Raw genomic sequence first — 72,089 nt, forward strand, 5'->3', positions numbered from 1 at the left:
ACACCACGAATCCAGAGAACACGAACGAATAACCAGTGGTCATCCATAGATCCTAGGTGAGAGGCTTCAAGAACACCCATGCACCCTTCTTGCTCTTGTCTTTCACTGCTACCCCCAATTTCTTCTTTTGCAGCAGCAAGGAGGACGATCGGCGCTAGTTCAAGGTTGTGACAGCGACCATGCTAGATAGAAACGCGGCGTTGGGGAGGATGCATAGAACGGAGCTCTTGAGGGGCAGCGACGGCGTGGGTACTTGCGTCTTGTTGGAAGAGGAGAAGACGCGACGAGAAGGTGGCTTTGTTGCGGTGACGGTGGATGAATGTAGTACTGAAAAGCTTCGTGCCGGCAATAGTGAGCGGCGTCACAGTGAAGGCAGCGCTGAGGTGGAAATGAGATGGCGATGGCACAACGGAGAAAAAGAGTCAACGATACAGTGGAGATGCGACGGCACGACGGAGAAGATGAGTATGCATTTGGGAGGCTGCTGTAAAAAAAGGGGCTAAGATTTTATGTGGGTTAAGTTTTTTTTTTTATGGTTATTAGGCCTAAAATGCATATCGTTGTTCATGTTATTTGCTTCTCTATTGTTCATCTAGCATAATCTATTTTTTTTTGGGAAAAAAGATAGATAGGTCCCTGACTTTTTAAATTTTTGACAAATACATCCCTGACAAAATTTAAATACAAAAAAGTCCCTGACTTTAACAAACGGAGGACAATTTAGTCCTTCCATCTATTTGTCTCTCATACACCAAACGGAACTGACTGACGTGGCTGAAACAGTGTCCAGGTGTCCGTTACGGTGCCACGCTGGAAGGAGAATAAAGTTCGAAGGACATATAAGTCCTTGACGTCATTTTGCAAATAAAGTTCGAAGAACAAATAGGTCCTTAAGAATTTTGTTCATTTTGCTTCTAAAAATTTATATTTTTAATAAAAGCTATTTACTTTTAAACTCTTATAAAATGTTGTTAAAATAGTTACTAACAAAACTCTTTCGAATTTTAACAATTCAAACAAGTAGATAACATTTTTTTGGACTCCGCTTCATTATTCTTTTGCAACCTTGAGAGTAATTTTGGTTTAATTGACGGTAGTTTTCTCGTCATCATTTATTTGTTTCTTTTGAGATACAAGGAAATTTGGGGCCCCTGATAAGAATTTGTTTCGTGCAAGCCCGAAAGGCTCTCATGGGCCTCCTATGGGCGCAGCCTCAGAACGGTTTATCAAGGGACCATGATTGCAAAATACCCAAAAAAAAAAAAAAAGTGACCATGATTGCAATAGATAAGGAAATCGAAAAATGTGGTTAAGACATGTGATGTAATGGCAAAGATGTTTGCCTCAAATGAAGCCACACCAGGATCCAATCCTAGTGAAGGTGCTAGGTTAGTGTGTGTGAGAAATATGTGTGTGTTGTATGACAAAAAAAAAGGAAATTAAAAACTAACTTAGCTCGATCGAATAGTCAGCTTATTTATTCGTTTAAATAATAGTTGGAAGTTTGAATAATATTTTATCTATATATTAAGTTAAATTTATTGGCCAACAATAAATACATAATTAAAATTTAGATCTTCGATAAATTAATCACTAATTTGTTATTCCATTCTTTTTTGTAAAATTTCAGAGGATAATTATGACAACATTCTTAGCTTTGCTGAACTCATATAAAAGATTTAGTGGTCAATAGATCAATTTGGATAAATCAACAGTATTTTTTTAGTAATAACACTCCTTCCTCCATTCGAATTCTTGTGGCAGGCAAACTAAATATCCACCATATTGGAGCTCAGGACAAATATTTGGAACTTCTTTCTTTTATTCACAAGTTTAAAAGAGAAACCTTTAATGAAATTAAGAAGAAGTTAAGGAAGAAGGTTAACGGATGGCAGCAAAATTTATTATCAACAGAAGGCAAGCAGATTTTATTAAGAGCAGTTGGTAAGACAGTGCTAGTTTACACACTCTCTTTCTTTAAATTATCGGACACTTTACTGTCTGAAATTCACATTATTTTGACAAATTTCTGGTGGGGTCAGAGAGGTAATGAAAGGCATATGGCCTGGATTAGCTGGAACCAAATGACATGGCCAAAAAGGGAAGGAGGTCTTGATTTTAAAGATCTTAGAGCTCAAAATCTAACTTTACTAGACAAGCAATTTTGGCAAATCACAACAAAATTTCAATCTATTCTAGCTCAGATATATAGGGAGAAGTACTATAGATATGATAACTCAATGAATGCTGAATCAAAAAACTCACCTTCGTGGGGATGTCGGAATATGTTGGAGGACAAAAAAGTTGTTGAGAAAGGCCTCAATTGAAAAGTAGGTTCCAGCTCTACAATCCAAATAATTGCTGACCCTTGGCTACCTCCTCCATATCTAATGAGCATTGCTCTTGAAATGATCTCACATTCTAATCCTGGTCAACATATATGGACTAGGGACTTATTGACATAAAACAGAAAATGGAAATAGGACATATTAAATAAAATCTTTCCATCTGAAGTTAGAAGCAGAATCCAATCAATTAAGCCAGTAGAAGGGGAAGATGTTCTGCAATGGTCCCTCAACAAATTCAAATCGTATGATGTGGCTTCGGGCTATCAGATAGCATACTAATTTTTTTATGCAAAGCCAGAAATAGAACTTGGAGAGAATCCAATTACCTCAGTTTGTAAAGATCTCTGAAAGTGAAGACTTCTTCACAAAGTCTACATTTTTATTTGAAAATACTTTCACAAACGGATACCGGTCATATCTCTTCTTCACCGGCGATTCCCTTTCACAAGCCCCAACTGCCCAAGATGTCAAATGGAGGAAGAAACCATTAATTACTGCCTTACCCAATGCTCTGAATCGAGGATCTTCTGGGAGCAGAGTCCATTCAATGCAAACATCATCAACCACAACTTCACAAGCTTCCGTCAATGGTGAAAAGTGTCACTGTCAGCATTGTAAGGTAGACATAAAGGTGGGAGAAAGGTAGATATTTTAGCATGTTTTTGTTAGAATATTTAGAAGGCAAAAAATAAATTAATATTCGAGAATCAGAGCTCAAATCTAATAAAAATTTACACTGCTTTGTTGAGATTAATTAGTGAAAAACTAAATCCATCGGTCAATTTTCTTTGACCCACTTTTTACTTTATCTTTTCTATTCTCTCTCTTATCTTTATTGCTTTTTCCTTTCAATAGTATTATTAATGTATTGAGGCAATTTAGTGTCTACCAAACAAATTCTATCTTTTTTTATTGTCCTATAACTTAGACAAATATTTACTCATTTTTTAATGAATAAATTTAATATCTTTAAGAAAAAAAATCGCTAACTTGCTAAATTAAAAGATACCATAAAAAAATAAAATCGAATCTCTTAAAATGCATAATATGTATGAATCGAAAATAAATTTGCATAATTAAATAATGGTACAAACTTATATTTATTTATTTTTATATAAAAATAATTATATATGAGTATTCAGCTTAAAAAATATTGTATTCCCTCATTTTTTTATTATTATTATTATTATTATTATATGGGATCGTAGAATTTTTTTTTTTTTTTGGTTTCCCACGGTATCCCCCAACCCGGCAGGTCAAGAACTAATCCGTCGCGGTACTGAGCTCCATTTAAGGGTTTACCGCTGGCCAATGGGTTACTGCATGCACAAGGCGGGATTCGAACCCCCGACACTTGCTTAAGCGGACTAGTGAGCTAACCATTAGACCAACCCAACTTGGTTGGCATCGTAGAATTAAATAGCCAGCTCTACCATACCACGATTTCAAAAAGATGGGCCCTAAGGCCCTAGGTTTATGACAAATCTCGATAAGCTTTTATTTACTACTTGAATATTTACTGGCTTAAGTTTCAAAAAGCTTTTACAGACATCTGTCGCTGCCTCAGGCATACACGTTAGAGATTCACTCTGGTCCTTATTTTCCAAACAAATATTGTGTTTAGGTAATTCTTTTCAAATAGGAATAACTCTCGAATAATACTCTACAACTAAATTAATTATTTAATTAAATTTAATTAAGTTGATATAATTTAATTAATATTTACACATCACTAAATATATCACTATATATAATTATTTTTTTATTTTTTTCTTCTTTTTTCTTTTTTTTAATCTTTTTTTTATTATCGTCGTTGTTAGTTGTTACTACTATCACCATACTTCCTCCTCTTTCTCCTCCTCCTCCTCTTCTTCATCATCATTTTTCATTTAAATTTTTTCGATCTCTTCTTTTCTTTTCTCTCTTCCTCCTTCTCTTCCATTATCTTCATTATTATCATTATCGTTATCGTTATTGTTATTATCGTTGTCTTCTTTTTATATGTATAACAGTTCAATTTAGAATGCACCGAATTTTTTTTAACAAAACAAGTTAAAACTAAAATGCACCGAAATTCAAATACAGAATGCACCGAATTCAACAACTCCTCATCCTTCTTATTTTTTATCATTATATCATCATCATCATCATTTTTTTTTTGTTCATTATCTTCTTCTTATTTTACCTTCTCATTATTCTTCTGATTTTAATCTCTCAATAAGAATAAAAAAATCAAATAAATAAAAAGAAATACATAATGTTGCAAAATTACTAGGAAGAGGAGGAGGAAAGGAAAAAAACACAGCAACAATATTAATAAAAGAATGATGATCGAGAAGAAAATACACGAAAAAAAAAAGAAACGCAAAAAAAAAGAGAAAAAAAAAGAGAAAGAGAAGGAAAAAAAAAAACGCAAAAATATTTACAATTAGAAACAATATTCACGCTGTTACTAATAAAACTAATTTTTATTGAATTTAGGCTAATTTTATTAAATTTAGTTAAAAAAATTGAATATGTAGCCTAACTCATAAATATCAACAATCATGCAAACAACATGCAGTTCTGATAGAATAAACTCTTGGGATTATAAATAGAAAAGAGTGATAGGAATAATACTTGGTTTATGAGAGAATAATATATTAATTTTTTTGCATTTTATCAATTTATATTACTAAATTTTTAAAGTCGTTCTTGAGATTTAACCCATGCATATATTAATTGACTTTTGAAATTTTAATTGTACTATTAATTTCTTTAAAATTAATCTTCGAAGATTATAATAATTCTTAGACTTCTCTTCAATAACAACTCAGCAAATAAAGTAGAGTTAACGCTAATATTGACAGACTAATTGATATGATGATATGATAATTAACTATCATGACCCATTGTGGTCTCTTCTCCTTTTATAATCCTAAACCCACTTATAAAAATAGACTACATGTTGGGTAAAATAAGTTTTATTAGCTAAATAAAAAAAAAATGTTTGTCACCTAGACTTACTTTTTCAAAACATATATCTCATAATAATATATATAATAATAGAAGGGTATATAGACAAAAAGAAAAATCAGATACGCAAATTTATTAGTATTTTCTGACTAGGGCAAATCAAAGCAACACAAATCTCTCTATATATACTCATTTTCATACATGCACTTTGTTGATGCTTCTGATGTAAGAATAATTCCATATTTAACAATTTCTATAGATTAACTAAAAGAGACATGTCTCAATTTGTCATTGGGACATTGTCTATCTATACTAACTCAAAGATCGAAAGAACAATCATATTCCACCACAAAAAAGTATATTCACTGGGTTTGAACCATAAAATTTCATCTTTGTTTCTTAGCCCATAGGTTTTTGTACAAGGTTAGAATTCATGCTACACTACCACCACTGTTGAGAAGGCTTTGATCGAAGGATCCCATACTTGGATGTAACCACCACCATTGCTTATGAATCAATCAAAATCTATATGAATAAGTGGATTTTATTCTATTGATAGGAAGGAGAGGCACTAAGTTTGGAGATCACAGACTTTAAGCCATATATTGAGTTAGTCGCATCATCTTACCCCAAAACTTTAAGGCAATAATAAATCCATATATAAATCCTCAACTAATTTAATGTCTCATTTTTGAAAGCCAATATAAGGTCTTACCCAAATTTTTATCAATTATTTTCCAGTAAGTCATAATAATAACCAATTTAAAAAAATTGCTATTCATATTAAATATTAATTTCAAAAGATCAATCACACTCCTAAATAACAACAATTAATCATTCTATATGACACAAAAAAAAATCAACTAAAAAGCAATTATTCGGTATAGTATATATATTAAAATATAAAACACACATTAAAAATAAGTAAAATAATATATGTATATATTGATAAACACATATATAGTGACTGATTTAATAGTTGATTTTTTATGTACATGTAATAGTCGATTATGCACAAGGGAAGAAGATCAAAACTTTGACTACTATCGAAGAATTCGAGACTTCGAGGTAAAAGATGCTCTAAAGCAGATGAAAAATGGCAGGGCAGTAGGACCTGATAATATCCCGATTGAGGTTTGGAAGGGTCTAAGAGAAAAAGGCATCAACTGGTTAACCAAGCTTTTTAATGAGATTTTAAGGTCAAAGAAGATGCCTGATGAGTGGAGAAAGAGCACCTTGATACCTATCTACAAGAATAAGGGGATATACAAAGTTGCGGAAACTATAGCGGGATCAAGCTTATGAGTCATACCATGAAGTTATGGGAAAGGGTAATAGAACGGAGGTTGAGAAAAGAGACACAAGTAACAGAGAACCAATTTGGATTCATGCCAGACAGATCTACCACTGAAGCGGTATACCTTTTAAAAAGGATGATGGAGAGGTATCGTAGTAATAAAAGGGATCTACATATGGTGTTTATTGATTTGGAAAAAGCGTATGATAGGGTACCAAAGAAGGTCTTATGGAAGGTTTTAGAAAAGAGGAGGGTAAGGATCGCATATATTCGTGCAATTAAAGATATGTATGATGGGGCCACAACTAGTGTGAAGACTCAAGGTGGTGTGACAGAAGAATTTCCTATTGGTATAGGATTACACCAGGGATCATCCTTAAATCCATACCTTTTCACATTAGTCTTGGAAGTACTCACAGAGCACATCCAAGAGCCTGTGCCATGGTGCATGCTTTTTGCCGATGATATCGTCCTTATGGGAGAGTCAAGGGAAGACCTAAATAAGAAGTTGGAATTATGGAGAGAAGCTTTAGAAGTGTATGGTCTGCGCATAAGCCGTAGTAAGACGGAATATATGGAATGTAAGTTCAGTTCGAGAAGGGAAAATCCTAATATAGAGGTGAAGATTGGAGAAAACACCCTACGAAAAGTTAAAAATTTTAGGTATCTGGGGTGCATCATACAGGATAATGGAGAGATTGAACAGGATGTAAATCATAGGATCCAATCAGGGTGGTCAAAATGGCGGAGTGCATCTGGTTTTATATGCGACAAAAAGTGCCTTTAAAACTTAAAGGTAAATTCTATCGCACCGCTATAAGACCGGCTATGCTTTATGGCTAAAGGGGGGCACGAACATAAGCTGAGTGTGGCAGAGATGAAGATGTTGAGATGGATGAGTGGTCATACGCGATTGGATAAAATAAGGAATGAAGATATAAGGAAGAGAGTTGGAGTAGCACCATTGTGGAAAAGATGGTTGAATCACGTCTTAGGTGGTTTGGACATGTGAGAAGAAGACCGATAGAACATCCAGTCAAGAGGGTGGATGAGATAGAAGATGGACAAGGGGCGAAAGATAGAGGAAGACCTAAGAAGACCATCCATGAGGTGGTCAAACGAGATCTACATGTAAATAGTCTCTCTGTAGACATGACACATGACAGAGCACAATAACGTCGTTTGATTCATGTAGCCAACCCCACTTAGTGGGACAAGGCTTTTTTGTTGTTGTTGTTGTTGTTGTTGTTGTTGTTGTTGTATAATATTTTTACATGTTGAGTTTAAAGAACTAACAAGAAATTAATTGATGATGACTAAACATTATTATTGAGTTAAAAGTCCAATTATGTGTGTGATTAGTTTACTTAATTATGTAGGAAATTAATATCAAACAAATTGGTCCAACAACAAGCTTCAAACTCACATACACTCATAGCTCAAGAGAATGTTTTCTCATAAAAAACAAAAGCAAAGCATCAGGCTAAATACAAAGAAAAGTTGCTGATCTTCAAAACAAAAAGAAGAAGAAAAAAATAAGCCTAGTTCAAAAACATGCATTAGGCCCAACTGTTGAACCAAATCCATTCACTTATTTGGTGACTAACTAAATAATAGAACTCCATTTTTATCTGAACCAAATCACAAAGCCACCGAACCAAAACTCTTTCTTCTCTCTCTTCTCTCACCCACGTGAAAGTTCAAAAAGAAAGTAAGAAAGAAGCAAACAGATTAGGGCTCAAATAAGAAATAAAAAAAGTAGGTTATTAAATCTAAGCAAGAAGAGAAAGTCAAACAAGCTAGGGTTAAAAGCAAAGATCATATCCAAAGACTTATCAGAAGAAATCTTTCCACATTTGTGTTTTATTGAAGATTGTTGAAGAAATCCTCCTTTTGCATATACAGAATAAAAAATCTGATTCAAATGGAGGTTATGGAGCTTTACAACAAATAAATAGACAAGAAACAAACTTGGAGCTAATGTTTTGATACATGGTTTAGATTTGTGAAGCAAAATAAAAAAGGATGAAAGAGAAGATAGAAGGTATGGATGCATGTACTGTTAAATCACTGGTGCTACTCTATTTCTCTTTTGCATTGCAGCCGCTATTGATATTGGGAAAGAAGAAGTCAAACAAAGTTTCTGAAGACTAGTTTCAAGCCTTGGAATAGCTTTACTCCTCTATTAAAATGGTAAATGGCCAAGGATTGGAGTAAGGAGTGACAGCACAAAGTTTAGGTTCTCATAGCTTATAGAGCTATACCTTCTTCTCCTTCATGGTGTTCAATTGATTATTCTGTTTTCTCAATTTAATCTTTCTTTGATTTAATGGAAAAAAGGCATTACAGTGAGGAATATAAGAAAAAGCCATTGAGTGAAAAAAGGTAGAGAGAGTTAGACTTGGAGAAAAGTCAAATGTTTATCTAAAAAATTCTTTGTATGTATTTCTGTTTTGTTATCAAGATTCCAAGGGGATTCCCTTGCTAATTTGAGTGAGAACTTAGTAGTTGTAAATCTAGGGTTTGTCTCAGATAGGATTGGGTTGAATCTTAGAAAAATTGGTGAATATAATCATGGTTAAAGATAGTGAAATTTTATCATAGTTGTGATGGAGACTAGATGTAGGCTACATTGCACAAGGTAGCTGAACCAGGATATATCACTGTGTTAATTTTCTTACTCTGTTCTGATTCTGGTTTTCTTCTCTAAGAGACAAAATAAAATTGTCTATTGCTTTTCATAATCAGAAATACTTCACATCATCTATCCCTTCTCACAATTTTGTTTTGCCTCCTCTATTGACAAGAGACAAATTAAAAGTATCTCCTGCTTTACAACTCAAGGCGACTTTACAGATACTACAAAATTCATCCAGTTTGAAGAAGAATCAAGTAAAGTTAAAAAAGGCCTAGATTCAACTCCTCTTTTTCTAAACCACTGATATCCATCAATTGGTATCAGAGTTTGGTCTGAAATAGATCAAGTTTCACAGCTTGGAGAAAAGATCCAAATGACCAACAACATGGGATTGAATACAGTGGCTTACACTTTGACAGAAGGACAATCCAACAACAGACTTTCATTCTTCAATGGAAAAAATTACAACTATTGAAAAGAAAGAATGAATATTTTTGTACAGTCTATAGATTATAACCTCTGGAAGATTATCATGAATGGTTTTCAAATTCCAACCAAAATAAGCGTTGAAGGAGTTGTAACTCCTAAAATAGAAGCAAAATAGAATGAAGACGATAAGAAAAAGGTGGTTAATGCCAAAGCTGTCAACATGCTAAACTGCGTCATCAACTTCGAGGAATACAGGAAGGTATCTAGATGAAAAACAGCAAATAAAATTTGTGTTAAGCTCCAAGTTACACATGAGGGCACCTAGCAAGTAAAAGAAACAAGGATTGACATGGTGAGCAAGGAATATGAAATTTTTCTATGAAGGAAGGAGAATCAATAGATGAAATATTCGAGAGATTCTCTATCATCATAAATAGTTTAGATGCTATGGGAATTACTCATTCTAAACAAGTGCTGGTGAAAAAAGTTCTGAGAAGCCTAATAAAAGAGTGAGAAACCAAGGCTACTATTATCTCCAAAAGCAGTAACCTGAACAAAATAACTTGTGATGAGCTTAGAGGAAATTTACTTGCTTATGAAATCACTCACATAAAAAATGTTACAAAAAAGAAAAAGGTGGCTCTTAAATCTTGTGCTGAATCATTTGAAGATGATTCCAACGACTGTTTATCATATGACAAGATTGTATTTTTTGCTAAGAAACTTAGAAGACTGATGAGACAAAGAAGAAGGAATAGAAAAGGTAGCTCAAAGGAACTAAAGAAAGACATAAACAATGTCATCTGTCATAACTGCAAGAAAGTTGGACATTTCAAATATGATTGTCCCAAGATCAAGAGGGAAGACAAGACTAGGAAGGACAAGAAAAAGGTGCTCATGACTTCATGAGAAGATCTGAAAAATGACTCTGAAGAGAATGAAGAATCTGATCACAACTTTCAAGCATGCTTAATGGCCAATCACATTTAAGATGATGAGGTAACATATTTTGAACCCACTAATGATGAACTCTATCAAATGATTGATGATCTCATTGAAAAAATTAGAAAATTTTTGAATTAATGCTATGAACTTGAATATGAAAATGCTTATCTCAAAGAAAAATTAAAAGAAGCCAAAAATACTGTTGATCTTGTTGAAGAAAATAAATGGCTTAAATATGAAATTAAAATTCTTAATGGAAAGCATTCTGTCACTGCTTTCTTGAACTGCATTGAAGAAAATGAAAGGTTGCATAATGTGAGTAAGAGTTTGAATCAAGACATAGCAAAATTTACCCAAAGTTCAGAAAACTTAGACAAATTATTAGCTAGTCAAAGATCTCTGTTTGCAAAGGCTGGCTTGGGGTATCATGACAAATCTAAAAATTATTTTTAAACAACTATGTTTCGAAAATGAAGTCTCAACGTCCAAAAACAAAAGTTTTCAACCCTCAAATCTTTTTGAAAAATCAACAAGCAAAAATTTTTGTCTTACATGCAACTAGTTTGGTCATTTACCTATTCAATACTTCATCTTTGAAAGAAAGATCAGTAATAAAGGCTACAAGGTGATAGGCAAATATAATGCTCTTGAAAAACTAAGAAGGTTTAACATTAAAGGATCCAAAATGATTTGGATACCTAAGGTCACTTAAGACTATTATGCAGATTTGCCTAGCATCCAAAAGGAAGAAGGACATGTGTTACTTGGATAGTGGATGCTCTAGGCACATGACCAAAAAGTCTATGCTCTTCATCAAGCTCAATAAGTACGATGGAGGCTTTGTGACTTTTGGTGATGATAGAAATGGAAAGAAAGTGGCCGTAGGTAAGGCTGGTAAGAGCTTTTCTACCTTCATTAATGATGTATTTTTGGTTGATGGAGTGAAACATAATCTTCTAAGCATTAGTCAACTATGTAATTTAGGTTATTGGTTATTTTCAAAAAGTTGGAATGCTTAGTTATTTGTGAAAATTTAGATGAAACTTTGTTTGTGGCTAAAAGATGTAATAATGTATATGGCCTCATCTTGGAAGAACGTAAAGAATAAAATGTAGCTTGTTTCACATCTTTTGAATTCGAAAAATAGTTATGGCATAAGAAATTTGGAAATGCTAGCATGTTTCAAATTTCTAAGCTTGTGAAAAAGAATTTGGTTAGAGGTCTTCCTAAAATCAAATTTGACAAAGATCTAACTTGTCATACTTGTCAAATGGATAAACAAACAAAAAGTTCTTTTAAACCCAAAGATGACATCTCAACTAAAAGACCATTGGAATTGTTACATATTGATCTTTTTGATCCCACAAGGATTCAAAGCCTAGGTGAAAAATACTATGGCTTAGTAGTGATTGATGATTATACAAGATTCGGATGAGTTATTTTCTTAGCTCATAAAAATGGTGCTTTTTCAACCTTCTCAATTCTATGCAAAAAGATTCAAAATAAAAAAAGATTTAAAAATTGTTTCCATAAGAAGTAATTATGGAAAGGAATTTAAAAACCAAGATTTTAAATCTTTTTGCGATGAATTTGATATTTCTCACAATTTTTCTTGTCCTAGAATACCTTAACAAAATGGTGTTGTTGAAAGGAGAAATAGATGCTTTCAAAAAATGGCTAGGGCAATACTTTGTAAAAATGAAATTCCAAAATTTCTTTGGGCTGAAACTGTGAACACAGCTTGTTATATTTTAAATCGAACTATCATTCAAAAAATTTTAAGAAAATCCTATATGAGCTATGAAAAGAAGATTCTCCTAACCTTAAATACTTTCATATCTTTGGATGCAAATATTTTGTTTTAAACACAAAAGATAATCTTAATAAATTTGATTCAAAATCTTATCAATGTATTTTTATAGGATACTCTACCACTAGTAAAGCCTATAAAGTTTATTTCAAGGAACATAGAATTATTGAAGAGACCATTCATGTTACATTTTATGAATATAACTCTTATAAGTGTTAGTGAAAAAAATAATGCAGAAAATGATACTAAACAGAATTCAAGTGGAACCCAAAGTGATGCCAAATCAGATCCGTTGATAGAAAATACTGTAACTGATTTTGCAGAATAAAATACAGGAGACAATTCTATTTTGTCTCTTACCAATGTTGAAAGTTCTGAAAATTTCAACATTGTTGAGCCAACCAATACTAGATCTACTCTTGCAACACCCAGACCTAGAGAATGGAAGTTCTTGAAAAACTATCCATAAGAGTTTATAATTGGAGATCCATCTCAAGGAGTTACCATAAGATCACCTAATAGAATAAGGATGAAACTAAATGATCATACTCTCATATTTCAAGTAAAACCTCAAAATTTGAAGGAAGCCCTTGATGATCCTTTATGGGTCAAGGTAATGGAGGAGGAACTGGTCCAATTTGAAAAGAATAAGGTTTGGATTTTGGTGCCAAATCTGAATGATAAGAAGGTAACGGGTACCAAATAAATTTTTTGAAATAAATTGGGTGAAGATGGTAATATTATTAGAAATAAAGTTAGACTAGTAGCTCAAGAGTATGACCAAGAGAAATACATTGACTTTTGATGAGTCATTTTCTCCAGTTGTAAGGATAGAAGCAATAAGATTATTGCTTGCATATGCAGTCCACAAAGTGTTTAAATTTTTAAAAATGGATGTTAAATACACATTTTTAAATGGAATTATTGATAGAGAAGTATACGTAGCACAACCTCCCGGTTTTAAAAACAAAAATTTTTCAAACCATGTTTTAAACTCTCTAAAGCTCTTTATGGTTTGAGATAAGTTCCAAGAGCTTGATATGAAAGACTTAGCTCTTTCCTATTGAAAAATAGTTTTCAAAAAGGTACTACAGATACAACTCTTTTTATTAAAGAATCTAATGATAATTTCATTCTTGTTCAAGTTTATGTGGATGACATTGTGTTTGGATCGGCTAATGAAGACTTGTGTGCTGATTTTGAAAAATTAATGACTAGTGAGTTTGATATGAGTATGATGGGAGAACTCATTCTTCCTAGGACTCCAAATCAAACAAACTTCCAGTAAAATTTTTGTGCACCAAGGTAAATATGCCAAAGAATTAGTAAAAAAATTTGGTTTAGAAAATTTTAAACTAATGAGTACTCCAATGCATCCAAACTCTAAACTTGAGAAGGATGAAAAAGAAAAAGATGTGGATGAAACAAGATATAGAAGAATGATCAGATCTCTTATGTATCTAACATCCTCTAGACCAGATATTATTCAAAGTGTTGGAGTTTGTTCTAGATTTCAATCACAACCTAAAGAATCACATCTTTCAGCTGTAAAAAGAATCATTAGATACATTAACGGCACTGCTGACTTTGGTCTTTAGTATCCCAAGTCTGATGAGTTTTGTGTAGTAGGATATTGTGATGCTGCTGGTGACCGGGTTGATAGAAGAAACACATTTGAAATATGTTGCTTCCTTGGACAGTCCCTAAACGTGTGGTCAAGCAAGAAATAGGCTATCATTGCATTATCCAAAGCCGAGGCTGAATATATAGCCGCTTCTTCTTGTTGTTCTTAATTAATATGTCTTAAAACACAACTTGCATATTATAAATTGCAAGTCAATAGTATCTCTTAATTTTATGACAACATGAGTGCCATAAATATTTCTAAAAATTCTATTTTGCACTCAAGAACCAAGCACATTGAAGTGAGATTTTACTCCATTAGGAAACATGTGCAAAAGGATATAATTGACATACAATTTGTAAAATCTGAGATCAACTTACTGATATTTTTACTAAACCTCTGTCTGAAGACATATTTTGCAAGTTGAGAAAAGTATTGGGCATTGTTGAGTCTGATTTCTTGAATTAAGTTGATGATGTAGCTCTCTGTGTATTTTTGTCTCTCAGTTTGACAGGAGATAAAACTGGACAGATGATGACTCCCTCTAGGTTTTTTGAATTTCAGACTGAGTGTTGATAAAACTAATTAATTTGGATCAGAAACTGAATCTTTGGTAGACCATTGCGTTTCCTTAAAACCACCATTGGGCCCAAAAAGAAAAAGTTTTATTCTATGATATGGGCCTCATTGTTTGCATTGAACATTTACTTTAAAAAGGAGTATTTACTTTTAGGGTTTCTCTTCAAGTCAAATCAAATTCAAATTTTCAAATTTCTTACAAGACTTATCTTTTCAAAATTACTTGCTTACATACTCATATTTTCTTTAAAACACCTTTTCATTTTATTTAAATATCATTTTGTGTTTTCAAAAAGGATTCAAAGCATTTATAGCAGTTACTCCTTGAAAACTTCTCATTTTCTCCACCACTCCCTTGAACGCATTCATTGTGCTCTCATAAAGATAAGAAAGAAAATAGCCACACGAAGAGGCACAGGTACTTATCGTGCTCCACGAAACCCGCCACCAAAAGGGCAAGCTTATACCTATATCCACATCCATTTCCATTCTTCTTCACACTCTTCTCTAGTTCTACAAACCATAGTGAGAAACAAGACCACTTCTCGACGTCCATCCACGGCGCCAACTATCGCTGAAACTTCTAATGTAAAAGAAAAGAGACCCATGGGTGACAAGAAACCTCCAACATCTCCACCTCCTCGTTCATCTTCTCATCCTTAAGGACACTCAACACCTTCCACTTGCCCTTCTAAAGCTAACCGAACACCTTTTCTCAACTTTGTGAAAGAATCCACAAATCTTGATCCTATTGATTTTAAATTTCATTTCAGTAAACGTCATTACTCTCACTATGATCCTTTCGTTTTTCATCCAGTATGAACTATGAATTTCATAAAATTGTTACTTTTAAAAGACCTTTGTGTTCAATATTTGTGGCTAATTTAAATGCTATGACTGATAAAGGAATTAATTTTAAAGAAAACTTTGTTTATTTAGACTGAGAGAAAATTTTTAAAATAAAAAAACCGGTTTAACTTGATTTGGTTAGAGAATTTTATGCCAACATGTATTATCATGAAGAAAGTGTTCACTCTTATGTTAAATGCCATGAAATTCATTTAAACAAAGAATCTATTGGTGATGCCCTAGATTATTACGATGTTGGTGTCAATGTCTACATCTCTGAAAAATGGGATAATGATCTGGGTACATCACACAAAGATGTACTGGCTAACATTTGTGAGAACATTTCCGTCATGAATGGTATGACTCCTAACTGCAAAATCCTAGGTCTTATCAAAACTCAACTTCACCGCCTTATTACCCACATTTTCATGCCTCAAAGTAGTTCATATCAACGAGTTACCCTTTGTGACACCCTGGTTCTCTATGCAATCCTCAACAAAGCTGAAATTTTATTTGCTTACTTAATAATGCGCCATTTGTATGATTGTATCAAAAGTGATAAAAATATTTCTCTACCATATGACATGTTTTTAACTTGCATATTTGAACACTTTGCTATTGATCTGAATAATAAACACCAAGAGAGTAGAATTTCATCACTTAAGAGTAGTGGTACAGTCAAACAGATAAAAAAAAAGGGAACTAAGACTACCAGAGGTACAGTTATGGAGGAAGAAGAAGAAGATGAGAGTATCCCTCCTCCTTTTGCTACAGGCACATCAAATTCCAACAAATATTTTATTAATGGCATCGTCAAGGATGTGTTACAAGAGTTTATTAACCTTACAAGGCAAATGATCAATTCCAGTCAACAAGCTGGAAGACTTGCAATCCAAAATAAAAATTCATTGAGAAGGTCTCAAAGTAGAGTTGAGGTACTTCTAAAGTACCTTGAATCATTAGAAGATGATCACATGCTATCTGAGCATGATGAGGAAGAAAATCTGGGAATAGAGAATGAGGGATCTAATGTCTAACTCCTTGTCAATGATGCTGTTTCTAAAAAACTGTTTTATGTTTAGATTTCAGTTACTTTGACACTTTTATTTCTTTTAGCTGTCTGTAATAGATATTGATAGACACCTAACATTGACTTATTTTGCACTGATGATTTGACTATTAAACACTGAACAACTTTTGCGCAGGTTTACTTACCTTCTTTGATAACAAAAGGAGAGCAAGTAAAAGAAAAATGAATTGTTAAGAAGATGTTTATTTGATGAATTGATTATTTGAGACTGGCTGCTATTTTAAACTATTTGTTTGAAGCTGGCTGATGTTTTGATAGTATAGGTTGCAGCTCTAATTGATATCTTTGATCACCATTATTACTGCAGCTCTAATTGATTTTTTTATCATTATTATGATTATTGTTTGTTATAAATTGAGGCTGTTTGATGATTTTATTTGGATAATTAGTCTTGCAAATATTTGGCATTGAATAGGCTGGCTCACTAAGTGTATAAAGCTATTTTATATTGTTTGGATGTTTGGCATTGTTTTTTCGTAAATTTTATTGATCACAAGTTAAAAAAATGCAAACATTCAAGGGAGAGCCAAGTGAATAAAAGAAAAGGAGAGCTCTATATCAAAGTGGATAATCAAAGGGAAGTTCTTAAAATCCTTCTTATTTCTTTTTCTAATTTATTTTTAATATTTGTCATCAAGAGGGAGATTGTTAAGTTTAAAGAACTAACAAGAAATTAATTGATTATTATTAAACATTATTATTGGGTTAAAAACCCTATTATGTGTGTGATTAGTTTACTTAATTGTACAGAAAATTAATATAAAGCAAATTGGCCCAACAATAAGCTTCAAGACCTCATACACTCATAGTTCAAGGGAATGTTTTAAATCAGAAACAAAAGCAAAGCATTAGGCCAAATATAAAAGAAGGTTGTTGATCTTCAAAACAAAAAAAAAAGAAGAGAATCAACTCTGGTTAAAAAAATATGCATTAGTCCCAACTATTGATCCAAGCCCATTCACTTATTTGGTGACTAACTAAGTAATGGAACTCTATTTTCATCTGAACTAAACCACAAAGTCATCGAACCAAAACTCTTTCTTCTCTTTTCTCTCTTTTCTCTCACCTACGTGAAAGTTCAGAAAGAAAGCAAGAAAGAAGCAAACGGATTAGGACTCAAATTAGAAGTAAAAATAGTGGATTACCACATCTAAGGAAGAAGAGAAAGTCAAACAAGTTAGAACTAAAAGTAAAGATCAGATCCAAACACTAATCAGAAGAAATCTTTTCATATGTGTGTTTCATTGAAGATTGTTGAAGAAATCCTCCTTTGCATACATAGAATGATAAATCTGATTCAAATGGAGGTTATAGAGCTTTGCAACAGATCAACGGCTAAGATACAAACTTGGAGCCAACGTTTTAATACATGGTTCAAATTTGTGAAACAAAATGAAAAATGATGAAAGAGAAGATGAAAGGTATGGATGCATGTATTGTTAAATCATTGCTGCTACTCTATTTCTCTTCTGCACCACTGCCGCTGCTGATATTGGGGAAGAAGTCAAACAAAGTTGCTGAAGACTATTTTCAAGCTTTGGAAACTTTACTCCTCTATTAAAGGGGTAAACGGTCAAGAATTGGAGTAAGGAGTGAAAGCACAAAGTTTGGGTTCCCATAACTTACATAGCTATACATTCTTCTCCTTCATGGTTCTCAATTGAATATTCTATTTTCTCAGTTTAATCTTTTTTTGTTTCAATGGAAAAATGCATTACAGTGAGGAATGTAAGAAAAAGCCATTGAGTGGAAAAAGGCAGAGAGAGTTAGACTTGGAGAAAAGTCAAATGTTTATCTCAAAAATTTTCTGTATATATTTCTGTTTTGCTATCATGATCCTGAAGGAATTTCTTTGCTAAGTTAGGTGAGCACTTAGTGGTTGTAAATCTACGGTGAGGTCCTAGTCAAATCTGACTTGGGTAGAAGCTGAATTTGTCCCAGATAAGATTGAGTTGAATCCTAGAAAAATTAGTGAATATAATCTTGGCTAAAAATAGTAAAATTTTATCATAGTTGTGATGGAGACTGAATGTATGCTACATTACACAAGGTAGCTGAACCAGAATATATCGTTTCGTTACTTCTCTCACTCTGTTCTGATTCTAGTTTTCTTCTCTAAGAGACAAAATAAAATTGTCTCCTACTTTTCATAGTCAAAAATACTTCACAACATGTATCCCTTCTTACAATTCTGTTTTAGCTCTTCCATCAACAATAAGAGACAAATTAAAAGTATCTCCTATTTTTGAATTCAAGGTGACTCACCAAATACTACAAAATTCATCTAATTTGAAAAAGAAGCAAGCAAAGTTAAAAGAAGTCTAGATTTAACTTTCCTTTTCTAAGTCACTATATTCATCATGACATAATAATAAAAATGAAATTAAAATAAGAAAATACTATAAATGACTCATTTTTTATGTATCAATAAGAAATTCTTCATGTAATCATTTTAAAAGAAAGTGATGAATTTTAAGTGAATACATAGAAAAATAAGTTACACAGATTATTTCTCGTAAGAAAACCGCAATGATAAAGCCAAAAAAATTGCCTCGGTGAAATTTTGATAATTGGAGTTTGCCAAATATGGCCTAAACAATAACAACTTGAACAAACCTTAGGGTCATGATTAAACTAGTCTATGTGAACTCAAATTTCAAGTGAGGAAGAAAACTTATCCCTAACAAAATTGAAAGAAAAAAAAAAGAGTGACATTCTCTCCTGACATACCTTACTCCGATCCACTACAGATTAAATTACCTGAGCCTCCATTATCGTTCTACCCTACCAAATCACCTAAATCAACTGCCTGAAATCGGGCCCAACATGTTGGTGGATCAAGTAATCATCAGCGTTTGTGGGTACATCAAACATCATGTTCTGGTGATGATGATGATGTTGTATGAACTGTTGTTGGTGTTGATGATGGTGTTGTTGTGCTCTCATCATCTCCTTTTGTCTACGAAGCTCCAAAACCTTTCGATGTGAGTTAGAGTGCTTAGTTAACACAAACGTTGGGCTTGCCGCGGGCCTGTACTCTGGCACAAGACGGCCTGACTTGTACCTCACACCACAAGCATTGCACAACGTCTTAGGGCCCATGGGCCCAGTCCGCCACTGCGGTGTCTTGTCCGTAGCACAATGCAAGCACTTGCGACCATCACCAGAACCACAATCCCCACCTTCTTTTTTTCTGCCTGTTGTCTTCCCCGGCTTTTTTCCGGTGACCGGAATAGTGAAGGACACTGGAGTTGGAGTAGAAATAGGGACCATCACATCAGGTTCTGATGATGATGACGTTGTGGGAGTCGGAGTTGGAGAGAGTACCAGTAGGCGCGAAGTCCAATTGCATGGAGGCACACGAGACCGCTTGCTACGGGCCTTGGCTGGCACTGACACTTCTGAGTTGAATATTGGGCTTTTTCTGTTGGGCTCTGCGCGGAACTTGTGGGCCTCCGATGAAGCATCATCGTTTGGTCTCTTCATTCCTGAGATGAGTTGCATCTTTTGTAGATCCTCACTGGAGAAGGATTCCTCCACAAAATTGGAAAGCCATTCTAACTCTGCCAGGTCGTCATACTGCTTTTAAATTTTAAAACCATAAATACATGTATTAGTTTGGTATTCTTTTAATAATAATTCTTCACAATTATACAAAAAGTAAGAGAGATATCTATGTTTAGGAGTACAAATAAATATAGATGTACCTCTTTTTGTATTGTATAGTTCTCTGTTTTGATTAAAAACACAATGATATAGATCATAGTATCATACTACCAATGCTTATGTTAGTTAATAATGTTCATTTATTTTGTCTAATTATTTTTTTTAAAAAATAAATATTAAAAATATTTCTTTAATAATAATATTTTTTTATTTTATCTACTAAATATTATAATTATAAATTAATAAGAAGTGACCATTTGTGCTACGTTGGACATCATATGTATAACTAAACTTTATAAATAATTTAATCAAAACTCACATTTATAACTAAAATATAAATAAAAGTAGAAAAATATAAAGATTTTTTTGTTTGCATTCATAAAAATTTGATTATTTTGTTGCCATTAATTATTCAACTAAAAAACAAATAAAACATGTAAATATATATATACAGATACATAAAATTAATATTCTGTTTGTACAGAATAACTTTACAAAGGAGATAGAGATACTTGAAAAAAATATTACGTTTAATAACTAGATTTAATAATTTATAAAATTTTTGTAATAAAAATTTAAGAGATACTTGGATTGAGAAGGAAAAAATGTGATATATAAGCAAAAAATAAAATTTAAAAAATGAAAATTCAAACACCAATGTTCTTTATTTAAATGAAAATTAAAAATAAAAAGGTTTTACTTCAACACATATACAAAAGAAACAAAAAAAAAAAAGCGTAGTTTAACAATCCTCTACAAAATTTAATTCACTACATTTGGCAGTAGTTTTTTTAGGCAACACTATTTTTGGCCTAAAAAAAATTGTTTTCATACATAGTAATCTGTTATATCTACTGAAAATTTTAATAAAATCTTACCTTTCTTGAAAAATTTTACAAAAACAAATAATAAAAGAAATCAAATTTTATAACTTTCACAATGTTAAAACATGCATGTACTTTTTCAGAAGGATCTATGATATCAAAAATAACAAAAACAAACATGATCATAAATATTCTACAAGAAAAATTATTCAATGTTGAAAAGAGAAAATGATAATTTTTGTTTTATTTGATTCATTTTGTGAGTACATTAATAATCTATATGATACTTTTAATTTTAAAAATTAAAATTTTAAAATTAAAAAAAGTTGTAACATTAGGTATTTATTTATTAATATGAAAGATCTTTATACATGAAATAGAGGAAAAACTTTTATTTACTTTGTAAAAAAAACCTAAAGAATTCTCATTACAATGCCATCAATTTCAAAGAAAAAAAAAGAAAACATTCATGAAAAACCAAAGTTTATATATATAACATTTTATACCATCATTCAATTAAATTTATTTCATAAGTATGAAAATTTTTCATTTTACTTAACATTAAAGTGATTATTTTGTCTATATAAAGCATCTTTTACACAAGAAGAGAATTATATATATGACTAAGATATATTTAAAATATATAATATACCGGAACACAAAGTTCACCAGAGAAATGACCATCCACAAGACTCCGACTACCAATATCCGCAATGATACTGGGTTCGCAACCAGAGAAAGAGAAGGAGGAGGAATTGCAGCTTTCAACAACGGTAGTATTAGAGGAATTGGCTGAACCAGAGTTTCCTGTGACAGAGTCCAAGGTGGCAACAACACCGTTATTGTTGGCAATGATACCGTCATCGTTCGAAAAGTCAAGGAGATCTTCCACGATGAAATTGTCTCCTGTGCTTACAGCGGTGTTGTTATTGTTATTGTTGTTGTCGCCATCATCAGAGGTGAATTGAGAGCAGAAGCTGTTTTGAAAAAAACTTGGTGTTTCCATCTTTGGTTTTGAATATTTTAATTTGTATCTATCTATATATGCGTGTGTTTAGATTGCAAGAGTAATTAATAATGTTCTGGATTAGTTAGAAGGGGAAATAAGGGCAATGGTTATGAGTGAGAGAGTGTAGCGTGTTTGAGGCACAAAGTGTGAGAAGTAGTGGCTTTGAGTGGAAGACTGGAGAGAGAGAAGGAGAAGTGTGTTTATTTGCGCTTGAAGGGGACAAGGGAACACTTAAATTAGAGTATTTAATTATTTTTTTATTTTTTTATTTTTCTCTTTATTTATCATAATGGGAAAGAAAAACATGTTCCTATTACTAAGGGAATGAACTGAAAAAATATTTCATGTACGCTCAATTTTAGTTACTGATAAATCACTCACACTAAATATATAAATTAAATTATCTGTGTTTTATTTTATATTAGAATTGTGATATCATAAGTCCTTATTTCAATAATAAATATTTTAAAAGAGTTATAATTTCAATATATATATGTAACATCAATAGTTTAAACTGAAGTTATTTATTGTGCTTTCAAATGGTCATATAATCGGTGATGATGAATTTTGGTTTTGGAAAGTAATATTGTAAAATTAAATTAACAAAGAATAATTCTCATGTAAAACATTTGTATAGAAATATGGTGCTACGGACTTACAAACTTTTTGTTAGAAAATCTCACGAGCATCAATTTAAAGTACTAAATACTCATGAGTCTTACCATTTAAGGTTTGATTTAGACATTCATGACATCATTAATTATTTATTACCATATAAAAATTAACATTCATAATATAAAGTATCTCTTTACTAAGCATCAAGAATAATTTATTATATTCAAAGATAATCAATTTAAAACTCTTTTAAAATTTAGATGGGTGAGATTTATAGTTAAATTTATGTTAAAATATTTACCAAAAATGAAAAAAATTCCACTTGTCATTCAACGGATAATAAAAACAGTATATAAATTTAAAAGCTTACCATTTACACAATATTTTTCTTTTTAATTATATCATCTAATATAATTGTATAGCACTATAACACAGCTAATAATTTAAGTATTAGGGTTATATTCATTTAAAGGTTATCAATTTAAAACTCTTACGGAAATAAATCTAGTGAGATTTATAGATAAATTTATGCCAAAATAAATTTAAAAAAAAAATTGGTTCCTAAGTCATTTTTTTTTTGGTGACTGATTCCTAAGTCATCTAACAATTTAAACCATTTCTTCTTAATATATAATTACATTTTTTTTAGAATTTATTCTATAGAATAGTGAAAAAAAAAAGTTTAATCTAAGTTGATTATAAAAAAGTATAGATAACCAACTATATATGTAGTAAACTTAATTTTTTTTTCATAGTTTTTGATGTTTTTTTATTTTTTATATTTTGAATATATTTTTGTTATGTTTTGAATATTTTTAAAATAATTTTAGATATCTCACTTTCATTATGTTTTGAATGTTTTTATATTCAGAATACATTCTTCTTTATTATAATTAAAAAACTTTTGGATAAAATTAAAAATTTTTTTTATTACGTTTCAAATATTTTTTTTTGTAATTGTCGACTGTTTCTTTTTGTTTTTTATGAATTTTTTTACTGTGAACGAGAATAAAAATAAAATTAGAATAATGACTCTCGAGTTTGGGATACTGTTTTCCTTCTTAATGGGCTTTTTTTTATCAGTAGGGTGTAGTTGTTGTACCCCTAATTAATTACATACCTAGGAGAATTGTAGTCATATATTAGGATGAATATTTGTTTGTATATTTATACATGGTACACAATTGTCCATTCCACTTATCATGGTCATCTTACAAACCTCATCATCCCTGTTTCTCCATTTATCATCATTATCCATCTAGAGTAGGGGTGGCAATATGTACTCTATCTGCGGGTACCTAATCTGACCCCACCCGGTCGGGTAGGGTTGCCAACCCGATGCGCAGCGGGTAGGGTAGGGTGCGGGTAGAGTTTTCGTGCGGGTCGGGTAGGGTGTGTTGAGCCTCAACCCTATCCGACTAACCCGCACCCTATATATGTATATGTTATATATTTATATAAAAATATGTTTTAAGTGATGTTGAACCAAAGACCTCTCACTAAATGCAAAAGATCCTTAGTCATTAAAAAAAGATCATTAATTGATAACTTAATAAACTTTTTTTTACATAAAAGTCACTTCTATTTTAAATTATCATCAAGTTATATAATAATGTTGCATCTTTTTTTGTAACCCGCGGGTAGGGTCGGGTACCCGAGTTAAGAGCGGGTAGGGTTAGGGTTGAGATATTCTCAACCCGCGGATAGGGTAGGGTTGAGTTTATATAAAAATCTCAACCCGCGAGTAGGGTTAGGGTTGGCTCCAAACCCTACCCTATCCTACCCATTGCCACCCCTAATCTAGGATTTTCCAAAAGTAATATATATATATGATTGATTTGTTTTAGTGCTATTAGTTTAAAATATAATTTGCCTATACTAAGGAACTTCTGCATCAAATTTAGTGAATGATAGGTCTTCGAGGTCGACAAAGAAAATGAAAAGTTGGGTTAAATGGCAGTTGAAGAAATAGGAGGTAAAAGAAGACTTGGTATAAATGTAGATAGTGACACATATCAAAGGAACAGGTAGGTGAAGAAAGGGGGGCATAATTAACATGTGTTTAAATAAACAAGTTTAATTTTAAAGGATAAATTAACATGAATGTAGAGAATATTACTTAGTTTTTAAGTTGTAGTAAGAGCATAGGTATTTGTCCTTCTTGAACAAATGACAATAACAATGTGGGTAAGTTTAGATAACAATTGTCGAAACTGATATTTATACATTGATTAATTGTTCTCATAATTCACCACACATCATTTATGACAAAGAAAAAATGTGTGTAAAAAAAAATGATGTATGGTCGATAATGATCTTTATCTTTTATTTTTGTTTCACATAAATCATTGTAGGAATCCAACTACCATTGAAACGAACAAGTCAACTCAATAATAATAATAATAATAATAATAATAATAATAATAATAATAATAATATTATTATGTAAAAACCAAAAGTTTATCAAACTTCATTGGATGCATTTTAATTATTTTATGAATTTAATTAGGAAATTAATTTTTAGTAGCCAATTTTAACTATTTGAAAAAAAAGGTCTCATTCACAATTTTTTTACTTTTTCTTTAATTTTTCTTCCTTTTAATACCATTCTTAATTATTAATACCACTATCATTTTATCTCTTCTTTATCCACTCGCTTTAAATTTAAAATTATAAATCCTAAATCCTATAAATAGTAAAAGTTAAAAATGTAATTTTGATAATAAAAGAAAAAAAATTGATATCCACTAATTTAAAAGTTAATTTTCTACGCATTTTTGCAATCTAATTAGTTGAATAAGAATTTTAACAAAGCAAAATGTAACACAAATATATATATATATATATATATATATATATATATATATATATATATATATATATATGTTAGAGTACCAGTAGAATTTATTATTTTTGATCAGCAGTTAATCAATATTTAAAAATATAGGCTAAATATATTATTAGATTGTTAGACTAAAAAAATTTAATTGATGATTAAAATATTTGTAAAAAATAATAAATTATACTTACCTTTGAGCATTTTTTCTATAAATATTCCTATCACGTTTAAAATCAACGTTTTAAAATTTTTTTGCTAAAATAAGGAATGGAAGAAATTGGGGATGGAGATTAGGGAGGAAAGAAAATAACCTGTGTTGCTACACGTAAACCACACCACTTCCTCTTGGACAAGATGATAAATCCTTAACAAAAAAGAAAGTAGTATCATGCCATAAATCTTCACGCAGGAAGATGGTTGGTTCAAAAATAAATTTATGATGCCGAAACCAAAGAGTACTTAACTTACTCATCACAAACAGGAGGGGACAGGGAGCCGCTTTGTGATGGGACTGGACGGATAGATTTTTGAGGAGTCAGGTATGAAGCTGTTGCTGGAAGAACTAAGATCCTCTTAGTCTATTGTCTATGCTCATCCAGGTATTGTGAGCGCAAAGATTATCTGATGCCATATGTCGATGGTATTTAAGATCATTGGTCAATAACGCTTCGTTTGCCACAAGCCACACAAAGATACGGAGTTTCTGTGGACCAACCATCCTCCAAACTTTATCAAAGACAACGGCTCTCTGATCCTCCAAGAAATTGACATATAAGTTGTAGGCTGATTTAATGGTGAATTCTCCATTGGAATTTGGGGACCAAGCAATAAGATCATCCCCAAACCAAGTTCAGGTGGCTTTTTGGTAGATAAAATTGGAATCCAATCCTAAGGATATCCCTAATCCAATTCTAGTTCCAACGGTTTTCATTTGTAGACTCGCTCACAATCTCATCCAACATATCACTTGGCCTATCAAGACGTGAAATTATTAATGATGGGAATAAGATCCTCTCCACACTTGTACACCCTCACCCATAAGTCCTTTCGGTTGTGTAGGAGCTTCCAAGCTAGTTTTATCACGTTGGCGGTATTCAGCACTCTTGCCGATCTAAGACCGAGACCACCCTGGTTCTTAGGTGAGCACATTTTCCCCTAGCTCAGCAAATGTGGCTTTTTACTTAAATTGGCACCACCCCGAATGAAGTTTCTGTAGATAGAATCAATTTTATCGCAAACAAACAATGGGATCTGCATAGTTTGCATGATATAGGATGGAATAGTGGCTAAAGCTGATTGGGTCAAAGTAACCCTGCCTGACAAGGAAAGATTGCGGGATTTCCATGTGCTTAAGCGACTCGTCATCCTGTCCACCATAAACTGGAAATCACCCATCTTCACACGACCAAGTAGGAGGGGTACTCCCAAGTACTTGCAAAGATTTGGGATTAGGCGCCTGCCTAACGCTCCACTTAGCTCAACCTTTCTATCCAAAGAAATGTTATCAAAGAACAGCACACGAAACTAACTTTCTGTCTAGATACTCTACAAAAAAAAATCCAGGATACCTCTGACTATCTCCACTTGTTCCAACGAAGCTTCCCCAAAAAATAATATCGTTGGCAAAACATAAATGAGATAGGCCCATCTTTATTAAGTTGTAAGGGTACCTAATGTAACAACTTTACTATCAGACTATCACGCTTTTGACTGCGTCACTCTGATGACGAAGATATTACGACGACTTCTATATACTTAATAATAAAATAGAGACTTTTAACTCAAAATTGTATCGCTGTTTTCTTTGAAAAATCGAAAATTCTTTTTCTTTTTACAAACATGCATGTATATAAAAACATACAAGAATTCTTATACAAGTAACTACTAATATTACATAATACATATTATTACAATCACGATTTCTATCCCTCTTACAAAAATATAAGAATAAAGGCCAGAAGAAAATTATAACGTTGTTAAGCTGCCGAAGTTTGTTACAGATGATTGAAGTTTGTTATAGATATTTTCTGATATAACACGTGATAAGTGCTGCTACTATCACTATAAAAACACTACTTGTTACAGATTTCCTCCCTTATTTTTCTTTCTATTTTCTATATTCTACTTTCTACTCCTTCCTCTCTCTAGAGTTGAGTTCAGCTCTCGTTTATCATAGAGCTTAGGTTTTGATACCTTTCAAATTTTATCATCCCCATTCGCTTTTGATTTCTTGATGCTCCGATCAATGAGGTCCTCCTCCTGAGAAAACTTCTCTCCACTACAAAAAAAAAGGTTTATGGTCACGGTGAAAAACTGTGACCATAACTAGTGAAAAGGGTAATCATGAGTCTATGGTTATGGTTTTTGACTTATGATCACGGTTTTTTCACCGTGACCTATTCTCTCGTGGCCATAGACCTATAGTCATAGTTTTTTTTATCTATAGTCACGATTTTAGTGTTCAAATTCTGGCACTTTAGGCCACGTTTTTTTACCATGACCATAGGTTGCTCTATGGTCACGTCGTTACGAAAACTGTGACTATAGCCTAATCTATGGTCACGGTATAGCCTCTATGGTCACCCCTTCCAAAAATCGTGACCATAGCTCATATGATCACCCCTCCTTAAAACCGTGACCATAACCTTATTTATGGTCACAGTTTTCACCGTGGTCATAGCTTATCTATGGTCACCCCTCTTTAAAACTGTGACTATAGCCTATTTTGTTTTACGAGATTTAATTTTTTTTAAAGTATAATCACATCCCAAAATGATGATAATCACAAAATAAATCTAAGAATGAGAAATTCAATAAATCTAAATCATAAAGTTTCATTAAAAACTAGATATCCATTACAACACTAATCAAAATAGAGTATAATTTATCCATTACATGTAATATCGGATAAAGTCTCTTATCAAAAAGTAAAGAACACATCAAAATAATATATTTAGATAACCAAAATCATTATAAGACCCATCTCATCTTATATTTGTATAAAACATATTTTCTTCACATCATATCCTCTTGCTAGCAAAAAAAATAAACATGTTAGAACATAGCAAAAATGTTTTTGATGATGCAGTACAGTTGAGGAATGAATATGGAGCACAAGTTTAATAAGTCAATCAACATTAAAATTTCAACCACTAAACAACAAGAAGCATTTGCTAAGGTTTTGAGCCACATAAAAAGGACATACTAGGTATAATAAGAACTAGCAGCCTTATGCTAACAATCTAGATTCTATTGTAGATTCGCTTAATGTAATACCTTACCACACAGAGTTTTACACCTAGGATGTAAAACAGAAGTGGTGAGGCGCTACGACCTCTAAAAATAGAATACATAAATATAATAGTAGAAAGAATATAATAAAATAGGAGCCTTGAAAAATGGGTAAAACAAAATTCGTAAAATAAAAAGCGCAACGCTCGAGGAAAAGAATTACTTGCGTGCTAAGAAACCTAAAAGCTAAGGATAGGAATAAGTAAAGAGTCATAAGAGTGCCAATAATACAGAGGAACTAGCTCCTGACTCAGCCTGCGAAGCCAAGGCTGGCCGGAGAATATATATATATCCCAACACCCAAAATACAGAATTAAGCCTCTAACTCTCCTTTAGCCTCTATGAGGAACAAAATAAACAAGATTCTTGGAGAGCAAGCTAAGTACATGAGTCATATATATACAAACATAAAGCCCAAAATACACCCAGGACTACTCCGCTTCCAGAATCCAGACGCCTAGCGAGGAGCCTCTCGACCTGCATCTGAAAACAACAACATAGTATGGGGTGAGAACCGGAGGTTCTCAACATGGTAAAGGTGTCACGCGTATAATAAATAAAGTCCTGGGAATGCCAGAGGCAATCCTAGAACTTCGTCATACAATTATAGAACTTAATTTCTAAGTAAAAGCCATGAATAGGGGTAGGTAATCTAAGTATACTATACTCACTTGCCTTAAACCTAACACCTAACACTTAACTAATTCACCATTCCTCCGTCCCTCCGTCATCCATAATTCAGCAGAGACAAACAACCAAACAGATTCACACACAAGTAAGAAGCAGATAGTGCAAGTAGCAAGTATACAAGTAGCAGGATACATATGTTCAGTTAGGCAATCCCAGGTAGTGCATAACAACCAAAACAAACAAATACACATGATGCATGCCTATCCTATGGCTGATGAGGCTCATCTGTCGGATATCCAGCCAACCCGACATGTCCGAAAACCTTAGACTGTCTCCTGTCGTGCATCCCCATGAGTCTATGCATAAAATTCACATTCATTCATCATTCAAATCACTCAATGAGAGCTATCCATACCCGAAAATTTATACGTGCTCGATCACCTTTACGACGTAGGGTCAACAGAGTATTGAGATTCAACTTGAAACACGTAGTGGCAAGCCACGGTTCTTACCCAGAAAAACTCGTATCTCAAATATCATCATTCATAAGCCATTACATTTTCATAATCATTATATAGTCATTTAGCAAAGCCATGGCATAATACTTCACTTAACATTCTCATCTCCTTCATATAACTCATCATTTACCTCTTACTTCACTCCCAAGTTACCCCCAAATTCCTACCTTCCACTAATTACTAAGCTCACTGGTAAAATCTGCGGTTAACAGGGCAAAAATAGAGGTTTAGGGGTTCAAAACCAAGTTTAAATCTTAAAACTCAGGTGCTAGAAAACAGGGCGTGTGTGTACGCACACACCTGTGCGTGCGCACACATCACTTGGTGTGCATGCGCCTCACCTGTGCTAGCGTCTCACCTGTGCTAGCGCCACCAACAGAAGACCTATCTTGGTGTGTGCGTGCGCACAAGGCGTGTGTACGGACAAGTAAACTTTTTGCTTCTGTTTGGTGCGTGCGCACAGCTATGTGCGTGGGCACACATCAGAAAAACCTGATTCTGCTATAATGTTCAAAATTTCAGCTTTTTGCACCGATTTTCCGGCGTCCATAACTTCCTCTACAAAATTCGGTTTCCTGCAAACTTTATATCAATCTCAAGCTTTTAAAACCTTCTTTAATTTAAAACAAACCTCATTTTCATCCAAAATTTGAGGAGCGAGTTATGGACTACCAAAGTTCATCAAAAATTAAAGTCTACCAAAACATGCCAAACCCCATTTTTACCAAACTTATTTATCATCACTCACAAAACCTGCATATTTGCAACATATCGAGCCTTATTCCATTATCACCAACCACTAGCATGTCAATGCCCATACCATTCCATAAAATCCACACAATAATCCCAATATTCATCATTTTAACCACAAGCTTAAATCTTTAAACATTCTTAATTTGCTCTTTTAATTCATTAATGACAACTCATAAATCATCATTGACTTAATCAACAAGCCATAATTACCAAATTCCATTAACATATATCAACATCATCATCAACCCTTCATTAATAATTTTAAGATCACATTCAACAATACCAACAACTCATGCTCATAAATTCTAACACAAGCTCAATCATTAATTTATCCAACATCATCACAAAGCTAATCATTTAACATATTTAGCCATTTCAACTTAACTTATGGTTCTCTAGCCTAAGTTTTCACAAAACCTTATATGTTAAACGCGCGAAACCTAAACCATACCTTGGCCGATCACTTTAGTTAGTCCAAGGCAGCCCCCCAATGTCACAACACAGCCCCTCAAGCTTAGAGAAACCAGCCACAAGCTTAGCCTCAATCACCATCAAGCTTCCAAAAGCTCACTTTTCAATTCCAATGCTTACATATAAACTTAATTCACACCGTACCCACATGCGTAGCAACTCAAGCGCAATAAGCTCCGCAAGCTAAATCAAACCGGTAAAATTAATCCAACAGAAACGTAGATCTCGACGCGCTGGACGCATGGCCGCGAACGGTGTGGCGATTGGAGCTCGGACGGAAAAGTTATGGTGGTTGGGAGGTTTGATGAGGGTTAGGAAGCTCTCTTCCTTCCCCAACCTGTTTGGCGTGTTTGATGCAAAAATGGGGAAGAAGGTGATTCTGTCCCCTTTTAATTATGGATTCGGTTGGACCCACAGGCTCGGTTTGGGCTCCGGTTCAACCGGTTTGGCCCATCCGATCCAATTTTGGGTCAAATTTTTCGAAATTGGTATCAAAATTCTCGTTTTGAAGAGCTCTATTCTATTTTTATATTGGATTTACATTTTTAATTTTCCTAATTAAAATTTAATTTATTGACTAATTATTTGCTAATTTTACGGGGTTTACACTTAAGGCCAATAAATCAAGAATAAAGTTAACATCAACAGCAATCAGTCACTATTAATTTAACTACTAATTTTGACAGTACTTACTTCCATATCTTTTGACACATGGTTCGATCCAAGTGAAGGAGGAATGCTTCGCCGCGCATCATTTGGTGCACTACTCGCATCAGGCGGAGATTGTTGGGCAGCTTCTATCATTACTTGCACTTGTTCCGCACTCATACCAGGATTAACTTGTTGCAACAACGTTTTGATCAAGTTTGTTAAACCATCCAACTTGGAAGTTAAGTTATTTTGATTTTTCTCCATAGTTGAAACCACTTAAATATGTTGTTGTTGCATTTGTCAGATTTGCTTATCCTTTTTAAGAGAGGATTTTGTAACTGATCGACCATAGAAACGAACTCTACCATGTCTCTCCTTTCCGAAAACCGTTTGAACTGCTTCATCATCACTGTATTCAGCTTGCTTCATATTTTGAAGATGATCCTATTACACACAAGTAAAATCAAAATAAGTTCATATACGTCAGTCTCGTTCACGCCAATAAGCGTTTCCACACTTTGTACACGGACATTGGATTTCTTTTCCAACCGGTTTTCCAATTACGAAGGCAAACTCTAAAAAACTATTTACACCGTCTATATACTCGTTCTCAAATCTTGGTGAATTCATCCAATCTTTTTGACAGAACATTATTAAACCTAAGAACGCAAATATCTGAACTCACTAAACATGATCTAATAGGTCAATTATAGTGACAATCTAGCTACCATATATCCACTTATTACCTAAATAAATGGAAGATCAAATTATTTTATATGACAAGTATGATATAAACTTACTGCTTAGTTCCTTCATTTTGAGATGTCATATGAAGTTGTTATAAACAGTTCTACAATAATTAGTCAACTCCTATTGTCTTTACCAATACAAAAAAATATCATGTATACAAAACAAAACAAAACAAAATTCAAAAGAAGGCTAATAAATTTAAAAAGAAAAAACGCAAAAAAAAAAAAAAAAAAAAAAAAACAGAAGGATGCGACGAAATCTATATGAAGAATTAGCCACCAGCACGTCAGAATCATAGCAAAAAATCTTGCAGCATCGAAGCAGAATAAGAACAATTAAAGCCAACAAAATATAAAAGTAGAGAATGAGAGAGTTGTTCTTGGGGAATTGGTTAAATATTGAATCAAGAAAACGTTAACAGGCTAGTTATTAAAAAAAAATATACTCACCCTTCAAATATGTGAAAAAAACTCTCAGATACTCAAAATAATAAGCAAAAGAATTAAATTGATTATATATAAATTAAACTACAAAACATAAGCGGAGTCCCTAACTAGCTAGAAAAAAAACCTGGACCAACTAGTAGCTCGCTCGATACCCAATTTGTTTTTAATAGAAAAAGACTTTGACAGGTGCAATTTTAACTCAGTTACAAATTGGTAAAATTTTCCAAACTAATTAAGATTGCATCATCAACTTTTGGTACCTTGGCAAGCTGCTGAAATTGGCTAGGAACAGATAAATATTAGGTGAAAGCTAACAATCAAATTAAACCAAACAAGTGATAATTCAGTTAGATCGATATATAATATAATTAGTCAACCAAATGTTAGCTTAATATAGAAAATATAAAGTATATATTCTGCAAATTTAAATGGGAAATGCTAGGGGCAAAAAATTTACAAGTGTCCTTTAATTTAAGTTGTTATTGAAACTGGAGTATTATATTATTTATTATTATTTTGATGGAATAATATCTATTAGTGCTTAAACCACTTAAATTTTTAAATAAAAAATAATATATAGAGTATGATTAGATAGATGATAAACTACTACAGCAGAAGGTGTAGGACCAACTTATTTGACAATAATCAGGAACTGCATGAGTAGGACCTGGGGAGTTACATCTTAATATCTTATACATTGCAAGATTATTGATTGTTGGTTATTGGAACAATAGGGGAAATATATAATAATAATTAAATTTATAATAAAACCAGATACATGAATGTTCTCTTCTTTGAACAACAAAAAGAATTTTTTTTTTCCTTTTTTAAATCACCAATCAACTGAAAGAAATTTTATTAACACTATAAACACACACAAATCAGTCCTCTAATGTCCAGATACTTACAACCAGTCAAAGTCTGAATAGCTTTGCCGATAACAGATACCGTCTTCAGATTGTGAACTTTAGATAACTGAAAAAGATCATCAGCAAACGAAATCTGCCCTATCCTTTTGGTATCTACTGAATTTGATTGAAGTAAAACACATCCAACAAGAGATAAGACAGATGGATCACGAGCAAACCATCCTGAAGAGAAACTGCAATTGTTGATCTGGACCTTGAACATATGTATGTAAGATATCAAACAATTAACCATGTTTTTGTAATATCACACTCAGTTGTGTGTTCACATGCATATAGTCCTCATTCCAAGAAATAAAATCTCATAATCTATGATCAAAACAGATCCATTCTAAAGTATAACAACCAAAAACTTAATCATGCAACATACCAACAGTATCTAGACTTTGTGCATTTGGAAGAACTCCAATGGTTAGACGAGTTGAAAATAAAACTACCTTAGCTAATTAAATTAAAATTGCAATTCTATTCTCAGTTTCAAAACAAAAAAACCTTAGCTAATTAAATTAAAATTGAAATAGTTATTATGTGCACAGACAAGAGTCACATAAGTGGCAGAAAGAGAAAATAAAAGAAAATCGAGTTAAACATGACGCTAACTAGAGTATTAAAACCGCTACTTATGCTAAGAAGTAAACTAGAAAATATAACATTTTTTCACATCAAGTATTCTGTAATTAATAGGTATCAACTTTTCCAATTCAATAATTCATTTATCTCCATGGAAAATTTTTCTTTTAAAACAAAAAAGCCATGTTTTCTTGTAAAAGCTACTGTATATATAACCCCAAACTCATCTTCAACAATTCTACACTAAAATATAGGTTATTGACAATAACATCTTAGACAAAGACTAGATTTCACTTCAGACATATAGGATCTAATTAGCCAAATAAAATTTTTGTCTTCCATGAAATGCTGACTGTGTGTTAAAATCAGAATTTTATAACAGGATTATACACATATAGACTACTGCAACACATTTTCATAATTTTCTTTATTCTCCTAATATTACTTAGTTGTTTAATGAACAAAAACTGTTCCACTTGTATACATATTACAGGAGGCAATTCAATTCAATTACAAATGTCTAAACCTACAAATTCAATCCAATTTCTGAATCCAAACAAAACTAAAAATACATCAGCAACAACAACTAAATTGAATCCAATTCTAAACTCATGATCCAAATTAAATTGAATTCAGAATCACATCAGCATTCAACAAATTAAATAAATAATCAAATTCCAAACTCAGAACACAAACTCAGAATCTTAAAAATTAATTAGAAAAAGAGATGAAACGGAAGAAGCATTGGCCTACCGGAGAGATAGCGAGAGATGAACGGCGATGCAGAGTGAGCTCGGAGAGTGTGAGACAGGTGAGCTCGTGGTGACAGGGAGCTCGCGGTGACGGGGAGACACTACGCGAAGCAGGGAAGCAACAGCAAGACTGGCAAGGAGGCAAAGAAGCAGTGACGCCCCACGGCAAGGAGCGGAGCAACGACGACTACGGCACACGCAGTTAAGAGAGATTGAGTTGAGATACGCAGTGAATAGAGTGGGGTTTCTGCCTACGGCGATGGTGGAGGCTGGGAGGAAGTATTATATCTAATGTAATTTGTTATGTATTATTTTCGTACTCCAGTGTATATATACTCTTGTAAACCAAATACCAATACACAATACAATTCCTTTTCACTTTTGTATTGTAATATGGTATCAGATGAGAAATTTCACGCTTTTCCCCTTTTTCCCTCTTTGGTAACTCTTTCCGAGAAAATTCCTTAATTTTCTCGCAACGATCCTCTCTCGTACTTATCATGAACATCATAACCACTTAGATTTCTCCTTTTCTTCAATCGATTCTTTCGATTCTTTCTATTCTTTGATTTCTTCTTGACTAATTTCTGAGCAACGATGTCGACCCTTCCAAATGAAGGTCCGTCACAGGCGGCGGCTCCTCCGACTTCGATGCTACGTTCGTCAATTCCTGACGCTTATACACTTCATTCAAGTGATCACCCAGGGCTCATACTGGTGTCTCAACCACTTCAAGAAGATAACTATGCTTCTTGGTGTCGATCGATGCGTCTCGCACTCAGTGGAAAGCGCAAAATCGGGTTCATTGATGGCTCCCTCCCAAAACCAGACCCTGCTCTTGATCCAGTGCTTGCAGAAACATGGCAATGCACCAATGATATAGTCACTACTTGGTTGCTAAATTCGATTTCAAAAGATATCGCAACAAGCGTGATTTACGCTGGCTCAGCTGCACTTTTATGGCAAGATTTGGAAGCTAGGTTCTCCCAAAGCAACGCGCCTCAAATTTTTGAGTTAAAGAAATCACTGATAACACTAACTCAAGGATCTCTCACTGTTTCACAGTACTTCACAAAATTGAAGATTCTTTGGGAAGAAACTAACACATGGACCTTGGCGCCTCTCCCACAAGGAAAACACACCATAGGCTGCAGATGGGTATACAAGGTAAAGTGTAAGGCTGATGGATCAGTGGAGAGATACAAGGCGAGGTTGGTCGCAAAGGGATATACGCAACAAGCTGGGATAGATTACAAAGATACCTTTTCTCCAGTGGCCAAATTAACTACTGTTCGGGTTCTTCTATCACTAGCAGCCATCAATAACTGTTTTTTGTTACAAATGGACGTGAATAATGCGTTCCTTAATGGTGACCTCTTTGAGGAAGTCTATATAGATTTGCCTCTTGGATACAAGACTAAGGAGTCGAATCTTGCGTGCAAATTGAATAAGTCCATTTATGGCCTAAAGCAAGCATCCAGACAATGGTTCTTTAAATTCTCCTCAATATTATTGAGCCACAATTTCAAACAATCCAAGAGAGACTACTCCCTTTTCACTTTTGGCACAGGTGACAGCATAGTCTACTTGTATACGTGGATGACATCATCTTGGCAAGCTCTTCCAAAAAAATGATGTGCAAGGTACAACACTTGTTAGAATCTATGTTTAAACTCAAGGTTTTAGGTGATTTAAAGTACTTTTTGGGGCTGGAACTTGCAAGATTACCTGAAGGCATTGTCCTTAGTCAAAGAAAGTACACCTTGAGCATATTGGAAGACACCAACTTTGTTGATGCTAAGCCGAGTTCCTTACCTATGGAGACAAATCTGAGGATGAGTGCCTTTGATGGGGACCCATTGCACGATCCTTCTACTTATAGGCGTATAATTAGGAGGCTAATGTACCTTACAATATCACGCCCCGACATCACATATGCTGTCTCCACATTGAGCCAATTTCTATCCAAACCAACCACCACTCATCTTACTGCTCTCCACCACTTACTGAGGTACTTAAAAGGGAGTGTGGGACAAGGCCTTCTCTTCTCTGCCAAGTCAGAACTGCAACTTATGGCATACGCTAATGCTGATTGGGCAGGTTGCCCGGACACTAGAAGAAGTGTCACTGGTTACTGTGTTTTCATTGGTGATTCCCTTATCTCCTGGAGATCAAAGAAGAAGCAACACACTGTCTCAAGGTCTTCCGCTGAATCTGAATACCGGGCTATGGCAGCAGTGGCAGCTGAATTAACCTGGTTGAAAGGTCTTCTCTCTGACTTTCAAGTTGACATCCCATCTTCTATGCTCTTTTGTGACTCACAATCAGCCATCCACATTGCAACGAATCCCACATTTCATGAGAGAACAAAGCATATCGAGATCGATTGTCACTTTGTTCGAGAGCGAGTGATGGCAGGATTTCTGAATCTCCTTCACGTTCGGACACAATACCAACTAGCTGATGTGTTTACTAAGCCTGTAACTCTAGCTCAGTTCAATAATCTCATTTCCAAGTTTGGCATGATAAACATTTATCTGCCAACTTGAGGGGGGATATTATATCTAATGTAATTTGTTATGTATTATTTTCGTACTCCAATGTATATATACTCTTGTAAACCAAATACCAATACACAATACAATTCCTTTTCAATTTTGTATTGTAATAGGAAGGGAAGTGAGCTCGACGATGGTGGGAAGAAGAAGATGAACAAAAAGGCGAGCACTGGCGGCCGTTTGAAGACGAAAGATGGCTTGGCAACAACACACACAAGGATTTGAAGAAGAAAGAGAGCTTCTGCGAAGAAGAAATGGTTATTTATTTATTTATTTTTTAAGTTAAAGAGGGAATGGGGATTTTGGGAGGGACGGGAAACGAACACGTTTTGGGGAGGGATAATAAAAATAAAGGAAAAAATGGGGATTTTGGGAGAGGAGAAACGACACTGTTTTGGGAACAAATTTAAAAAAGAAATGAAAAATTTGTCGCTATAAATCATTTTAGACCATTTTAAATAATCGTGACAATAGATATTTTATGGTCATTCTTTTTTAAAAAATTGTGATCATAGACATTTTTAGGTCATCTTCTAAAATCGTGACCATAGAACTTTTTATGTGATTTCTTTTTGAAAAACTGTAACCATAGACTCTTTTTGGTCACTGCAAAAAATCGTGACCGTAGTTTCTTTTAGGTCACCCCTAAAATCGTGATCATAGACCTTTTTTTGTCACTGTAAAAAATCGTGACCATAGACCCCTTTAGATCACCTCAAAACTGTGATTATAGACCTTTTTAGGCTACTCCAAAACTGTGACCATAGACACTTTTAAGCCACCTCCTAAAACCGTGATCATAGATCCTTTTAGATCACCTTTTTTTAAAAATCGTGACCATAGACCCTTTTTGGTCACAGTAAAAAATTGTGAACATAGACCCTTTTAAGTCACTCTCAAAACCGTGATTATAGACCCTTTTAGCCCACCCCCAAAATCGTGACTATAGACCCTTTTTGGTCACTGTAAAAAATCGTAACCATAGATCCCTATAAATCACTCCCAAAAATTATGATCATAAACTTTTTTAGGCCACCTTTTTTAAAAAATCCGTAATCATAAGTATTTTATAGTCACTCTTTTTCTAAAAATCGTGACTATAACTTTTTTTTATCACGATATCCTGTATAGTTACAATTTGTTGCTGTGACCAAAAAATTCGTAACCATACATCCAAAATGCCGCTGCTCTCTCGATCTCCGGTATTTCTCCGCATGATAATGAACATATGCTTTTTTGGCTTATACACAACGACAGGTATAATCTAATTTGAACAAAAATAAATATATTTTTCACATGGTATCTCTTATTCATTATACATTTATACTTCTCTAGTGGTAAATTGAATTTATAAAAAATTATATATATATATAAAAGAATTGAGAAGAAAAAAATAATTAAAAAAAGAAAAATTAAAAAAAGAATAAAGATTACATTTGTTTATAGATACGGGACATTGAAATAGGAATAGAAATACAAAATTTTATTCAACAAATAAGAAATGGATAGAAATATTGTGTTCAGAGATATTGAAATAATATATTTTATGTTTATCCTAACAGAAAAGATATAGAAACACTAACGAAAGACACAACTTATTTTTTATTTTTTTTATTATTTTTGTTATTTTTTATAATTATATTTTTTATTATTATATTTTTCTTCCTAAATTTTTTGAATGAAAAAATGAGAATAAATTGAATTTTTATAATTTATTCTAATTTATTATTAAATAAAATATAAAAATACTAATTTTTATATCTCTATTCTTTGGGTCTTATTTTCAATATCTTATCTTATCTTATCTCATTTTTATAGAAAAAAAAAAAACGAAACACTTATTTTATGGATGTACATAACTATATATGATGTAAAAAACTATTGCACACCCTAATTTTTTCCATGAGAAACATCTTATAAATTGTTTAGGATAGGAGATTAGGATTAACTCTCACAATCATAAAACATAGATTTATAAGATTGAGATAGGGATTAGGCCAAACTGCTCCTTGTTATATATTACATCATTTTTAAAATATATTACATAACTATACATTATATTTTCTAATTAATATGTATAATTTAAAACATTCAATTAAATATTATTTTATATTTATTTAATTTTTATTTTTATTTTATGCGAATAATTTCTTAAATTATTTATTTTTTAATTGTACAAAATTATTAAAATAAATATTAAATTTTATTAAACATCTATAAATTAAAAAAATAATTATTTTATGATTAACAAAAAAATTTTGTTTATTTTATATATATGTTAAATAAAATTTAATATTTATTTTAAAAGTTTTGTACAAATAAAAAATAATTAATTTAAGATAGAATAAATATAAACAAAAATAAAATAAATTTAAAAATAATATTTAATTGAATATTTTAGTTTATATATATTAATTAGGAAATATAATATATAATCATGTCCAAGGTTCGAATCTTAAAATGCATTTTTAGGGTAATTATCAAAAGAGATTTCTCTAGCATGATCAACACCTTTGTTGGAACAGCATGGACGTGTGCAGTTTGTGGATCTGAATTGTGCGATTCGTTACCAGTTTGACGCAAATTGTCCGATTTTCAACGAATTTAACCACTATTAATCTAGCTAATTGTTAGTATTGTAATGTCCCAAGTTTTTTTTTACTATCATACCCTCTAATTTTATCAAAATTTTTAAATTATCCTAATTCTTTCTTCCCAACCCTAACCCTAATTTTATCTATACTAACCCTCTTCTAACACACACACCCTGAGAATGAAAGAAAGAAACAGAAAGAGAGAGAGAGAAGAGAACCAAGACGCAAGAGAGAGAAAGAGAAGGAGGTGCCTTCCTGCATTGCCGTGCCTTGTTGCTGTCGTCGAAGCATCCATTGTCGCTGCGGTTGCTTGGGTCGTCATTGAAAGGAGCCGTTGTTAAGCTTGAGAGAGCGAATGAGGGAGAGAGAGAAGGGAGTTCGCGGAGGAGGAAGAACCGCAACGAGGGAAGAAAGGGGGTCGCCTCCGTCACGGACAAACCATTGCTGTTGAGGCCGCCGTCATTGCTGAATGAAAAGGGAGAGTTTGAGCTGGCCAGAGAAGTGGGGAAGAGAGAGTCGCGATGGAGGAGCGGTTCATCATCGTCGTGTCTGTTGTTGCCATCAACGGAGCTCGTCGTCAGGGAAGCATCACCAACATCACTGCTAGTGAACCGTCTTAGTCCTTGTTTTGGTCTTACTTAGCCCCACACCCCCCTTCATTCTTGTCTCTGAATTAGCATCATTTTCCCCCGTTCTGACTCCATTTGCGAAATTATAATGCTTCTACCTTTACTCTGCTGTATTTTGTTCTTTTCTTACATGCTCGTTTTAATTGCGATAATATGTCTCTGTTTTAGTACTATCGCTCTGCTTTTGTTGTGTTTCTGCTGGAGATTATCTTGAGTGCTAGTATTGGTGCTATCATGGAATGGTTGGAGCTGTTGATGTTATGATTACATCTGCGATCTAGCCTTGGAAGTTGCTGCCACCGTCTCGGTCCAAATTCTATGCTCTTTCGTTCCATTTTATTCTAACCTCTCACCTTTTAATTTGGCACTCTGGGCTCGGTCTCTTCGGTTCCTTAGGACCAAGTTGTGAGTAGGCTTTACATTTATAATTGTTTGATTGTGCATCTATAATTATTTTGACATATATCTATTATGATCTTTGAATTATACTCACTATATTTGTCTTGAACGGTTTTAAATTGATTAGAATAATTGATTTATTAACATTGAATAATTCATTTTTATGAAGTTTATACTTTCGGAACTATGCATGAGATCATATATATTTCTTTGATGAAGTTTTGCATTATTTTAATTTTTTTTATCTTACTTGAATATCTGTTTTTGAGATCATATATATTTTTTATGAAGTTTTGCATTATTCTAAAATGTTTGATTTTACTTGAATATCTGTTTTTGAAGCATTGAAGTATTTGTTGGTATTCACTTAGTTTAAAGATTGTGAAATATATTTGAAATGTCTTACGATTGAAAAAGTATGATTGGAAAAGATTCTGATGAAAAAGTATAATATGATTTGATTTAATTCAATACCTTATATATTTGAAGGATCAAAGATTGTTATGTTTGAAATTATATGTTTTGAATTGGTTTGGGAGGCTCATATTAGAAAATCATAGTTAACGGCGGTTATGACGTTAACTTAGATGCATCTAACTCAGACCCCAGCTAGCAGGGGTATTGCTAGCCTAACGTGTAGACCACATGTTAGATCTATTATTCTGTTAGGACACACGAGAGGAAAGGGCTATCCATTGAGGTGGAGCGATCCAAGTGTGGACTTTTGATTTGATTTCTGTATGAGAACTCCCTTATTGATTCACTTATTATTATCAACTATTATGTTCTAATTAAAAATTACTTTAATAATGATGTTTATATGGTCTCATGTTGATTATAGATGTATTGTCTAGTCACTGAGTTGCAAAACTCACCCCATTTTTTTAAAAATATATTTCAGGAATAAATATTTGGTTATGTGAGCCTTTCTGTTCAAAAGTAATGATCTGCAATGGGTATCTATTCTTTGTTGAGTTCTTAGACGTCATCTACTCCATATGTCACAGGCAGGATCCAACCATTTTTAATTATTTTAATTTTTGTTAAAAATGTATAACTATTTATTTTGGAACTTGTAAAATATGTGAAATATTCTTATTCAGCTTATATATGAGTTTGTTGGGCTTGCTAGGGGATTATTTTCCCTGAGCGCCAGTCATGGCTCATTTTGGGTCATGACAAAGTGGTATCAGAGCTTTAGGTTAACCTGTGAAATATGGAGCAAGTGTCCTATCGTAGGATCACAATTGTATAAATAGAAGCGCGCCTATTTGTACGAATTGTGGCACTATCAGAGGCCTGTAGGAATGTCATCTTTGTCCTCTCTATGTCATTGTTGTCTTTTGGTTATTGTGATCCTGCGTCCTCTGTCGCTTCTTGATACTTCTATTCTTTTCTTATACCCAATCTTAACCTATGCTTTGGTATGTTTTTTTTTTTTGAACGCGTTTGTGCAATGGTTTCGGTTTCAATTTTCTATCTTTTAGCTAATTCTACTCTTTCTCGCTTTTGTGAGTATTTGCTTTAATCTTCTTTATCTTCATGTTGTTTTCTATGGTTTCGGATTTTAAGATTTCATCCATGATTTAGAAGATTCGATATGTTTTTGCTGTAAATTATTATCCTATTCATTTTATAGAACTGTATTTGGATTTGTGGATTGTGGATTTACTTAGCTGCTGATTGAGATGCTTTGTTCTGGATTTCGATAAAACAAGTTTGTTCTTCTTATGTTGATAATCTTTGAAACTAACATAATTTGAATCACTTGTGATTCTTTCTTTCGAATCAACAACTATGAAAACTGTTATTCGGTTGCTCAGGTAGAGGAACTACATGACGAACATATGAATGGAGTGTTATTCTTGTTTGCTGGATTGGAATTATGATTTTTTCTATTTAGGTGTGACAAACTTTTTTTTTTGAATGATTTGTTAGTTGAATTGAAGATCTTTTCCGATCTGAAAGTTTAGTTAAGCTTTATTAGTTTGATAACCAGTTCTGCTATGGTTTTGTTTGTTGAACATGACTTTTCTTTCATGGGACTATTTTTCTGATTGTTCAGGCGAGATCTAGATTGTGAATGCTTACTTTCTATTGGTGATTGGAGGATGAATTTCGTTTTTGGCTAAGATTTGAAATTTGAAAATTGTCTTAACCCTTGCATTTTTTTGAAAATTTCACTATTGTCAACTATTGTTCTTATTCTTAGAGTTTTAGGAAGATTGATTTTCTTAATTTGTAGTGCTCTGTGATGCAAACTATTTCGCCTGATGAACCTTATTAATTGTCTCGTAAAGTTTGTTGGTTTGTGTTTTGAAAGAAAGGGATTTGTTCTCACAAAAGTATAGAGAACCCAATTATAAGAAAAATTTGCTTTGTTAATTCATCTTGTCTTATAGTAATAATACTGGTTTTTGGCACCAAAAGTTTCCTTCTTTTGTCATATATATATAAAAAATCCTTAGCATATTATAACTACTGGCTCTCATATAGAGAAAGTTTACAGCAGCCATTGCCTTCTCGATTCTCAACATGATTTTTAAAAGGCTCGTATCTCTTTTGGTGTTCCTTTTTTTTTCTTATCTGAGATTTGCAAAGCTTTTGTTCTTATTTAGGATAATAAAAAGAATAGTCAAATATACTGTTGCTTCGCATGTTTATAGATTTATAGTTAAAATGATTATCTTAATGGTCAACATATTGTGGCAATCATAAAGTGACATGTATTTCATTCTTACTACTGATTCTATTCTCCTTTCAATTAACTATCTTGCACAAATCACTAGTTACTATTGTAATTTAATTATTGCCAATAAATCTGCTATACTTTCTAATACATTGAAATTGCATCCTGTCTAGTTTGTCTTGCCAGATCTTGTACCTTGATTTTGATAATATAAGTGATACTTTTACCTCAATTTTATTATAGTATTCTTAATGTTAATTTTGCAATTTCGACTGTTTTTTTATATTCCGATAATAAGATAATAAAATCCAGCATGAGCTAATTGTTTCCTAAAAAGCTACAAGTCTACAATTTGTATATATAGGAACTCAGGACAATGTATATGAAGAGAAGAGTGATAAGCGAATTCCTACTATGATTGAACCCAAAATGTGGTTATATGACTAATATTAATAAAAATTATTGAGATTTTCTAAGTAACAAGCAAGTCAATTTCTTTTGTGATTGGATTTCTGAGTTTTTTTTTATTTGTATGTAGTGGTTATTTTTGTGTTTCCTAGCCTCACTTTCGGGTTGCAAATTTGTCAAAGACTCTGTGTAAAAAAAAAAGGTTATTTTTTATGATATAATTTCCAAGGTACGATAAGAATTTGGGAGATATAATTTTTAATATTTAGATTCAATATATATATATATATATATATATATATATATATATATATGTATGTATGTATGTATGTATGTATGTATGTATGTATGTATGTATGTATGTATGTATGTATGTATTTGAGTTTGTCCTTAATTCATGAGCTTTAAGTTCAGTTTACTATTTATGAAGGTGAATTCTCTTTTTGGTGTTTTATCTTTACAAGAAATATGATCTCATACCAATTTTCTGAAATTCTTTTGCTATGTGCTCGAATTCTGTCAAAAGCAAAAAAAAAAAGTAGTTATTATAACTGATCTTAGTATGTTAATTCTCAATACTTCAAATTTTAGTTTTATTATTATCATTATTTTATATGTGAATTTATTTGTAATTGCATACCAAGTCTAGCTACATGATTATAGAAAATTATATGACTGTATTTTACTAACAGTGACTATAATGAGTTAAATACCTAATGTGTATGTAAATCTTAGCTTAAGGGACAACAAAGAGATCAATTACATTTCTTGTCATGTTTTACATAATTTATCTACTATTTTGAATTAGGAGATATCAAATTTTATATTGATAAAATTATTTCATGTCTAAAGTCATTATCATAATCTCAAAATACTTAGTTGAAGGTTTTTATAAAAAGGAAAAATAGCATACTGATATTTGTGATAGTTATTGTTTTTTATTTTTTTTCCTATGACTGTTAAGTTGCAGATTCTAAAATGTGTTGTCATATTCTTGATTTATGTTTTGCTTTGTTTTCTCTATTGTTAATTTTATCTTTTTGTTTATGCATATCCTTACTTGATTGTATATTTAAGTATCCTCTAGGATTTTTGAGGAAAAATATTTGCCTGTGACTCCTATTAATCTTCAATTCATAAACCTTTCATCTTTGTTTCAATTTGAATTTGTTTGACGTGATAGTATTTATGCTTTTATCATTTCTTTTGAATTGTTCGTCTCATATATTTTCTTTGAAATTGTGAAATGATTCTCTCTTAGTTGTATCCATTGTTGATGGATATTCTACCTGATTGTTTAATCATTCTTTTAAACCCTTGTGAACATTGCCATCGACTTTAGCGTCCATATCTTGTGAGCTATGTACTCCTTCTTTTCATCTTGAACTTGTTTCGACCTTGATGACAAGTCATCTTAGCCTATTTTCACTAGTCTTTTTCTTTTATTTTCAATTGATTTTATGCACTTTCTTAAGCCATAAGCAAGCCAATTGGATAGATTTCCATGCTTCCTTTGATTCAATCAACCATGGATGAATTCATGCACTTTCATGAGATTTTATGCTATAATTGTCATATATTATGAAAGAAACACAATCTCATGATTTGGGGCATAGCTTTGATTGTTTTGATTGATTGATGATAGGTGAAAAGAGTTTTGAAGAAGGTTGAAGAAAGAAGGAATGGCTAGGAGTAAGAGAGAACAAAAAGCTTGAGCCAAAGTTTGCCTCAAACTTTAGCTCAAACTTTTGGAAGAATTGAAAACACCCCAGAGGAAAAAAGCTTGAGCCAAAGTTTGCCTCAAACTTTAGCTCAAACTTTTGGGAGAAAAGCTTGAGCCAACGTTTGCCTCAAACTTTTTGGCAAACGTTGGCATCACAAAACCAACACCCTGGAGGAGAAAAGCTTGCGCCAACGTTTGCCTCAAACTTTTTGGCAAACGTTGGCGCCACACTTGCACACCCTGGAGGAGAAAAGCTTGCGCCAACGTTTGCCTCAAGCTTTTTGACAAACGTTGGCGCCACACACATATACACAAGGGGACCAACGTTTGAGCAAAAGTTTGACCTCAAACTTTAGCCCAAACGTTGGTAGCAGCAAGTAAAGCCATCTGGTATAAAAAGCTTGAGTAAAAGTTTGCCTCAAACTTTTACTCAAGCTTTTATGATTTACAACCCGGTTCACAATGGATCTTTTTCTAACTCCAAGAGCAATCAACCAAGGCCTTTATCAACCCAATTCCATCAAGAGCAAAGGCCCAATTCAAGGCTTGAAGACCATTTGAAGAAAGTGTATAAATAGCTTAGGATTTAAGTTTTTAGGAGAGCTTTTTCTTAGAGAATTTTCAGAACACTTACAGTGGAGAGCACCTTGACACTTTTGCATTGTTGTTTTTTAGAATTCAAGAGAATTAGGGAGGAGAATTGATCTCTCTTCTTCCTTGTTCTTGTTTGAGCATTTCTTACTTTTCTTGTTTCGGATCTTGGGTGGAGAATTGAAGAACTTCTGTTTCAATCTCACCTTGAGATCTCGTTTAATTTTCTGCATAATTGAATTTCCATTTCTGTTAACTGCTTCGGCTTCTACTCTTCTGCAATTTACATTTCTTTATTTCCTTTGCAATTGTTCTTGTTGGATCAAGGAAGGACTTGAGATCTAGACTTGTTTTCTAGTCTCATTGAGCCCCTGAGATCTTCAATTTCTCATTGAGATTTTGAAATTGAGCCAAGCTGCTCTCTGTTTTGATTTTAAAGTGATTTTCCAAATTTGTTGAACCTGCTGCATCTTTTACTTCTCTGTTTGATTGTTATTTACACTTCCGTGTTTGATTTCATGAATCCCAGTACCCAATTTCCTTTATTCTTCTTGCAATTTAATTTTCCAGTTACTTGATCTACTGCTTTCTTTTAATTTTCAGCATCCACTCCCCTTTAATTTCATGCAATTTACATTTCTTGCAATTTAAGTTTCAGCTATATTACTTTCTTACTCTTTAAGTTACTTGCAATTTTACTTTCTGCACTTTAAAATTCCTGCAAATTTACATTCTGTTGGCTTCAATTGTCACTCAAATCACTCAATGTTAGATTGACTAAACTAATCACCCACTAAAGTTGCTTGATCCATCAATCCTCGTGGGATCGACCTCACTCACGTGAGTTTTACTACTTGATGCGACCCGGTATACTTGCCGGTGAGATTTGTGTGTTTGGAATTCGTTTTCCGAAAATACACGTCAGACCTAATACTCTATCTTTCTTTTATTGTTTCTATCGAAATTCTTTTATTCAGGTTTCTTTGTTAAGATGCGATTTGACTCTCTTTCTAGCACACTTCGTTATTTCTGAACATCCTTGTTTAATTGTGATCTTACGCATCCTTCCGAATTCTTGAGAACATCATTTGGGATGCTTGTTCTTCTCTTCCTAAGTTTTATATTCCTTTGAGTAAACTCGAGATTCTATTGGTTAACGTGTAATTCCTAGATATAGCAAGCAATACGTTAGTTTTTAGGACATGGCTCGTAGACCCGGAAGGTGAAACTTGTAAGTGTGCGAGGTCAAGAAGATTATGAAGTAGGAGTATTCTGAGGAGGAAGTTAAGGAGATTTTGGTACAAATTGAAAAGTTAGTCGTAATGTTTGACTTTTGGATGTACTTTGGGAGTGACAAACAAAGTGAAAAGTGCCATATGTGTTTGACTTATCAAGAGAACAAGAGTGTGTGAATGCTAACCACATCTTTTTAACACAAACCTATCTTGTAACCTTTTGTGCCTTTTTATACTTCTTTCTCATGTTTGGTAAAGGCTAAAACCATGTAACATTTTGCATATTGTATCAATTTTCAAGGGCGAAAATTTTTGTAAGGAGGGTAGAATGTAATTTCCCAAGTTTTTTTTTTTACTACCGACCCTCTAATTTTATCAAAATTTCTAAATTACCCTTATTCTTTCTTCCCAACCCTGACCTTAATTTTATCCATACTAACCCTCTTCTAACATACACACACACACACACACACACACACACACCCTGAGAATGAAAGAAAGAAACATAGAGAGAGAGGAGAGAACCAAGACACGAGAGAGAGAAAGAAAAGGAGGTGCCTTCCTGCGTTGCCGTGCCTTGTTGCTGTCGCCGAAGCATCCATCGTTGCTGCGGTTGCCTGGGTCGTCATTAAAAGGAGCTGTTGTTAAGCTTGAGAGAGCGAATGAGGGAGAGAGAGAAGGGAGTTCGCGGAGGAGGAAGAACCGCGACGAGGGAAGAAATGGGGTCGCCTCCGTCGCGGACAAACCATTGTTGTTGAGGCCGCCGTCATTGCTGAATGAAAAGGGAGAGTTTGAGCTAGCCAGAGAAGCGGGGAAGAGAGAGTCGCGATGGAGGGGCAGTTCATCATCGTCGCGTCTGCTGTTGCCATCAACGAAGCTCGTCGTCAGGGGAGCATCATCGACATCACTGCTAGTGAACCGTCTTAGTCCTTGTTTTGGTCTTACTCAGCCCCACACCCCCCTTCATTCTTGTCTCTAAATCACCACCATTTTCTCCCGTTCTGACTCCATTTGCGAAACTGTAATGCTTCTACCTTTACTCTACTGCATCTTGTTCTTTTCTTACATGCTCGTTTTAATTGCGATAATATGTCTCTGTTTTAGTACTATCGCTCTGCTTTTGTTGTGTTTTTGCTGGAGATTATCTTGAGTGCTAGTATTGGTGCTATCATGGAATGGTTGGAGCTGTTGATGTTATGATTACATCTGCGATCTAGCCCTGGAAGTTTCTGCCACCGTCTCGGTCCAAATTCTATGCTCTTTCGTTCCATTTTATTCCAACCTTTCACCTTTTAATTTGGCACTCCGGGCTCGGTCTCTTCGGTCCTTTAGGACCAAGTTGTGAGTAGGCTTTACATTTATAATTGTTTGATTGTGCATCTATAATTATTTTGACATATATCTATTATGATCTTTGAATTATACTCACTATATTTGTCTTGAACAGTTTTAAATTGATTAGAATAATTGATTTATTAACATTGAATAATTCATTTTTATGAAGTTTATACTTTCGAAACTATGCATGAGATCATATATATTTCTTTGATGAAGTTTTGCATTATTTTAAATTTTTTTTATCTTACTTGAATGTCTGTTTTTGAGACCATATATATTTTTTATGAAGTTTTGCATTATTCTAAAATGTTTGATTTTACTTGAATATCTGTTTTTGAAGCATTGAAGTATTTGTTGGTAGTCATTTAGTTTAAAGATTGTGAAATATATTTGAAATGTCTTACGATTGAAAAAGTATGATTGGAAAAGATTCTGATGAGAAAGTATAATATGATTTGATTTAATTCGATACCTTATATATTTGAAGGATCAAAGATTATTGTATTTGAAATTATACGTTTTGAATTGGTTTGGGAGGCTCGTATTAGAAAACCGTAGTTAACGGCGGTTATGACGTTAACTTAGATGCATCTAACTTAGACCCCAGCTAGCAGGGGTGTTGCTAGCCTAACGTGTAGGCCACACGTTAGATCTGTTATTCTGTTAGGACACACGAGAGAAAAGGGCTACCCATTGAGGTGGAGCCACCCAAGTGTGGACTTTTGATTTGAATTCTGTATGAGAACTCCTTTATTGATTCACTTATTATTATCAACTATTATGTTCTAATTAAAAATTACTTTAATAATGATGTTTATATGGTCTCATATCGATTATAGATGTATTGTCTAGTCACTGAGTTGCAAAACTCACCCCGTTTTTCTAAAAATATATTTTAGGAATAAATATTTGGTCATGTGAGCTTTTCTGTTCAAAAGTAATGATCTGGAATGGGTACCTATTCTTTGTTGAGTTCTTAGACGTCATCTGCTTCATATGTCACAGGTAGGATCCAACTATTTTTAATTATTTTAATTGTTGTTAAAAATATATAACTATTTATTTTGAAACTTGTAAAATATTTGAAATTTTCTTATTCAGCTTATATATGAGTTTGTTAGGCTTGCTAGGGGATTATTTTCCCTGAGCACCAGTCATGGCTCATTTTGGGCCGTGACAGGTATGGTCTATTGGGCAAATCAAACCGGCTTGACTTTTGATTCACCGATTTTTTAGTCCAGCCAATCGATTCGGTCCAATTCTGATAACTATGCATAAACGTGTATTTATTGTTTTTTGAAGACAAATTTAAGAAGAAATTCAAATTGATGCGTAAAGGATATATCTAGGATCTTTCATGGAGCTTTCTACGGTGGGGAAAGAATCTTCTAAACCTTGAAGGACTAAGTAATAAAAAAATTAATAAAACATATAAGGCCGGTTTACAAATAATAAAAAAGTAATATGGGGGACAAATTAAAAAAAATATATTTTGTTATTTATTATATTTCCCAAGCTTTCTGAAAATCATGGTTTTCTATTATAGTAGGTATTTCTAATTCTTACAATTATAAATTGATCTTCATAGATGCTGCTACTACCATCTTTAAATTTTTATTACACTCTTTACCGATCTTACCAGATGTTCCATCAGTAATGGCCTATGCCGTTAATCGCAGAAGTGAAAATTTGTTAAATCTTACTGTAGGAACACCATGGGAGACAGTTGTTAAAGGAGGAAACACATATGGTGTGTGGTTAACAGTAAAGGAGAAGTCTTTGCGATTGAAAAATTCTAAGAAAAGTGCCATTTGAATGGTTATCGGAAAAAATAATCTAGTCCGTTAAAATAAATTTCCAGTATTGCCATGCAGAATCTCTCTTATCCCTTTCATTCACACCAAAAAAATAAAAAGAAAAAAGAAAAAAAAGAGTCCCCTATGGCACATTGACACTGGTATGATACGAAATACCCGCAATTTCATTCTCACTTTCCTTTCTCTTTCTATGCTTTCATGAAAGGATCTATCAAAGATCGGGCTTAACGTTCGGTGAAACACTGTGCGGTGTGTATTCTGCTTATCGGAATCGTTGAAGCTAAGCTGGTTGCTTCGATTTCCATGACAACAAGAAAAGCAAGAAAAACCAGATCCCTAACTCTTTTGATGACATCCTTTGCCTTGCCAAGGATTCTCCATGTTTCGTTTCTTCTCTTTTGCTTTGATTCGATTTGATTTTATTCCTTTCGTCTTGGTTCCTTATGGAAATGTAATTTTTTTTCCTTGCCAGAAATGATTGATTCATTCATTCTCCAGAACTTAAACATATAAAAAGGTAGAAGATGAGATTGCAGAGGATATAGATAATGTCATTAGATTTTGGATAGTAAATGAGGGTATGGATTTTTATTAGTTGTGTTGAGTGGGTTATGGGTGTGACCCATATGGCAAAAATAAAAAAAATCTCATCATCAATTTTTCAAAAAAAAAAAAAAAGAAAAAACCGGTCATTAAAGATTTGGTCTAACTAAACCATATTGTACCGGTTTGTAAATATATTTAATATTTAGTCAAAATTAGCATTACTAACAAGTTCAGTACGACAGCCATCTCCACCATTCATATGGAATAATTTTACATGGTTCTTTAAGGACCAAATTATACTATTCCCACCAAAGACATTCCCATCTTTCATAAATATGATTTAGATTATGTTTTCATTGTACTAGCATATTCCGAGAAAGGATGCTCATGAATCGCTTGCAACATTAAAGGCAGCTTGGGAGTCTGATTTTTTTCATTGGACTGACATATTCTTAGAAAGGTTGCTCGAATCGCCCATAGTATTAAACTCAACTTGGGAGTTTGATTTAGATTATATCTTTTTAGATCGTTGTTACAGACTCGACCCAAAGTTGGGAACTGAAAATTTAATTTGTAAATTATCCCTTCAATGCCATCAAGGATAAACACAAATTAAATAAAATACACATCACATTAAAATGGTCTAGAAAACTAACAAACAAGACATAAAATACACATCATACTAAAATCCTAGAACAAACAATAAGTAAAATTACATGACGAAACATAAATAAGTCTCTTTTTGTCCATTGTTGAGCACTCCAAATGTTGTGTTTGCCTTATTTTGATTTTCTCCTAAATGATTTCACCATGCTAATCATTCATATCCTTCTAATTTCACATACTCACCTCATTTATTCCACCTTCATTAGCATGCACTTATATCTATCTGATACACTTCACCCAAAAGTTATTGTTTGTCATAGCCACACTCTTCCATTATTTTCTTGTCTTAAAATCACCGGTATTCCTAAACTTGACCCCAATATTTTGCACCAGAAGATATTAGGCCAGAGATAAGAAATGAGCTAGAGGTGAAAGAGAGAGAGAGAATTAGGGATGAACCATTCTTATAAATGTGCATTCAATAGAAACCAGTTACAAAGTTCCTTTTCATATGCATATATACAAAGTGGGTTTACTTTACTTTGCTGACTAGGCTAACTACTTGCTTGACCACTTGCTTAACTATCCTAACTTATTGCTGAGTTAGTTGGACTCTACTCTCTTTCATTCCCCCTCAAACGAAGGGTTGCTTTATTTGCAAGCCTAAGTTTGGTCCGAAATTCTTCAAACAAAGAAGAAGAGATGGGCTTCGTAAAGATGTTGGCAACTTACTACAATGCTGAAATGTGCATCACTTTGACTCTCCCTTTTATAACATGATCTCTGACAAAGTGAACATCTAATTCAACATGTTTGGACTTGGAGTGCAAGACTGGATTGGACGCGAGCATAACGGCACTCAGATTGTCACAGTAAATAATCGGAGGCGTGGAGACAGGCACATGAATGGCACTAAGCAAATTACAAATAACTATGACCTCTGGAACAACATCTAAAATACCTCTATATTTAGCCTCTGTGCTCGACTGATATACAGAGTGTTGCTTCTGTGAAGACCTCAAAATCTAATTTTCGACCCCATCAAAACATGATAACCATTGGTGGATTTGCAATCATTGGGATCGGATCCCCAATTAGAATAAGTGTAAATTGTCAAATTAAGATCCTTAGATGGTATAAACTTGAGACCATATTTTGATGTCCCACTAATATAACGAAGAATCCACTTCACCACTTTCCAATGTGCTTCCAAAGGTTGCTGCATGAACTGGCACATTCTATTAATACAGTAAGCTAATTCAGGCCGTGTGATCGTGAGGTATTGAAGGCTACCAACTACCGATCGATATAAAGAAAGGTAAAAAAATACAGCACCGTCATGCTTACTCATCTTTTGAGAGGATGGAATAGGTGTTGCATATGGTTTGCAACCCTCCATATTTGCCTTCTTCAAAATGTCACTAACATACTTAGCTTGACTTAGTAAGAGACCCTATCATCCATGTGTGTAACCTCTAGACCAAGGAAATAGTGAAGTTTCCTTACATCCTTTAAGGCAAATTGGTTGCTAAGCTGACTGATAACCTCACTAATGCAAGTGTTTGAACTTCCAGTTACGATAATATCGTCGACATAGATAAACACGTAGGTAACTGAATCACTGGTGCACAAAATTGTGATCTCAATGGCGCCAAAAACTTGGTACGCACTATCATAATCTCAATTCTTCTTCACAACTTCGCACAACTAACCAGTAAGTGCACTGGGTCGTCCAAGTAATAAACCTTACGTGAGTAAGGGTCGATCCCACGGAGATTGTCGGCTTGAAGCAAGCTATGGTCGTCTTGCAAATCTCAGTCAGGCAGATTCAAATGGTTATGGGATTTTAGTAATTAAAATATAAATAACAGAAAATAAGATAGAGATACTTATGTAATTCATTGGTGAGAATTTCAGATAAGCGTATGGAGATGCTTTGTTCCTTCTGAACCTCTGCTTTCCTACTGCCTTCATCCAATCATTCATACTCCTTTCCATGGCAAGCTGTATGTTGGGCATCACCGTTGTCAATGGCTACTTCCCGTCCTCTCAGTGAAAATGGTCCAAATGCGCTGTCACCGCACGGCTAATCATCTGTCAGTTCTCGATCATGTTGAAATAGGATCCAGTGATCCTTTTGCGTCTGTCACTACACCCAACACTCGCGAGTTTGAAGCTCGTCACAGTCATCCCTTCCTAGATCCTACTCGGAATACCACAGACAAGGTTTAGACTTTCCGGATCTCAAGAATAGCCGCCAATAATTCTAACTTATACCACGAAGACTCCGATCTTTCGGAATGGAGGCTAAGAGATAAATGCTCAATCCAAGGTAGAACGGAAGTGGTTGTCAGGCATGCGTTCATAGGTTGAGAATAGTGATGAGTGTCACAGATCATCATATTCATCATGGTTGAAGTGCAAACGAATATCTTAGAATAGGAATAAGCTTGAATTGAATAAGAAAACAATAGTACTTTGCATTAATTTATGAGGAACAGTAGAGCTCCACACCTTAATCTATGTTGTGTAGAAACTCTACCGTTGAAAATACATAAGTGATGAAGGTCCAGGCATGGCCGAATGGCCAGCCCCCTAAACGTGATCTCTGAACATAAAATTATTCAAAGACTAACCAGAGATCTAAAATAAATCACTAAAAGTAGTTTTTATACTAAACTAGTAGCTAGGGTTACATAAGATAAGTAAATGATGTAGAAATCCACTTCCGGGCCCACTTGGTGTGTGCTTGGGATGAGCATTGAGCTTTCATGTGTAGAGACTCTTTTTGGAGTTAAACGCCAGGTTGTAGCCTATTTCTGGCGTTTAACTCCAGAATAGGGCAGGAACTTGGCGTTTGAATGCCAGTTTGCATCATCTAAACTCGGACAAAATATGGAGTATTATATATTGCTGGAAAGCCCTGGATGTCTACTTTCCAACGCAATTGAGAGCGCGCCAATTGGGTTTTTGTAGCTCCAGAAAATCCATTTCGAGTGCAGGGAGGTCAAAATCCAACAGCATCTGCAGTCCTTTTTCAGCCTCTGAATCAGATTTTTGCTCAGGTCTCTCAATTTCAGCCAGAAAATACCTGAAATCACAGAAAAATACACAAACTCATAGTAAAGTCTAGAAATGTGATTTTTATTTAAAAACTAATAAAAATATACTAAAAACTAACTAAATCATACTAAAAACTATGTAAAAATAATGCCAAAAAGCGTATAAATTATCCGCTCATCACAACACCAAACTTAAATTGTTGCTTGTCCCCAAGCAACTGAAAATCAAATAGGATAAAAAGAAGAGAATATACTATAAATTCCAAAGTATCCATGAAACTTAGCTCCAATTTAGATGAGCGGGGTTAGTAGCTTTTTGCCTCTGAACAGTTTTGGCATCTCACTTTATCCTTTGAAGTTCAGAATGATTGGCATCTATAAGAACTTAGAATTCAGATAGTGTTATTGATTCTCCTAGTTCAACATGTTGATTCTTGAAGACAGCTACTTTATGAGTCTTTGCCGTGGCCCTAAGCACTTTGTTTTCCAGTATTACCACCGGATACATAAATGCCACAGACACATAACTGGGTGAACCTTTTCAGATTGTGACTCAGCTTTGCTAAAGTCCCCGATGTCCAGGGTTCTTAAGCACACTCTTTTTTTGCTTTGGACCTCAACTTTATCCGCTCAGTCTCAAGCTTTTCACTTGACACCTTCACGCCACAAGCACATGGTTAGGGACAGCTTGGTTTAGCCGCTTAGGCCAGAATTTTAGTCCTTTGGGCCCTCCTATCCATTAATGCTCAAAGTCTTGGATCCTTTTTACCCTTGCCTTTTGGATTAAAGGGTTATTGGATTTTTGCTCTTGCCTTTTGGTTTAAAGAGCTATTGGATTTTTCTGCTTGCTTTTTCTGTTTCTTTCTTTTATTTTCGCCATTTTTTTCTGCAAGCTTTTGTATTCACTGCTTTTTCTTGCTTCAAGAATCAATTTTATAATTTTTCAGATTATCAATAACATTTCTCCTTTTTCATCATTCTTTCAAGAGCTAACAATTTTAACATTCATAAACAACAAATTCAAAAAATATGCACTGTTCAAGCATTCATTCAGAAAACAAAAAGTGTTGCCACCACATCAAAATAATTAAACTAAGCTCAAGGATGAATTCGAAATCATGTACTTCTTGTTCTTTTGTGGTTAAAACATTTTTCAGTTAAGAAATGTGATGGATTCATAGGACATTCATAGCTTTAAGACATGGACACTTAAACACCAACGATCATGTAATAAAGACACAAACATAAATAAAACATAAGGCTTAAAAAAAAAACAGAAAAATAAGAACAAGGAAATTAAGGAACGGGTCCACCTTAGTGAGGGTGGCGTCTTCTTCCTCTTGAAGAACAATGGTGTTCTTGAGCTCTTCTATGTCTCTTCCTTGCCTTTGTTGCTCCTCCCTCATAGCTCTTTGATCTTCTCTAATCTCATGGAGGATGATGGAGTGCTCTTGGTGCTCCATCCTTAGTTGTCCCATGTTGGAACTTAACTCTCCTAAGGAGGTGTTAATTTGCTCCCAATAGTTTTATGGAGGAAAGTGTATCCCTTGAGGCATCTCAGGGATTTCATGATGAGGAATTTCCTCATGGTCTTGTTGAGGTCCATGAGTGGGCTCTCTAGTTTGCTCCATTCTCTTTTTAGTGATGGGCTTGTCCTCTTCAATGTGGATGTCTTCATCTATGACAATCCCAGCCGAATTACAGAGGTGACAAATGAGGTGAGGGAAGGCTAACCTTGCCCAAGTGGAGGACTTGTCAGACACCTTCTAGAGTTCTTGAGGTATAATCTCATGAACTTCCACTTCCTCCCCAATCATGATACTATGGATCATGAAAGCCCAATCCACAGTTACTTTGGATCGGTTGCTAGTAGGAATGATAGAGCGTTGGATGAACTCTAACCATTCTCTAGCCACAGGCTTAAGATCATGCCTTTTCAATTGAACCGGATTGTCTCTTGAGTCAATTTTCCATTGAGCTCCTTCCTCACATATGTCCATGAGGACTTGGTCCAACCTTTGATCAAAGTTGACCCTTCTAGTGTAGGGGCGTGCATTTTCTTCCATCATTGGTAAGTTGAACGCCAACCTTACATTTTTCGGACTGAAATCTAAGTATTTCCCCCGAACCATTGTAAGCCAATTCTTTGGATTCGAGTTCATACTTTGATCATGGTTCCTAGTGATCCATGCGTTTTCATAGAACTCTTGAACCATTAAGATTCCGACTTGTTGAATGGGATTGGAGAGTACTTCCCATCCTCTTCTTCTAATCTCTTGTCGGATCTCTGTATATTCGCCCTTTTTGAGCTTAAAAGGGACCTCAGGGATCACCTTTTTCTTGGCCACAACTTCATAGAAGTGGTCTTGATGGACCTTTGAGATGAATCTTTCCATCTCCCATGACTCAGAGGTGGAAGCAATTGCCTTCCCTTTCCTCTTTCTTGAGGTTTCTCTGGCCATAGGTGCCATTAATGGTTATGGAAAAATAAAAAGCAACGCTTTTACCACACCAAACTTAAACTTGTCCTCGAGCAAAACAAGAAAGAAAATAGTAGAAGAAGAAGAAAATGGAGTAGATGGAGCGGGAGAGTGTATTCGGCCAAGGGGGAGAAGAAGTGTTTGTAATGTGTGAAAATGAGGTAGTGTTAAGGGGTTGATATAGGGGTGGGGGAGGGTTAGGTTTCGTGTATTAGGGTTGGGTTTGGGAGGGAAATGGTTTTTGAATTTAGAGGTAGGTGGGGTTTTTGGGGAAGAGTGGATGGATGTGAGTGGTGAAGGGTATTTGAAGAAGAGTGTTATAAAAGTGTGTGAAGAGGAGAGAAGAGGAAGTGGGGTAGGTAGGGATCCTGTGGGGTCCATAGATCCTGAAGGGTCAAGGATTTAACATTCCTACTCCATTTAGGTGTGCAAAACGCCCTTGGAATGCATTTTTGGCGTTAAACGCCAGGTTGCTGCTTGTTTCTTGCGTTTAACGCCAGCTTTTCTCCCATTTCTGGCGTTAAACGCCAAGTAGATGCTCTGTTCTGGCGTTAAACGCCAGTTTGGTGCTTGTTTCTGGTGTTTAACGCCAGCTTGATGCTTCTTTCTGGCGTTAAATGCCAGTCTGCTGCTTCTTACTGGCGTTTAAATGCCAGTAAGCTCTTCCTCCAGGGTGAGCTGTTTTTCATTCTGTTTTTTATTTTTCAGTTGTTTTTGTGACTTCATATGATCATCAACCTAAAGAAAACATAAAATAGCAATGGAAAATAAATAGATATAATTAAATAACATTGGGTTGCCTCCCAACAAGTGCTTCTTTAATGTCAATAGCTTGACAGTGAGCTCTCATGGAGCCTCACAGATAATCAGAGCAGGGTTGGGGCCTCTCAACACCAAACTTAGAGTTTGATTGTGGCTTTCCAACACCAAACTTAGAGTTTAGTTGTGGCCTCCCAACACCAAACTTAGAGTTTGAATGTGGGGGTTTTGTTTGACTCTGTATTGAGAGAAGCTTTTCATGCTTCCTCTCCATGGTTACAGAAGGAGAACCTTGAGTCTTAAATACAAGGTAGTCCTCATTTAACTGAAGGACCAACTCTCCTCTGTTAACATCAATCATAGCTTTTGCTGTGGCTAGGAAGGGTCTGCCAAGGATGATGGATTCATCCTCATCCTTCCCAGTGTCTATGATTATAAAATCAGCAGGGATGTAAAGGCCTTCAACCTTTACTAGCACGTCCTCTACTAGTCCATAAGCCTGTTTCGTTGATTTGTCTGCCATCTCTAGTGAGATTCTTGCAGCTTGTACCTCAAAGATTCCCAGTTTCTCCATTACAGAGAGTGGCATGAGGTTTATTCCTGACCCCAGGTCACATAGAGCCTTCTCAAAGGTCATGGTGCCTATGGTACAAGGTATGAAGAATTTTTCGGGATCCGGTTTCTTCAGAGGTAATGTCTGCCTCATTAATGCATTCAATTCATTGGTGAACAAAGGGGGTTCATCCTCCCAAGTCTTATTACCGAATAACTTTGCATTCAGCTTTATGATTGCTCATAGATACTTAGCAACTTGCTCTTCAGTGATGTCTTCATCCTCTTTAGAGGAAGAATATTCATCAGAGCTCATGAATGGCAGAAGGAAGTTCAATGGAATCTCTATGGTCTCTGTATGAGCCTCAGATTCCTTTGGTTCCTCAAAGGGGAACTCCTTTCTGTCCAGGGGACGTCCCATGAGGCTTTTCTCACTGGGACTCACGTCCTCCTCACTCTCTCCAGGTTCGGCTATGTTGGTCATTGTTATGGTCTTGCACTCTCTCTTGGGATTTTCTTCTGTATTGCTTGGGAGAGTATTGGGAGAAGTTTCAATAATCTTCTTACTCAGCTGACCCACCTGTGCCTCCAAATTTCTAATGGAGAACCTTGTTTCATTCATGAAACTTAGTGTGGTCTTGGATAGATCAGATACTATGGTTGCCAGGCCAAAATGGCTCTGTTCAGAATTCTCTGTCTGTTGCTGAGAAGATGATGGAAAAGGCTTGCTATTGCTAAACCTATTTCTTCCACCATTATTATTATTATTGAAGCCTTGATTAGGCTTCTGTTGATCCTTCCATGAGAAATTTGGATGATTTCTCCATGAAGGATTATAGGTGTTTCCATAGGGTTCTCCCATGTAATTCACCTTTGCTATTGTAGGGTTTTCAGCATCATGAGTTTCTTCTTCAGAAGATGCTTCTTTAGTACTATTGAATGCAACTTGCAATCCATTCAGACTCTGAAAAATCATATTAACTTGCTGAGTCAATATTTTGTTCTGAGCCAATATGGCATTCAGAGTATCAATTTCAAGAACTCCATTCTTCTGAGGCGTCCCATTGTTCACAGGATTCCTCTCAGAGGTGTACATGAACTGGTTATTTGCAACCATTTCAATGAGTTCCTGAGCTTCTGTAGGGGTTTTCAGATGAAGAGATCCTCCTGCAGAATGGTTCAATGACATTTTTGACAACTCAGACAGACCATCATAGAATATACTTATGATGCTCCATTTTGGAAGCATGTCAGTAGGACACCTTTTGATCAGTTGCTTATATCTTTCCCAAGCTTCATAGAGGGATTCTCCTTCCTTCTGTCTGAAGGTTTGGATTTCCACTCTAAGCTTGCTCATCTTTTGAGGTGGAAAGAATTTGGCCAGGAAAGCACTGACCACCTTATCTCAAGAGTTCAGGCTTTCCTTAGGTTGTGAATCCAACCATGTTCTAGCTCTGTCTCTTACAGCAAAAGAGAAAAGTATAAGCCTGTAGACCTCGGGATCAACTCCATTGGTCTTGACTGTGTCACATATTTGCAAGAATTCAGCCAAAAACTGATGAGGATCTTCCATTGGAAGTCCATGAAACTTGCAATTCTGCTGCATTAGAGAAACTAATTGAGGCTTAAGCTCAAAGTTGTTTTCTCCAATTGCAGGAATTGAGATACTTCTTCCATAGAAGTTAGAAGAGGGTGCAATAAAGTCACCAAGCATCTTCCTTGCATCTCCACCATTGTTATTAGGTTCGGCCATATCTCCTTCTTGTTCGAAAATTTCTGTTAGGTCCTCTCCAGAGAGTTGTGCCTTAGCTTCCCTTAGCTTCCTCTTCAGAGTCCTTTCAGGTTCAGGGTCAGCTTCAACAAGAATGTTCTTATCCTTGTTCCTGCTCATATGAAAAAGAAGAGAACAGAAAAGAATAGGAATCCTCTATGTCACAGTATAGAGATTCATTTATGTGAGTAGAAGAAGAGAAGAATAGAAGAAGTAGAAGAGAAAAATTCGAACACAGAGAAGAAGAAGGGGTAGAATTCGAAAATTAAATAAAATAAAATAAAAATATTTTTGTTTTTATTTTAACTATTAGTTAGAATTTGAAAATTAAAAAGAGAAATAAAATTAAAATTAAAATTTGAAACAATTAGTTAATTAAAATGAATTTTGAAAAAGTGGGGAGGAGTTTTTGAAAATTAGGGAGAGAAAAGTAGTTAGGTAGTTTTGAAAAAGATATGAAATAGTAACACAAACAAAAAGTCAAGTAGTTAATTGAAAAAGATTTGAAAATCAATTTTGAAAAGATAAGAAGTTAAAAAAGATTTTGAAAAAGATGTGATTGAAAATCATTTTGAAAAAAAAGATTTGAAAAGGAAATTAAAAAGATTTGATTTTTGAAATTAAAGTTGATTACTTGACTAACAAGAAACTAAAAGATATGATTCTAAAATTTAAAGATTGAACCTTTCTTAATAAGCAAGTAACAAACTTTAAATTTTTTTTGAATCAATCACATTAATTGTTAGTAAAGATTTTGAAAATCATTTTTAAAATTTTCAAAAATCATAAAAGAAAAATGAAAAAGATTTGATTTTTGAAAAAGATTTGAAAAAGATAGAATTTTTAAATTGAAAATTTGACTTGATTCATAAGAAACAATTAAATTTTAAAACTTTATAACTAAATCAATTCAAATCTTCGAAATTTATGAGAAGAATAAAGGAAAGATATTTTTTTATTTTTGAAATTTTAAGAAGAGAGAGAAAAACAACAAAAAGACTTAAAACATGAAAATTATGAATCAAAACACACAATGCATGCAAGAACACTTTGAATGTCAAGATGAACACCAAGAACACTTTGAAGATCATGATGAACATCAAGAACATATTTTTTAAAATTTATAAGAAAAGACACACATGCAAGACACCAAACTTAGAAATTTTCAATGTTTAGACACTAACAAATTGAAAATGCATATGAAAAACAAGAAAAGACATAAAACATAAAATGCAAAGATCAAACAAAGAAAATCATCAAGAATAACTTGAAGATTATGAAGGACACATGCATGAATTTTCAAAAATTTAAAGGAAAATTAAAAAGATGCAATTGACACTAAATTTAAAAATTGACACTAGACTCAAACAAGAAACACAAAATTATTTTTGGTTTTTTTTTTATTTTATAAAAAAATTTTGGATTTTCAAAAATTATTTTGAAAAGCAAAATAAAGAAATTCAAAATTTCTTATAAGAATTCCAGGAATGATGCAATGTTAGTCTAAAACTCCAGTCTAGGAATTAGACATGGCTTACTAGCCAGCCAAGCTTTCAGTGAAAGCCCCGGTCCAAAACACTAGACATGGCCAATGGCCAGCCAAGCTTTAGCATACAAATCAGGCATACAACAGCTGAATTGATGAAAATCAAAAAGCTCTTGTGATGATGAGTTGAAACCTCGGTCCAAAAGGTTAGACATGGCTTCACAGCCAGCCAGACTTCAACAGATCATCATGAAACTCTAGAATTCATTCTTAAAAATTCTGAAGTCATAGAATAATTTTTTTCTTCTTGAAATTAAAAATAATAAAAACAAAAAGTTTAAAATTAAAATAAAATTACCTAATCTGAGCAACAAGATGAACCGTCAGTTGTCCAAACTCGAACAATCCCCGGCAACAGCGCCAAAAACTTGGTGCACAAAATTGTGATCTCAATGGCGCCAAAAACTTGGTACGCATTATCATAATCTCAATTCTTCTTCACAACTTCGCACAACTAACCAGCAAGTGCACTGGGTCATCCAAGTAATAAACCTTACGTGAGTAAGGGTCGATTCCACGGAGATTGTCAGCTTGAAGCAAGCTATGGTCGTCTTGCAAATCTCAGTCAGGCAGATTCAAATGGCTATGGGATTTTGGTAATTAAAATATAAATAACAGAAAATAAGATAGAGATACTTATGTAATTCATTGGTGAGAATTTCAGATAAGCGTATGGAGATGCTTTGTTCCTTCTGAACCTCTGCTTTCCTACTGCCTTCATCCAATCATTCATACTCCTTTCCATGGCAAGTTGTATGTTGGGCATCACCGTTGTCAATGGCTACTTCCCGTTCTCTCAGTGAAAATGGTCCAAATGCGCTGTCACCGCACGGCTAATCATCTCTCGGTTCTCGATCATGTTGGAATAGGATCCAGTGATCCTTTTGCGTCTGTCACTACGCCCAACACTCGCGAGTTTAAAGCTCGTCACAGTCATCCCTTCCCAGATCCTACTCGGAATATCACAGACAAGGTTTAGACTTTTCGGATCTCAAGAATGGCCGCCAATAATTCTAGCTTATACCACGAAGACTCTGATCTTTCGGAATGGAGGCTAACAGATAAAGGCTCAATCCAAGGTAGAACGGAAGTGGTTGTCAGGCACGCGTTCATAGGTTGAGAATAGTGATGAGTGTCACGGATCATCATATTCATCATGGTTGAAGTGCAAGCGAATATCTTAGAATAGGAATAAGCTTGAATTGAATAAGAAAATAATAGTACTTTGCATTAATTCATGAGGAACAGCAGAGCTCCACACCTTAATTTATTGTGTGTTGAAACTCTACCGTTGAAAATACATAAGTGATGAAGGTCCAGGCATGGCCGAATGGCCAGCCCCCTAAACGTGATCTCTAAACATAAAATTATTCAAAGACTAACCAGAGATCTAAAATAAATCACTAAAAGTAGTTTTTATACTAAACTAGTAGCTAGGGTTACATAAGATAAGTAAATGATGTAGAAATCCACTTCCGGGCCCACTTGGTGTGTACTTGGGCTGAGCATTGAGCTTTCATGTGTAGAGACTCTTTTTGGAGTTAAACGATAGGTTGTAGCCTGTTTCTGGCGTTTAACTCTGATTTGCAACCTGTTTCTGGCGTTTAACTCCAGAATAGGGCAGGAACTTGGCGTTTGAACGCCAGTTTGCATCATCTAAACTCGGACAAAATATGGAGTATTATATATTTCTAGAAAGCCCTGGATGTCTACTTTCCAACGCAATTGAGAGCGTGCCAATTGGGTTTCTGTAGCTCTAGAAAATCCATTTCGAGTGCAGGAAGGTCAGAATCCAACAGCATCTGCAGTCCTTTTTCAGCCTCTGAAGCAGATTTTTGCTCAGGTCTCTCAATTTCAGCCAGAAAATACCTGAAATCACAGAAAAACACACAAACTCATAGTAAAGTCCAGAAATGTGATTTTTATTTAAAAACTAATAAAAATATACTAAAAACTAACTAAACCATGTTAAAAACTATGTAAAAATAATGCCAAAAAGCGTATAAATTATCCGCTCATCACAACACCAAACTTAAATTGTTGCTTGTCCCCAAGCAACTGAAAATCAAATAGGATAAAAAGAAGAAAATATACTATAAATTCTAAAGTATCCATGAAACTTAGCTCCAATTTAGATGAGCGGGTTAGTAGCTTTTTGTCTCTGAACTGTTTTGGCATCTCACTTTATCCTTTGAAGTTCAGAATGATTGACATCTATAAGAACTTAGAATTCAGATAGTGTTATTGATTCTCCTAGTTCAGTATGTTGATTCTTGAACACAGCTACTTTATGAGTCTTGGCCGTGGCCCTAAGCACTTTGTTTTTCAGTATTACCACCGGATACATAAATGCCACAGACACATAACTGGGTGAACCTTTTCAGATTGTGACTCAGCTTTGCTAAAGTCCTCGATGTTCAGGATTCTTAAGCACACTTTTTTTTTGCTTTGGACCTCGACTTTAACCGCTCAGTCTCAAGCTTTTCACTTGACACCTTCACGCCACAAGCACATGGTTAGGGACAGCTTGGTTTAGCCGCTTAGGCCAGAATTTTAGTCCTTTGGGCCCTCCTATCCATTAATGCTCAAAGCCTTGGATCCTTTTTACCCTTGCCTTTTGGTTTAAAGGGTTATTGGATTTTTGCTCTTGCCTTTTGGTTTAAAGAGCTATTGGCTTTTTCTGCTTGCTTTTTCTGTTTCTTTCTTTTATTTTTGCCATTTTTTCTGCAAGCTTTTGTATTCACTGCTTTTTCTTGCTTTAAGAATCAATTTTATAATTTTTCAGATTATCAATAACATTTCTCCTTTTTCATCATTCTTTCAAGAGCTAACAATTTTAACATTCATAAACAACAAATTCAAAAAATATGCACTGTTCAAGCATTCATTCAGAAAACAAAAAGTGTTGCCACCACATCAAAATAATTAAACTAAGCTCAAGGATGAATTCGAAATCATGTACTTCTTGTTCTTTTGTGGTTAAAACATTTTTCAATTAAGAAATGTGATGGATTCATAGGACATTCATAGCTTTAAGACATGGACACTTAAACACCAATGATCATGTAATAAAGACACAAACATAAATAAAACATAAGGCTCAAAAACCGAAAAAAATAGAAAAATAAGAACAAGGAGATTAAGGAACGGGTCCACCTTAGTGAGGGTGGCGTCTTCTTCCTCTTGAAGAACCAATGGTGTTCTTGAGCTCCTCTATGTCTCTTCTTTGCCTTTGTTGCTCCTCCCTCATAGCTCTTTGATCTTCTCTAATCTCATGGAGGATGATGGAGTGCTCTTGGTGCTCCATCTTTAGTTGTCCCATGTTGGAACTTAACTCTCCTAAGGAGGTGTTAATTTGCTCCCAAAAGTTTTGTGGAGGAAAGTGCATCCCTTGAGGCATCTCAGGGATTTCATGATGAGGAATTTCCTCATGGTCTTGTTGAGGTCCATGAGTGGGCTCTCTAGTTTGCTCCATTCTCTTTTTAGTGATGGGCTTGTCCTCTTCAATGTGGATGTCTTCATCTATGACAATCACAGCCGAATTGCAGAGGTGACAAATGAGGTGAGGGAAGGCTAACCTTGCCCAAGTGGAGGACTTGTCTGCCACCTTGTAGAGTTCTTGAGGTATAATCTCATGAACTTCCACTTCCTCCCCAATCATGATACTATGGATCATGATAGCCTGATCCACAGTTACTTCGGATCAGTTGCTAGTAGGAATGATAGAGCGTTGGATGAACTCTAACCATCCTCTAGCCACAGGCTTAAGGTCATGCCTTTTCAATTGAACCGGCTTGCCTCTTGAGTCAATTTTCCATTGAGCTCCTTTCTCACATATGTCTAGGAGGACTTGGTCCAACCTTTGATCAAAGTTGACCCTTCTAGTGTAGGGGCGTGCGTTTTCTTCCATCATTGGTAGGTTGAATGCCAACCTTACATTTTCCGGACTAAAATCTAAGAATTTCTCCCCAACCATTGTAAGCCAATTCTTTGGATTCGGGTTCATACTTTGATCATGGTTCCTAGTGATCCATGTGTTTGCATAGAACTCTTGAACCATTAAGATTTTGACTTGTTGAATGAGATTGGAGAGTACTTCCCATCCTCTTCTTCTAATCTCTTGTCAGATCTCCGGATATTCGCCCTTTTTGAGCTTAAAATGGACCTTAGTGATCACCATTTTTTTGCCACAACTTCATAGAAGTGGTCTTGATAGACCTTTGAGATGAATCTCTACATCTCCCATGACTCAGAGGTGGAAGCAATTGCCTTCCCTTTCCTCTTTCTTGAGGTTTCTCTGGCCTTAGGTGCCATTAATGGTTATGGAAAAACAAAAAGCAACGCTTTTACCACACCAAACTTAGACTGTTTGCTTGTCCTCGAGCAAAAGAAGAAAGAAAATAGTAGAAGAAGAAGAAAATAGAGGAGATAGAGTTGGAGAGTGTATTCGGCCAAGGGGGAGAAGAAGTGTTTGTAATGTGTGAAAATGAGGTAGTGTTGAGGGGTTGATATAGGGGTGGGGAGGGTTAGGTTTCGTGTATTAGGGTTGGGTTTAGGAGGGAAATGGTTTTTGAATTTAGAGGTAGGTGGGGTTTTGGGGGAAGAGTAGATGGATGTGAGTGGTGAAGGGTATTTGGGGAAGAGTGTTATGAAAGGGTGTGAAGAGAAGAGAAGAGGAAGTGGGGTAGGTGGGGATCCTGTGGGGTCCACAGATCCTGAGGGGTCAAGGATTTAACATCCCTGCTCCATTTAGGCATGCAAAACGCCCTTGGAATGCATTTTTAGCATTAAACACCAGGTTGCTGCTTGTTTCTGGCGTTTAACGCCAGCTTTTCTCCCATTTCTGGCGTTAAATGCCAAGTAGATGCTCTGTTCTGGCATTAAACGCCAATTTGGTGCTTGTTTCTGGCGTTTAACGCCAGCTTGATGCTTCTTTCTGGCGTTAAACGCCAGTCTGCTGCTTCTTACTGGCGTTTAAACGCCAGTAAGCTCTTCCTCCAGGGTAAGCTATTTTTCATTCTATTTTTGATTTTTCAGTTATTTTTGTGACTTCACATGATCATCAACCTAAAGAAAACATAAAATAGCAATGGAAACTAAATAGATATAATTAAATAACATTGAGTTGCCTCCCAACAAGCGCTTCTTTAATGTCAATAGCTTGACAGTGAGCTCTCATGGAGCCTCACAGATAATCAGAGCAGGGTTGGGGCTTCTCAACACCAAACTTAGAGTTTGATTGTGGCTTCCCAACACCAAACTTAGAGTTTGGTTGTGGCCTCCCAACACCAAACTTAGAGTTTGGATGTGGGGGTTTTGTTTGACTCTGTATTGAGAGAAGCTTTTCATGCTTCCTCTCCATGGTTACAGAAGGAGAATCTTGAGTCTTAAATACAAGGTAGTCCTCATTTAACTGAAGGACCAACTCTCCTCTGTTAACATCAATCACAGCTTTTGCTGTTGCTAGGAAGGTTCTGCCAAGGATGATGGATTCATCCTCATCCTTCCCAGTGTCTAGGATTATGAAATCAGCAGTGATGTAAAGGCCTTCAACCTTTACTAGCACGTTCTCTACTAGTCCATAAGCCTGTTTTGTTGATTTGTCTGCTGAGATTCTTGCAGCTTGTACCTGAAAGATTCCCAGTTTCTCCATTACAGAGAGTGGCATGAGGTTTATTCCTGACCCCAGGTCACATAGAGCCTTCTCAAAGGTCATGGTGCCTATGGTACAAGGTATGAAGAATTTTTCGGGATCCGGTTTCTTCAGAGGTAATGTCTGCCTCATTAATGCATTCAGTTCATTGGTGAACAAGGGGGGTTCATCCTCCCAAGTCTCATTACCGAATAACTTGGCATTCAGCTTTATGATTGCTCCTAGATACTTAGCAACTTGCTCTTCAGTGATGTCTTCATCCTCTTCAGAGGAAGAATATTCATCAAAACTCATGAATGGCAGAAGAAAGTTCAATGGAATCTCTATGGTCTCTGTATGAGCCTCAGATTGCTTTGGTTCCTCAAAGGGGAACTCCTTTCTGTCTAGAGGACGTCCCATGAGGCTTTTCTCACTGGGACTCTGACGAGCGGGATTTTTTCCAGTAAAGAATGTCATAAAAATAGTCGCGTTGTAGATATAGTTTCTAAACCAACAGAAATCCCTTTCGTGCAAACATTTTGGTTGTCACAAGTAACAAACCCCTTAAAATTGATAACCGAGTATTTAACCTCGGGTCGTCTTCTCAAGGAACTGCAGGGAAGTATGTTCTTATTATTGGTTATGGAGATTGTAAAATTGGGGTTTTAAGAATGAGGAACGAGTAATTTAATGGCAAGTAAATTAAATGACAATTGAAAATAGATAAATACTGTAAAGCAAACTCTTGGTAAGGTATGAGAAATTAGAGGTCCTATCCTAGCTATCCTTAGCAATGATGATGATGGTTGAATCCTAATTCCACTTTGTTAACCTTTACTAAGATAAAGGAAGGTCAAGGGATTAATTGGTTTGATCTTCGAATCCTATTTATTTCCTAAGAAAATATTGGGATTACGGAAGTTCAATTCAATTAACAAAGATAACAATTATCAATTATGCTGTTGAATTGGATAATTCCTGAGTTACTGATTTCTTAACCAAGACCAAAAGGGGAAAAATAAATCTACTTGGAATAAAAATGTCTTCAGAGTAAAAGCAACAATAGCATGAATAAGAATAATCAATATTAAACTGAAATACCTCGAATAACATTAATAAAGGAGTAATCTGTAACATGAAAGGATTCATAAAGTAGCTTGCAAAAGTAAATAAAAGAAATATTGAACCTGATCAAAAGAGATAATCCTGAAAGTGAATAAAAATCCTAAATCTAAATCCTAATCCTAAAGAGAGAGAGAATCTCTCTCCAAACTAGATCTAATTCATGGAAAGTAAAAATTGGCAAGCTCTCCCTGAATGGATGTATTCCCTCACTTCATAACCTCTGGTCTATGCCTTCTGGACTTGGATTTGGGCCAAAAAGGGCTTCAGAAATCGCTGGGAGCATTTTCTGCAATTTCTGGTGCGTGGCCTCTGTCACGCGTCCGCGTGGGTCACGCGGTCGCGTCGTTCGGAGCTTTTCCTTGCCACACGGTCGCGTCAGTCATGCGACCGCGTCATGTGCGTTCTGCTTAAGGCGCGCGGTCGCGTCAGTCATGCGGCCACGTCGCTGCTTCTTCGCGCTTGGCACGCGATCGCGTCGTCCATGCGATCACGTGGATGCCAGTTTCTTCAAGGACTCCGTTTTGTGCTTTCCTTCCATTTTTGTACGTTTCCTTTCCATCCTTTGAGTCATTCCTGCCTTAGAAGATCTGAAACTACTCAACACACTGATCACAGCATCGAATGGAAATGGTAATTAAAATAATTAATTTTAAAGCATAGGAAACATGTTTTTCACATACATCACATAATAAGGAAGGAGAAGTAAAACCATGAAATTAATATGAATAAGTGGGTGAAGGATTGAATAAATCACTCAAATTAAGCACAAAATATATCATAAAATATGGGTTTATCAACCTCCCCACACTTAAACAATAGCATGTCCTCATGCTAAATCCAAGGTAATAAGTAAGGTTAAAGTGATGGAATGTCATGCAATGCAATCTAATCTAAATGCAACTACCTAAATGCAACATGCATCATGCAATTCTACTTTATTCACTCATATATAAAGCTTACAGGTAGTCAAATTAATTCACATTCTCAAGGAGTCATATATGTAGCCAAACCTTAGATAATCAATAAGCACTTTTACAATTGAGATGGGAGAAAAAGCATTTTATGAACTCGCAAGACAATTAGATAATTCAAACAGAGATAAATGTTAATGAGCTATTGAACCCTCACTGGATTTGTGTTTACTCTCTAGTCACTCAGTGTTTATTGGGTTAATCACTCTATTCCTCTTTTTATTCTTCTTTTCTATAACTTTGTTCTTTATCTAACCAATCAACAATTATAGAATATAGTCACACCAAAAATCATGAGGTCTTTAATTAAGGTTGTAATGGGGCCAAGGTAAAGGTAAGGATATATGTATAAGGCTAAGTGAGCTAATAAGTGAATCCTTAATTAGACTAAGATCTCACCTAACATACATACTTAGTAAAACAAAACTTCTTTACCTATTTTCTCATATTTTTCCCACTTTTGGATGTTACATGCTCATGGTTCAACTTTTGTTCTTATTCCATGTGCATTGCTTTTATTTTTGCATTTGGGGAATTCTTTTGTATCCCCTTTATTAAATACTGAAAATATTTTTTTTAATGCACATGGTAATTTAATCACTTTGATTTCTCATGAGCATGCTTTCCAAAAATTTCTTAGTTTGAGTTATTTTATTCTTTTCAACTCTTCTATCTTTTGTTTTTATCATCCATGTTCCCAATAGGTTTCCCACATTTAAACTATTCATAATTTTCTATCTTAAGCTAACCAAGGATTCAACTTGGGATTTTATTTTGTTTTTCTGCTTAAGGCTAGTAGTGTGGCTAATAGAATAAAAAGGGGATTTAAAGGCTCAAGGGGGCTAACAAGGGTGATGTGAAAGGTAGGTTATTTTTGGTATAAGTGAGCTAAAATCAAATAATGGCCTCAATCATTCTTTTGGTATGTATCTATATTCTATATTCTATATTCTATAATTGGACATATAGATTAAAACAAAGTAAAGAACATCAGAATATAAAAGAAGGGCGGAACACACAGGAATAAAATTATGGTTTAAATGTAACCATACAATTAAGCTCAAAACTCACAGGTTATGTGTTCTCTAGCTCAAAAATTATTTATCACTTATGTATGTCATGCAGGTTTAGTTAAAAATTCTCATTATTCTCAATGTAAAACTTATATTGAATGGCTTTAAAGTTCTAGTGTTTCTCTTTGATGAAGTGTTGTTAACTTAACTACATGATGTAATACTATATATACAAGGTTTATGGATTTAAATCTGTTATGTTCAAGTTCCTAGCTTACTTCCTTTTTATATTTTCAATTTAAACTAAGCTATCTTATGATAAAAAGGGTAAACTATACTAATTAATCCACTAATAAGTTAGAATTGCAAACTAAACTAAATAACTAAGATATGAACTAAAGTGCAAAATGCAGAAATAGAGTAAAAATACATAAAAGTAGCAATGTATAAGTACTCAGAAAATAAAAATAAAAATAAAGAGAAAAATACAAAAAAATATCCAAAATAAAAGAAAAAGAGTCTGTAGTGGTTCACCAAAATAATACGCCAGAGATGGCGACCTCCCCACACTTAAAATGAAGTATCGTCCCTGATGCTCACTCAAGCAGGGTGTGAAGGGGTGTCATCACTGGAAGGGATGGTAGCTGGTGTCTCTGTGGTGGCTGGCTGGGGGTCTGGCTACTGTAGAGGAGGGGCTGTCTGAATGGGAATCTCAGGATCTGCAGCCTGGATCTGATGTGGGACCTCTGCCAATGGTGCCGCCTGCTCGG

General features: G+C 34.4%; 2 protein-coding genes, 1 long non-coding RNA gene and 1 other non-coding gene across 5 annotated transcripts; 2 read left to right on the forward strand and 2 right to left on the reverse strand.

Annotated features, from left to right (window-relative positions):
- Positions 1–19,025: 19,025 nt before the first annotated feature.
- LOC112754122 (GATA transcription factor 9-like) lies at positions 19,026–22,060 on the reverse strand. The gene is made up of 2 exons (XM_025801711.3): positions 21,707–22,060; positions 19,026–20,143 (listed from the first exon to the last, which is right to left on the reverse strand). Exons 1-2 carry the CDS (start codon positions 22,058–22,060, stop codon positions 19,361–19,363), a joined length of 1,137 nt encoding a protein of 378 aa, XP_025657496.1. The 3' UTR covers positions 19,026–19,360.
- A 6,897-nt stretch (positions 22,061–28,957) lies between these two features.
- LOC114925571 (uncharacterized) lies at positions 28,958–35,629 on the reverse strand. Of its 2 annotated transcripts, none has more exons than XR_011874613.1 (4): positions 35,277–35,598; positions 33,936–34,143; positions 31,874–32,275; positions 28,958–29,291 (listed from the first exon to the last, which is right to left on the reverse strand). It is a non-coding gene; the product is annotated as an uncharacterized lncRNA (long non-coding RNA). The 2 variants fall into 2 exon arrangements; XR_011874612.1 differs by having other exon boundaries at positions 29,037–29,291; positions 33,936–34,149; positions 35,277–35,629.
- A 1,277-nt stretch (positions 35,630–36,906) lies between these two features.
- Positions 36,907–38,058, forward strand: LOC112755422 (uncharacterized mitochondrial protein AtMg00810-like). Its single transcript, XM_072220754.1, has 2 exons — positions 36,907–37,790; positions 37,947–38,058. Exons 1-2 carry the CDS (start codon positions 36,907–36,909, stop codon positions 38,056–38,058), a joined length of 996 nt encoding a protein of 331 aa, XP_072076855.1.
- Positions 38,059–60,504: 22,446 nt separating this feature from the next.
- LOC112761963 (small nucleolar RNA R71) lies at positions 60,505–60,612 on the forward strand. The gene has a single exon (XR_003182329.1). It is a non-coding gene; the product is annotated as a small nucleolar RNA R71 (small nucleolar RNA).
- The last annotated feature ends 11,477 nt before the right edge of the window (positions 60,613–72,089 follow it).

This window comes from Arachis hypogaea, chromosome 16 (genome assembly GCF_003086295.3).
Source record: "Arachis hypogaea cultivar Tifrunner chromosome 16, arahy.Tifrunner.gnm2.J5K5, whole genome shotgun sequence".
NCBI classification, from domain to species: domain Eukaryota; kingdom Viridiplantae; phylum Streptophyta; class Magnoliopsida; order Fabales; family Fabaceae; genus Arachis; species Arachis hypogaea.

What these genes read in the sequence shown, in the direction of transcription:
- LOC112754122 (XM_025801711.3), bottom strand. Translation starts at nt 22,060, where the DNA reads ATGGAAACACCAAGTTTTTTTCAAAACAGCTTCTGCTCTCAATTCACC. An exon ending in CTGGTGAACTTTGTGTTCCG is followed by an intron (nt 20,144 to 21,706) that starts GTATATTATATA and finishes ATTTAAAAGCAG; the next exon opens with TATGACGACCTGGCAGAGTT.
- LOC112755422 (XM_072220754.1), top strand. Translation starts at nt 36,907, where the DNA reads ATGATGTGCAAGGTACAACACTTGTTAGAATCTATGTTTAAACTCAAG. An exon ending in TTCAATAATCTCATTTCCAA is followed by an intron (nt 37,791 to 37,946) that starts GTTTGGCATGAT and finishes GTATTGTAATAG; the next exon opens with GAAGGGAAGTGAGCTCGACG.